The sequence below is a fragment of the Solanum dulcamara genome, chromosome 6 (assembly GCF_947179165.1).
Source record: "Solanum dulcamara chromosome 6, daSolDulc1.2, whole genome shotgun sequence".
NCBI classification, from domain to species: Eukaryota; Viridiplantae; Streptophyta; class Magnoliopsida; order Solanales; family Solanaceae; genus Solanum; species Solanum dulcamara.
Genome location: NC_077242.1, coordinates 55,190,100 through 55,262,188, shown reverse-complemented (window position 1 = coordinate 55,262,188; position 72,089 = coordinate 55,190,100). Strand labels below are relative to the sequence as shown.

Genomic DNA, 72,089 nt, shown 5'->3' with positions numbered 1-72,089 from the left:
ACTCTAAGTCATGGGTTTGGTAATTCTTTTCATGGACCTTGCGTTGCCTAGAAGCATAGGCTATCACTTTACCATTCTGCATTAGCACACAACTAAGACCAATTCGTGAAGCATCACAATAGACAATGAACCCATCGGAACATTCTGGTAAGGTCAATATAGGAGCGGAGGTAATCCTATCTTTCAACGCTTGAAACCTCTTCTCACATGCCTCAGACATTGGAATTTCACTTTTTTTTCAGTCAAAGTATCCAAGGGCGATGTGATGGAAGAGAACCTTCCACAAACTATCATTAATAACTGGCTAAGCCTAAGAAACGACGAATATCAGAAGGGGACAATGGTTTAGGCAAATTCTTAACCGCCTCGGTCTTCTTGGGATCAACCATAATTCCTTCACCGAATATGCTATGGCCAAGGAAAGTAACTGACCTCAACAAAACTTCACACTTACTGCATTTAGCAAATAACTGACGGTCCTTGAGAATTCGCAACACAATTCTCAAATGATCGGCATGCTCTTTCTCACTCTGAGAATAGATCAAGATATTGTCATTTAACACAATAACATACATATCCAAATATTGCTTGAACACCATATTTATGAAATTCGTAAAAGTTGCAGGGGCATTTATTAGTCCAAAAGACATAGCCAAGAATTCAAAGTGACCATACCGAGTTCTAAAAGCCCTTTTCCGAATGTCAAATTCTCTTACTCAAAGTTGATGATAACTCAATCGAAGATCAATCTTAGAAAAGCAGCTTACCTCTCGAAGTTGATCGAACAAGTCATCAATCCTTGGAATGGGATACTTATTCTTAATTGTGACCTTGTTTAATTGCTTGTAGTCAATACATATATGGAGAGAATCATCCTTCTTTCTAACAAAAAGAACTGGAGCACCCCAGGAAAGATACTCAGTCTAATGAAACCCTTATCCAACAAATCCTTCAACTGATCCTTTAACTCTTTCAACTCTGCCACAACCATTTGATAAGGAGGAATAGACATAGGTTGAGTATTTGGGAGAAGATCGATACCAAATTCTATTTTCTTTTTGGGAGGAATGCTTAGGAGATCATCGAGGAAAACTTTTGGAAACTCGTTAACAACTGAAACTAACTCAAGAGTAGGAGCTTCGGAATTAGTATCTCTAACTCAGACTAGATGATAAATACAAACTTTTGAAATTATTTTCTGAGATTTAAGGCATGAGATGAATTGACCCTAAAACACGGAATTACTACTTTTCCCTTCTAGGACTGCTTATTAGGAAACTGAAATTGGACCACACGGGTCCTACAACATATGGAAGCATAATATACATGAAGCCAATCCATGCCACGAATAACATCAAAATCGTTTATATCAAGCTCTACGAGATCAACTGAGGTGATTTTATGAAAATTGAAACTGGTAATTTCTATAGACTCTCTTAGCCACGACTGCATCTCCAATAAGAGTATAGATCGAAAAATGCACTAGGAAGATCTTGAGATTAACAAATAACCAATAGCAAGATAAGGAGTAATAACTGATAGAGTAGCACCCGTATCTAATAATACATAATCATCAAAGTCTAAGGCTTTTAATATACTGGATGGAGTACCCTGCTGGGTCGGGCAAAACTTAGGAATCACTAGGCTCAACCCGCTGACGAATCTCCCTTCGCATCTTAGAAATCACTGGACAGTCCCTCTTCTTATGTCCACTCTTGCCACAGCCATAACAACTTATTGTACCGGCCAAGAAATCGCCTAGATAATTCTTACAACACCAATAGCATAAGGGGTAGTATTTTTCTTTCCCATCACTCTCCCTTGAATACGAGATAGATGTTTCCCCCTTTGACATCCTCTGAAGATTAAAGTCATTTCCTTTCGTAATATTCCTTTTGCTCAACCTTTTCCTTTCGTTAACATTCATTATCAAAGGTGTTATTTTTTGTTAATTCAATTGAGTGGCCACTACTCTAGCCAATAACAAAATGGCATCACAAAACTCTACATTAGAGATGTTGGCACTTAAAGGTGGGTTAACTAGAGCGGAAAGGCTACCATCTTGATTAATCTTTTGATTATATTCTCCTTGATGAGACATATTTTGAAAGCGTAGGACACAAGTTAAAATAAATTCCATAGAGTTCGACTATATCACATGATAAGATCATGAAAGAAGTGATGTTTTTCCTATGATGCCTCATAGCCTTCTATTCATAGATGTGGCGCGCTTCACACCGATGAACAAGAATCTACTTGATGCGGCATGTTAGACTCCCTAGGAAACTTTAAACCTTGTGCTTTGATACCAAGTTTGTCATGACCCAAGCTAGTCCTTAGGCATGATACGGCGATTAGAATCCCGAATGACTCTAATTAAGACTCTTAGCATATCATACATAATCACTCATAAGGTAATTAAAGCAGTAAAGTTAATCATGAAAGCAGAAGTAAAGACTCAATAGGGATATCTCAATAAAGGATAAACAACATCAAGGATGCTACAACATAGACTCCATGAAAATCTAATATGCCTCTACTAATCTAGATGGGGGCATAAGACAAACTCCTAGCTCACCCAATATAAACGATAGAAAAGAATTAATAAACTCATAAGAAATAAGTTGTCACATCCTTGAAACATGAGGACTCAGTACCAATACAAGTATACTAAGCTCTAGCCATGAATAGGAGAATGAGCGGGATCGTCGAAACCTTCATTATAATAATATAGGCAAAAAGTATGTGTTAGTACATAGAATGCACTAAGTATGTGAGAAGTATGCATGAACAATAAACATGGGACATAAGAGATATGAAACATGGGATGCAACACCAATATCCTAAAACAAGAGTAAAACCATAAAAACATTAAATCATTAAGCTCATTGGTCAATGCATTAAAACATCTTCATCATAAGAACTTTATAACTTTCCTTTAACTGGTATAGGATAAGACCATGCGAGCTATTATATAGAATTCGATGAACCCCATATTAAAAGGGGAAGGCTACCTTGCCAGGATAGTCTTCTTGATAGTACTCTCAGTAACTATGCTATATGTGGATCCAGTAACTTTGCCATATTGACATCTTCAAACCTACGCGGGTAATGTAGTTAGGGAATAAAGGTTTCTACTAAGATTCCTTTGCGTAGCTACAATGCGACCAAATTGAACCCCACATTAAAGTCCTCTCTGTGCTAAGTCTTTATCCCAACAAAACTTCTCATAAATACATAATCCATAACATCATTAGGAAAGATAATAATAGATATTAATCCATCTTTATAAAGATAACATAAGATGGCTCATCGAACAACTTCATCATGAATGTGTGAGAAAATTCCATCACAACCTTTAACTTCTTTAAAATGAGTTACAAGCATTGTCCTTACTGCACTATAACTTATTTGCTTATAATATCTTAGAAGCAACACTCAAAAATTTCTATGCTTGAAGCATGTTTGAACATCATTCATAAAACTTTCATTGAAAAACTTGAAAATCATGATCATAACTCATAAATCATACTTGAGACTAGCATATAGCATAGGTCTTTGAAATTCATCTTGAAATTATGCAATGTAGTGTGAATTGTGCATAATTAGGCTAATAGCATTGAAATATATCATAATTAAGAATACCCAATGCAAGTCATGAAATTAGGGCTTTTAGAAGAAGAATTCATAAGAGATTTGAGAAAAAATCTTTGGGATTCCATGGATGAAAGGGCACAAGTATGGATTCCTACATACATTGACCTTTAGAAGCCCTAAGTTGCAGAGAATAAAAACTTGACCTTGAAGAAATCCCTAGAATTTACATGAGGAAGAAGGAAACTTGAAGAACACATTTTTAGAGAGAAGATTTTGACAATATTAGGGTGAGAATGAGAGGGTTAGGAAGGCTTAGGGTAGTTAGTAGGTTAGAATAAACTCCCAAAAACCATCCACATTCATTCATGAAAACATAAGGAATGACCAAAACACCCTCAACTTAAAGACTAGAAATCCCCTGGATGGGGGACCCACTACGGTCCATGAACCCTCACCATGGGCTATCGTGGTGAACGTGGTCTTAGACTTGAGTTTTGGGAAATAGTGGTTCTAAGGGGGTGACCTCCACGAAGGCCATCATGGAATGTGGTGCTCACTATAGCTCGTGGTGCCTTCCCGTGGTGGGCATCCTTAATAGGAGCTTTAGGGGTTGGGCTTCACAGACCACACCATGGCTCATGAATCACACCATGGGCCGTGAATCCATCCGTAGTCCCTCCTCCAAATTTTCCCTTTGATTGGTGATCTTCATGGACACTCTCCACGGGTCGTGGAGAACACTATGAGCCGTGAAGAGTCACGTGAAGGATCACATCTTTTGAACCTTATTTTCTTACTTTCCAACTTTTGGAATCTTACATAATACCATCCTTGGATACCACATGCCTCAAGAATACTACAGACTCAAGCCAAAACTCGCACTTTGAGAACTTAGCATAAAGTTGTTGATCTATCAAATATTTCTCATGCTCAACCCAGCTCCATGACTATACCAATATATCATCGATGAAGACTATGATAAAGGAGTCCAAATACGGTTAGAATACATGAGTCATCAAGTCTATGAAAATGGCAGGGGCATTATTAGTCAACTCGAAAGACATCACTAGGAACTAATAATGGTCGTAACGAGTACTAAATATAGTCTTAGGGATGTCTGCTGCCCTAATCCTCAACTAGTGGTAGCCGATCTCAAATCAATTTTAGAAAATATTATGGCGCCCTAAAACTGGGCAAATAGACCATCAATACGAGACATGGGGCAATGGTTCTTCACTGTTACCTTGTTCAACTGCTTGTAATCAACACACATCTGCATGGTGTCATCGTTCTTCCTAACAAACAGGACTGGGGCACCCCAAGGCATTATAGTAGGTCGAATGAATCCCATACTTAAAATACCCTGAAGTTGAACACTGAGCTTCTTGAGCTATGGAGGGGCCATACAGTACAGTAGATTAGAAATAGGATGAGTATTTGGCTCTAAATCAATGGCGAAGTTAATTTCATAATCTAGAGGAAGGCCAGGCAGGTCGGCAGGAAACACATCTGAATACACCCCGATTATAGGCACTGAATCAACCGTAGGGCCCTCCCTACTAACATCTCTAACATAAACCAAGTAAGCCAAACATCTGCTAGACACTAACCTCTGAGCCTGAATAAAAAAGTCACCCCAACCGATGTATGACTATAATATCCCTTCCACACCACCGGCGAAATACCAGGCATGGCTAAAGTAATGATCTTGGAATAGAAATCCAAGACTACATAGTGAGGAGATAACTAGCCCATGCCTAGATTCATGTTTAAATACAATATATCAAGTAAAATAAGATATGCCCTACTGTCCTGCCCAGAAATAGTCACCACACAGGATCTGAATATCTAATCCACTACTAAAGAATCACATATTGGGGGTCGAAACACGCAACGGCTCAGCTTATGGCTCTAGACTCATACTCAGTTGAGGGGCATAATACACACACATACATACATACACACATACATATATATATATATATATGAATAGGTGGGGCTTGGATCCAATAAAGCAAGATGGGTAGATGGCATAAAATAATCCTACCTGCAATCACATTATTCAATGCCTCATCCTCTCCTCTAGCTGGGGATGCATATAAAATATCCCTGGGTGCCTCTAACCCATGCCTCAACTCGACCACTTATCATGCCTCTTCAGAGACCTTCTCGTGCACCCTAGTCACCACCCCAAAAGTCTAAGCCCTAGTCTCTATCTTTAACTAAAGGTATTGTTACTGGAGCTGCTGCAGCTAACCTATGGAAAGGACACTCACAGTACCAATAATCTAGCTCCATACAGTCATAATACCCTTATGGTGGTCTACTCACAATTGGAGGTCGGCTACCTCAACCTAAAGAATCTGTCAGAGTAATACCTCAGCCCTAACTCAGACTGATACTAGAGCCACCCTAACGGTACTGGTTATCATTTGTAGCATGAGGCGAATCCCTAACGGGCAATTGGACTGATCATGCTAGAACCTTTGGCGGGGTCTATTATATGAATCTCTGGCCTAAAATGGGGCCCACCTTAATTGTCATCCTACCTGGCTCTTTTGTTGCTGCCCTCTAAGGCCTTATGATGGAGTTGCTCAAGCATACGAACGTGGTCCACCACATCCAAAAAAGAGCAGCCTACTAAGACTAAGAATTAAGTCTCAATCTATAGCAGGAGTCTCAAGCCTCGGACTAAGCACCAAACTCTCTCCTCCTCAGTATGTAAACTCATAGTAGGCATGCCTGGAGAGATCATAGAATCTAGCTTTATACTCTGACATTTTCATAGAGCCCTTCTCCAATTGTGAAAACTAATCTCGAGATGATCTCTAATGCTCTTAGGAATGAACCTGTCCAAGAAGGCCTCAAAAAACTCTGTCCATGACACAGGTAGAGACCTAGCTGACCTGGTCTCCAGACATGACTATATTACTGCCTGGAAGGACTATCTAGTTGATAAGTGGTGAAGTCAGCTCCTCTCGACTCTACTAATCCAAAAGTCTGCAGCCACTCATGGTAAGTAAGTAGAAACTTATGGGCATCCTCACCCACAACCCCAGAAAACCTCAACAAGGATAACCTGAGAAACACTCCAAGCATCTACTGCTCGCGTAGTAGCGTGAAACCCTCTAAATCATCCAACTGAGCGGCAGGTGCCATTGGCAACTCAACTACCATGTCATTAATAGAATAGTTCAAAGAGTGAAAATGTGAGGTATATTTAGTTGCTCAATAGAGGATAGAAGTGACCCGACTTAATGGTATCAGAGGATATGATGGGTTGTCCTCTCCTAACAAGAAAATAGATGTGGGTAGAATTGTCTTTAATTGGGATTTCGATTAAAAATTGTTAGGCCGGTTCCTCACGTACCTAAAAAGTTAAGGCAATCTCGATTGAAGCCAATTTAATGGGCATGCCCCTAAGCCTATTGATTCAATTCCTAGCATGTCCTGTCTCTCTCCACACTAAAAACATAGCCTGTGATTACTCTTAATTCCTTTTTTTAAGACTGAAGTAGGCTCCCCCTTCTTTGGCGATAAGGCTCATCAGTAGATTGACAGACATATATGGTAGAATTATAACCATAGAATACGATCCTAATCGAAATGCATAAATTTGTCTCATACACTATAGGGATGGTGAGAGAAAATATATTTTACATCCTAGAGGGGCTATAATTGGATATACCATTCTTTCTAGTACAGAATTTCCTATAAAAATGGGAAATGCCCAAAAGCATGTATCCATGGATTAAAGACTGCCTTGACCCTGGAATATAAAAAATCAAAGTATTTAGGGATTCGACGCTTATCATCTACCAAACGCAAAAGAAATAAAAAAACAAATATGAAAAACTTTTGACATACCATGTTACCAAAGATTTTTGGAATTCATTTATTTCTCTCACTGGTGGCTCGCTTCAGTTTTGGTGTATTTCATATAACAGGTTTGTATGGTCCCGACCCTGCGGTGCTAGAGAAGATGGATCTAGGGACTACTACATACCCTCTATAACAGTTAGATCTGAGCTAACATAGCTTGTAGGTCTAGAGCTGTAACTGGCGCAGATGGTGGTTGGGCTGGTTCCTGGCCCACCGACTGATAATGTACTAGAGCTACCTATGGATCCACCTCTGGCTTCGAATCTGCTCTCTGCTTTGGGCTGGGGATGTAGCCCTGGTATGACTTTGATGTCAGCCTCTACCTATGGTTGGGGCTCTATCACACGTGCAACTCATCTGGTAAAAGAGTCGAACAAGTGAGATTTCATAAAATTGATAAAGCATACACTACAAGATAGTGATTCAAAAAAGAATAAGTTTCTAATGACATATTGTAGACTCCTAAAGATAAGTTACTGTGTCTCCACACCGATCCATAGATCTTTACTAGTCGTTAGCTCTGCAGAAGTAAGATCGGTGAACTTGGGTCTCTAATACCAATTTATCACGACTCGAATCCTCGAGTCATTATGGAGCCTACTATGATCCACCAGTAGGTAAGCCAACCTATATCCTGAAACTGTAAAAAATAGGATGTAAGGGTAGAAAACCAACTTTCAACTAAAAACTATAATAAAGTAATAGAGACACAAATAAAAAGGCAAAAACAAATGAAAATATATACAAATAAAAGATCTCTCACTGAACCTGGAAGTCACATGTACAGAGCTACTAACAAAATGAGTACAAGTCCTAAAACTGGACTATAAACTATCTTAAAAAGCAAAAGACAGACAATATATATACAGAAGGAGATGAGTAAATCTAGGACATTGTGTGCTCACCCTTGCCTCTGATTAAGACTGCAGCTAGCTCAAAATCAATGTTGATCGCTGGTGCTTGGACCTACATCATGAAAATAGATGCAAAGTGTAATATGAGTACCAAAACAACAGGTACCCAGTAGGCATCATAGGTTGACTGAGCAAGAAAAGCAAAAATAATATGAAATGCAAGAAATTAAAACACTGCTAAAGACAAGAATATAGAAATCAAATAGGTATGTACACAAGCGTACTCACACAAAGAGAAAGAGTAAAGCTAACTAAATCCATTGGGCTGTGCATAAGTTAAAAGTAATAACTCGAGCGGACTCCCATAAGCCCAATATGAGCAAAGATAATTGAAGTGAAATAAATGAATCCAATATAGTACCAACAATGTCATAATTCCCCATGGACTTGAACCAAACCATTCAGAGAACCTGAAGCTTTTAACCCAAAGCCTAAAAGGTTAAGGACTTGAACTAAATGGATCAAGGACTTAAACTGAGATTTGGAATAACTAAGGACTTGAACCAAGGATAAGGATAATAGTGGACTTGAACCATGTGATAATATGACCAAGGACTTGAACCGAGGTAATAGTAGCTATAGACGTAAATCAAGGCTGAAAGGTAGCTATGGACTTGAACCAAGGATATAAATGGCGGTGGACTTGAACCACGGCTAAGTAATCCAAGGGCTTGCACCGGGGGAATAATACTAAGGCAAGGACTTGAACTGCACCCGACGGAGTTCATTAGGGACTTAAACCACAAATAGAGGTGAATCAGTAAGAATTAAGATTAGAGGCCAATCGAGCGTCATGGTGAGTACCTCCAATCAGAGTAACATTAATAAATCCCTCCATCCTGATCCACATCCAACCAAACCTAACGAGTAGACTTCCAAAACCAAGAATCAAGTAATCCAAAATCAAAGAAATAAGGGAATAATGGATAATAGGTTCCAAAAATGGTGTTACTGCCTAGCTAAGGCCTAGACTATCAGACTCAAGTTTGCTATATTAGTCTACAAGGAGCTAAGTTGTTCAAAGCAATGTCGGAGAAGTTTCAAGGCCTAACGGCTCTAAAAATATGCAAGTCTATGGCAATCACTAGCCAAAACCTAGACTAAAGCCAAACATGCTTCCAACGTTATAAGCCTAACACACCATACACACCACAAAGTATGGATGATCAATAACAACGACATGCTTCAATAACCCGAACTTCTCAAAAATAGAGCCTAAGACATGGTTTCTAGGAATCTAGCATTCTCAACCACCAATTACCTAAAACATGCTCAGTGTAAAGAGAGAGAGGTCGTATCCTACCGGTAGATCGACCATGCACGCTCAAACTCAACTAACCATGGCTTTTCCCTTCTACTGACCATTTTAAGTTAGTAGACCTAGGTTTCAAGGATAGTAGATTCACTTGGACTAAAAAGAGATATAAGAACATACAAAACCTTATCCTTGAGAGAATAGATAGATCCTTGGCTAATAAGCCTAGATCCAACTCTATTATGTGGCCACAGTTACCCACCTCCATAGAACTAACTTTTATCAATGTACTTTGCTTGTTAGGCTATCTAGTAATATCAATCAAACATACAAGCCTTTCAAAATGGTGACCATATAGTGTAACCACCATGGCTTCAAAGATATTGGTAGAAGAAGCTTTGACAAACACCTCCAACTTGATTGAGGACACATTCCTCTTTAGTTCCAATGTCACCACTTGGAATAGAAAGGTGTTTGATAATATCTTCTAAAAAAAGAAAATAAAGCAAAGCCAAAATAGTTGGAATCTAAAAATCTACCTGTTATTCATTCAAAACCTTGCTCAAAGATTTATAATCTAACATTTCTAAAGAGTATGAAGATATCCTAAGACATGAGAGAAAATTTTGGAAGCTAAAATATAGGATAAATTGGCTCACCAAGGATAACTCTAATACTAAATTCTTTCACACATCTACCCTCAATAAACGAAGGAGAAACAAAATAAGTGCCCTTAAGGAAGAGGCTAGTAACTGTAGTTATGATGAAATAATATAATTTGCACTATTTAGCTATTCTATTTTAATCTTTTTACCATTAATCGTAAAACCTTCCACATCACATGTTAGTCTAACCCTTCTATTTAGGGGACCATAAGTTCTGAAAACCACTAGAGCTTGTGTTGCAATCCCATCATTGGTAAAATTAAAAAGACTGTTACCAAGGCATCAAATCCTGATGGTATCAACTAATTTCTTTTCCAAAACTATTGGGACATTATTGACAACCTTCTTGTTAAATTTTACAATAAAATTTTCAACACCAATACCATGGATTAAGAAGTTAACACCACATACATTTTTCTTATTCCTAAATGTCCTAATGTCATTACACTCAAGAACTTTAGACTACTATCTCCATTAACAAAGAACGGCAAAATATCTCCCACCTCTTTTTTGTTGATGATCTGACTCTATTTGTTATATCAAACGCCAAGAATTATATCACTATAATCAAGACTCTCAACATCTTCAACTTCTCTTTTGGTCAAAAGATTAACAGCTCAAAATCTAAAGTGATACTCTCCAATAACTGTAACAGAGAAGACATAAAGACCTTCTCTAGGTGTCTTAATATTCAAGCCAGGACCTTCTTTTGGAAATATATGGGTGTACCAATCTTCCACAAAAATCCAAGAAATAGTGACTTCCAATTCATTATTAATAACCTCAACTCGAAGGTGTCTTGTTAGATATAAGACCCCGTAAGTTAAAAAGTCAAAAATAGGAAAAATCTTTGGGAATTGAGTTGGATTCAGGTTCTACGACTTAGTCTATGAGTTGTAGAAGTGACTCGTAGGACTGAGGTTGAGGTTGAAAATTTAAATAAGGTAAGTAGTAGGTCTAAGATTCTATGTTATGATTCATAGAAGAGACGACAAGTTGTAAAAATGACTCATCAAGAAACTTCAGAGACTAAGTCATCAGGGAGCTCTCAGACCCTATTGGATGAATCCCTTCTAAGAATCGTAAAAGTGTCTACGACTCAGAGATGAGTCATAAGGGTAGTCCTGAGGGTTAATTCTCAGGGTCTTTCTAAGACCCTGTAGGACTATTCCTCTCTATGACTCGTAGAAGGTCCTACAAGTCGTAAGGACCATCCACAGGGTTTGTCAGACTCAGATTTTAAAAAGGGCATTTTAATCCCCATGTTTTAACATTTAAGTGAGATCATTTTGAGGAATAAATCTAACCTATATAAATGAACCGAAGCCTTTCCCAACTCATTATTATCACTTATGCTCTCAGACACAAAACCCTCCCTCCTCTCAAGGTTTTTTTCTTCACTAAGAAAAGCTAGGGTTTCATTCCAAGGTCTTCAATCTTTCATTAGGGCTGTTATTCCCCAAGGTATGTGGTTCTCTATTCATGGGTCCTTCCACCCATGGAGCCCAAGTATTTTTATCAACTTAATAGCTCAATTTAAATTGTGGGTTTTAACATTATGTTTCTAAATATATAGATTATTGAATATTTGAAGTTTATTTAGCTATCTTAGCTTATATTGACTCTAAATTCATGGAATGGTTGATTTAACAAAGGATCTTACATGAAAGCTTGAAAGGGTTTCAAAGTGCATTAATGGGTTGTTTCAAGTATATTTCAACTGATATAATTCCTTACTCTCATGCATGATAGAAATGATTTGATGATTGAAGGGTGAATGAAATAGAACCCACCTAGTTTTACCATGTTCTTAATGAAGTATGGATTGAAAGCTTTTGACTCCAAATGGACGTTTGTAAAAGTAAGTTTTATGACCCAAGGAAAGTCTTATGAAATGAAAGAATGATGAAATGATTATGGATGATGGATTCTACTTGTAAAAGGCCAATTATCACTTATGTGAATCAATTAAATATTTTTAATGAGCTATTCTGTCGAATGATGTTTGATGATCTAAAGATATGTAAATAATTATGTTCTTATGCTATATGAACTATTCTGTGGGATTTGACTTAGCACCGAATGAGGCTTCAGGTGGGGTTCAGTAAGGGAATCCTAGTAGAAACCTCTAGTTTCTTGAACTATGTGCCAACATAGGAGCCCATGTAGGCTTAGGCTAGAAGATCCACAAATAGCCCTAAATGTTAAAGAAACAAATGAAGTTGATAGAGTTCTACCCGACAAGTAGTCTCCCTCTGCCAATATAGGGGGTTATGTTAGATTTCATGTAATAGCTTGCATGGTCCTAGATGTTGGTTATAATCATCTTCCCACAAAATGAGTGTTTCAAATGTTATTCATGTTGAATATATATGCATACATCTACTTATGTATTTCGCCTTATAATGCTTTAATGTTTTTCATTGAATTACATGCCTACATAGTACATTTAAAGTACTAATGCATACTATTTTGCCTACATGATATCACCATGTAGGGACCGGCGTTGCTCCACACTTACCTCCACGTGGCTAGTTGGATTCATTGAAGGCTACTATCTTGGTGAGTTCCTATGTTCCGAGAACAATACTCTTTTTCTTTCTTGATTATGTTTTGTAAAGACTTTTAGATACCTTTCATGGTAATTATTTCCATTTTAATCGAGGGTGATCTAGGGATATGTCTTAGCCCCCGCCAAGCCTATATAGAAAGGTATGTTTTGACACAAATGGATTATGAAGTGTGGTTGATAATGACTCGTATTTGATGATGTTCTCCCTTAGTCCCGTTTTCCCCTTTATTTTCGCTTATTATTCTTTGTCATTACCTATGAAAGGCTAACGAATGCTAAGAGGTTTGGGTGAGGTACCTCCAGATTCCTCATTTGTCATGTCACGTCTAGGCCATAGCTTGGGTCGTGACATTGGAAAACCAAATTCCTTAACATACTAGAAGAACTACCCTATCTAAAGCCTCCATCGATAATATTCCTAACCATATTATGAAATACATCAACCGTTTTAGTAAAATTCATCACTTGATCAATAAAACCAGAGAAACTTTATTTAGGAGAGTACTGACACTAAGAGGAAGATCCACCTAGTAGGTTGGAAACCCATGACCACGTTAAAGAGTGATTGAGGTTTAGGCATCTACAGACCAGAAATCAAGAATGCTATTATGCATTGATCTTCCCTAGAGACTTGTCAATAGCCTAACTCCCTTTTTCCAAAAGTCCTCATAGCTAAGAATGACATGGAAGAGATGAGCTCCAAAAACACCACCTCTAGAACCTGAAAATACAATATGAAGGGATGGGAAACCTGTAAGGAGGCTTCCCAATGGGATGTACACAAAGAGACATGATTAGCTTCTAAAATGATATATGGATCCCTAACTAGAAACCTCTTAAGGAATCTATTCAGGGACCCTTCTAGAGGTTTGACATGAATACTATGTTGTCTGAGGTCTGGAACAGTGGTACTTGGAACTTCATCACTCTCTTTTTTGACGTACCTTTGATGACCATTAAATTCATCACCATATCCTTCTTTCCAACAACAATATCCTTAGAGATACCCTGATTTAAAGATGTTAGTGAAGTCAACCCGAATAATATTAAATTCATCGTGTGGATCATGCACCATAACAACCTCCTCAATAAATCCTTATGATTATATTTCTATGGTTTTAAACACCATCCTAGGTGCAACCAATGAAATAATCTTCTTGAGGACATATACCACAATTTTCTGAGAATGCAATCATGTCCACCACCTTTGGAATAAGCTAATCCAAAAATGAATCACAAAGATCCCTCTAGACCTAAACTCCCTTACCCTAGCAACTGGCTAATAATTGGAGAAAAATCAAGTATAGGAACTATGACAACATCATTCATTGGGACATCCTCCTCCCTTTATATCTTTGGGCCAATGGGAATATAGGAACCATAATCTCTTCAACAATAAACATGATCAACCCTTCTTTGATAAGCCTTACAGTAAAGTTGTTAAGTATGCTTTGAGTTTCAATAGGAACAAACACAACACCACCAATATCATCAATGCCAAATGGGAGACTCTTGAATTTGGTTCTTCAGTATATATATATAGGGACAACATAAATAACAGTGAGTGAATAGTGTAGAGTATCCATCTTTATGGTGAGCTACATGCCTTCCTTCATAATGACTCTGAAGTTTATCTTTTATTATGTCTTTTCCTTATTCAAATTCTATATATGTTTATATTAGTATTTTCATTTCTAGTTGCACATCATAATGCGATACCTAATCTTGATGGTTTGTCTAGTTAGATGTTCAAACTTGGGGTTTCTTTTTAGCTTCCACACTTGTACAAGATTCATCGTTAATTGCTTTCGCATATTTAACTTAATATTAATATTTTGCTTCTATGTAAATTGCTAGTTATGTTATGCTTGTGTAAGACCCTGAAAATTTGGAAAGTCCTAAAATGAGGAACAAAGGAGGAAATCTTAGAAAATGCAGAAATTGGCACCTGGTGATAACCATAAAAGGCCATCACTAGTCGTGCTCCGCACCACGCCTCATGGTAAGCCCCCACGGTGGAGGTTCTGAAATCCAACCCTGCAGGGAAGGGACCGCGAACTGCGGTAAGAACCATGGACCGTAGTGCCCTCCATGGTGACCCCTCCCCTAAGGCCTCAGAAAACTTTCCAAGGCAAAGACCACGAGTGACCACAACGGGCCGTGGATCTCTTCACAGACCTTGGTGTGCTCTGTGGTGGTCACTTCCATAGGTCCTACACCACGATCATAATTCATGGACTGTGATGCTCTCCACGGACTGTAAAGGTCTTCTTAGAGGAAGTTCAGAGACTTTTCTGCAAACCTCAAAAATCTTTCCCCAAGTCATTTACCACGGGACACCACTATGGGCCGTAATGAGCACCACAAACCATGAAGGGTCTTTGTGAAGCCCAGTCCGGACAGTTTTAAAAGGGGTATTTTAGTTTTATATTATGTTGTATAATCAAGGTGTGGTATTTTGGGGGGCTGAATTTACTCTATCTAAGGACCCTAAGACATTCCAATCCCTCATTCTCACACTTAGATTCAAACACACAAAGTTCTTTCCTCTTAAGTTCTCCCAATGGTTTCAAGCAAAGCTAGTATTTCATTTAAGGTTTTTCAAGTCTCCATTATTTTAAAGCTTGCATTAGGTTTTCATTAACCAAGGTATGTGGGTCTCATTCATGGTTTCTTTCACCCATGGAGCCCAAGTATATTTCCTAAACCTAGCAACTCAATTTCAAGTGACGAATTTTATGGGTTTTCATGTTATGATCTCAAATGTATAGATTCTTGAATATTTGAAGTTTATTTACCTATATTGACTTATATTGACTTTTATTTACATGAAATAGATGATTTATAAAGGTCCTTATATGAAGGCATAAAAGTAATTTTAAAGTGTATTGGTGGTTTGTTTTAAGATGTTTTAAATGATGCATTCTTTTACTCTCATACATGCTAGCATTGATTTAAATGACTAGAAAGTGGATTAATTTGAACTCACCTAGTTTTACTATGTTCTCAATGAAGTGAATTGAAAGCTTTGACTTCAAAATAAAAGTTTATAAAAGCAAATGTTTATGATTAAAGGGAATCTTATAAAATAAATAATGATGAAATGATGCATTCCACTTGTCAAAGGTCAATTCTCATTTATGTGAATCAAATGAAAGGTTTTAATGAGATATTCTACCAAATGATGTTTTGATGATCTAAAGCAATGTAATGATTATGTTCTTATGTTAAATGAACTATTCCATAGTATTGACTTAGCATCGAATGAGGCATTGAGGTGGAATTCGATAAGGAAATTCTAGCAACTCCTTGTACCATGAATGAACGACAGGTTTTGGTTAATAACATGAACATCAATCTTACTTATTGGATTATATCCAAGCTTTTTACAAAGTTTTTTATTACAACAATGATAAACATAAACACACCTGGTTCATAAAGGTTTGTTCAAAGATTTTTGAAGGAACAATTCCAAATTGGTTCATTAGATGGTGGACATTCCACGGTCTCACGGTAAAGATTTTACCACATAACTATCGTAACTTCTATAAAGAATGGACAAACATTTCTCCATTTTTAACAGAATTATACTTAGTTGATCATGTAAGCAATCTGGATAAAATTGATCAGATGTATTTCTTTATTGAATTTTCGATACCATGGATCCATAAATGGCTTCCAAAATTGGGATATACCCCAGACGAAAAAATACCATGTCTTTACCGTGTGTATTATAACAATTTCTGGGATAAACTAACAAGAAATGATCCCAAAACCAAACAACCTTATGGGCAAGAGCTTATTGATTCTATCAAAGCAAAACTTCAAGAATATACTGAGCATCCATAAAAGAATTTGGTGGCTGACAACTCAGTCAAGCATATTGCTCGAAGAATTTCAGTTCAGCAAGGTGCTAAGACTGAACTAATCAATGATTACTTAGAAGAAGTAAAAAGAAATTTACTTCAAACTTTAACACAATATGACAAATCGGACACTTCCATGAAAAGTGAAGCAAGTGATGATATCACCGATGCCCAGTCCGAAGGACCCCCAACCGCATTATCAGAAAGAGAACATATTAAACATCTTGATATATTCAAAAAAATTGTAACTCAAAATGGGTTAGTTATATCTAAACCTAAAATGAGTCTATTTCAAACAGAAATTAGTTTCTTGGACATAATATTTGTCAAGGAAAAATTACTCCTATTCAATGATCAATAGATTTTGCTTCAAAATTCCCCGATATAATCACGGATAGAACTATGCTCCAAAGATTTTTGAGAAGTTTAAATTATATTTCTCCATTTTACAAAAATCTATCTAAAGATTTATCACCTTTATATGAAAGGTTAAAAAAGAATCACAAACTTCCTAAGACTGATAGTCTAACAGAACTTGTTCGATCAGTTAAACAACGGGTAAAATCCTTACCTTGTTTAACACTGGCTAACCCAGCTTGGCCAAAAATTATTGAAAAAGATTGTTATAAGGATTTTTTCTTCAAAGAAAGCTGCGAAATAATGCATGGTTAATTTGTTAAGTATTCTCTAGATAAGAAGTCTGGTAAGGAGTTATCACTCCCCTTTATTCATGATAAAGTTTATGGTTTATTATACACTTCGGGATCAGAATCTGATTATTACTCTGAAACCGAATCAAGTGCTGACGAATCAGAAAGTGAAATTGCTCTCATTGATTTTTCTGATAACGAGAATGAAGCTTCTCCTAAATGCGGCATAAATTGCACAGATAATAATTGTTCTTGTAAAACAGATGAGTTTTATAAACTACAGTCTCAATTTCAAGATTTAAATATGCATACTATCACTTCTGATAATGTGATTGAACTTCTGAAAGAAATCTCAGATGAAGAAACTAGCAGTAAAATTATAAAATTAGCTTCAGCAACTAGCTCCCAGTCTAATAAAATTAAATCAAAAATTAATATTGATTCAAAACCATACTCGTTAACTGAAGTGTTAGCTCGCCTTGATACCAAGACCAATACTACTATAAGAGATACCTCTTTAGATGATTTAAAATTTGAAGTAGAAAAACTTAAACAAGAAATTAAATTTCTTAAACAAAGCCAGCTTGTTCATGATCATCGGATTTCCCAATTAGAAAACCTAGATCATACAGAATCACCACCTTCTACTAAAGGAAAAGGTATTCTTAATAACGAAGAAGACATAGAAGAAATTACTGAAACTCCTAAACCTGATTCATTTTTAGAAATGTTACAGATTGTAACTGCACATAGATGGTATATTAAATGCACCATATTAATTAATAATGAGTTCATTATTACTAACACAACTATGATTGATAGCGGAGCAGATGTTAGTTGTATTCAAGAAGGATTAATTCCTTCTCGATATTTTGAAAAAACAACTCATGCGGTTAAATCTGCATCCGGTCATTCTTTAAATATAAAATATAAATTATCCAACACATATATCTGTCAGAATAAAGTCTGTATTCCTCATTTCTTCTTATTAGTTAAAGATCATATGCATCCTCCAATTATACTTGGAACCCCTTTTATTAACACAATATATCCTTTTTCTAAAGTAGACTCTAAAGGATTCACAGCTAGTTATAAAAATAAGGATATTTCCTTTTCATTTATAATCGAACCGGTAACTAGAGATATTAATGCTTTAATTGATATGAAATAAAAGCATATAAATTCTTTACAGCTGGAAATTTATAGTTTAAATATTCTGGATACATTAAAATCCACCAAAGTACAAGAAAAAATTAAAATAATTTCTAAACAACTAGCAATTGATGTTTGTGCTGATCATCCTAGTGCTTTTTGGAATAGAAAAAAGCATATTGTCACTCTTCCATATGAAAAAAATTTCAGTGAAAATAATATTCCTACTAAATCTCGTCCCTGTCAAATGAATAGTGAGTTAGTGGAATTTTGCAAAAAGGAAATTGATAATCTCCAACAAAAGGGTCTGATTAAACCCTCGAAATCACCATGGTCCTGTACTGCCTTTTATGTTAATAATGCTGCAGAAAAAGAACGAGGTATGCCCAGGTTAGTAATAAATTACAAACCATTAAATAAATATTTAAAATGGATTAGATATCCTATTCCAAACAAAAGAGATTTATTATCTAGATTATATGATGCTAATATTTTTTCAAAATTTGATTTAAAATCAGGATATTGGCAAATACATATTTTTAAAAAGCATACTTATAGAGCTGCTTTTAACGTTCCCTTTGGACAATATGAATGGAATGTAATGCCGTTTGGGTTAAAAAATGCCCCATCCGAATTCTAAAAAATAATGAATGATATTTTTAATCCCTATTTGGATTTTATCATTGTTTATATTGATGATATTTTGGACGTTGGATATGGGTAGGGGTCTGAAGAATGACCTTATTCTCCGAAGTGGAGGCTATATTAGAAGATTGGTTTTTATTTAATACCTTTACTAGAGAGATTAATTGCTCAAGTTTGGTATCAAGAGAACTAATGTGTTCACCAATGACTTTGACATAAAGACTCAAATAATTATTTTGAGCAATCAAATTATTGATTTCCTTTATGCTAATTTTTGCGACATCATTTTCAATAAAATTTTGAAAAACCATATATGACTATGGATGGTTTGATAAATTTTCAAACAAGCAATTAATAAAAACTACTGAACAATCTTTAGCTCTTAATTCTGATGAGCAAACAATTTGTTTATTAAATAAACGAGATATAGAATCCTATAGATCTAAATTTAATTTCATGCATATAGGCATGGTTCAAATTGCTTTTAAACCATTAACTCTTAAAGGGTTACCAGAAACCTTTCTAGCTGCACTAAGAGATGCTAGAAATCTAAATTTTAGACAATCGTTAATGGGTTCTATTGAATCAACTGTAGCATATGGTCCAGTTTATTTTAATACACAACCCAATATTCAATTATCTTTATCAGATGTTAATATTCTTGATGCTTTAACATTAAATGTTAAGACACATGGTTATAACTATGTTCCAGGTTCTGAGTTAATATGTTTATCTTATAGAATCTATTTCAAATTATTATCTACCTTAAATTCACGATATAAATTATATGATACATCTAATCAGACTATATTAGTCGAAACTAATTTCACAAAATCAAAGGTTACTACTAGAAGACCTATTAGATGGGAAGAAATTAATTTCCCAACTACATGGACTTTAGAAACAGTTATAGCACCCAATCAGGTTACTAATAATTTGACCAATAGTGAATATTCTCACATAACTCAAAATCCTGATGGAAAAATTTCTATTCAATTTGATTAAAAATAGGTAATTTAGTAGTGAAGTGAATATTTTAAGAGAAATCAAAATATACATAAATATAAGAATTAGACAAATAAACTCAACTTATAATATATTCATAAATAGAAATTGTATTTATAAAATATAAAATTGTAATAGAAAAATATATTATCATAAAAGCAATGATTAATTAAGGTTGTAAATGTTGTTAAAAATTATGTTAATATACAATAATGTAAAAAGTGGTGTATAAAAGAGAGTTTAAGGAGCAGTGTTTTTGTTATTTTACATACTTTATCCCATGTTAAGTTATCTTGAGATTACTATTCCACCCTCAAAGAGGGATAACTTATCTCATTACTAATTGTTAATCTTGGGATAAGTTATCTCATCCTTTGCAACCAAACAAGAGATTAAAGGACACTTAAAAATTATCCCATGATTAACTCTTCTTATCAATCACACCAAACGACTGTTTAAATACAAGTTATGATGGGATTAATTATGATATGATAAGTTATGCTAGGATTAGTTATGATGGGATAAGTTATGATGAGATTATTTCTTATTGATTATTTGGTTTGTTGTATTCAAAATAATATGCACTACATAAATTTTAACAACAAGTTGTTTGTTTACAAAAATACCCTTCACTTTATTTAGTTCTTTTTATATTTTTTTGCAAGCTTTAGTTATTCATTCTTAAAAATAAGATTTTTATCTTACCTAGCTTAAATATTTTTGTGTGCCCATTCTTATGATGGTATCATATGTATTTAAAAACAAAACCTTCATCTTATTTGTCACGATCCGATTTCTCAAGTCATGATGGCACCTACAATCAATCCACCAGTAGGTAAGCCTAAACCCACTGTTCGGAACCAGAGGCAACGGAACATCACAAGCGGCAGGAAAAGAATTGAATAATAATAATAACAATGATAAGGAAAGAAGAAGAATAATAACAATACAAAAAGATGACCCCTATGACCTGGTATCAGTCCGTAGTCGAGCCACTAGACCAAATAAGGAAGTAAAAGGTTTATACATATACAATAATAGTAATAATAATATAGTCTGTCTCTGAATACTAAACAAAGAATAGTCCAAGCTAAAGTAGAAGGAGATAGACAACTCCGAACGCCAAGAGGTCACCTAAGTCTCCAAAATCCAAGAGCTGCTCCGTACGATATCCAGGTCAGTAGTGAAAACCCATACTATGATCTGCAGGGAGCAAAAGTGTAGTATGAGTACCAATATGTGGCACTCAGTAGGCATCAGCCGACTGAGTTCCAAAGATAAAGTAAGAACACAAAATATGTAAGAAAGGAGTATATATCACAAGTAACTAACAAGAATAATGCAGAAGCCTGCAATAATAAGCATCAGATAAAGAAAAAGAGAGAGAGAGGAAACAAACAAGGAAACCAAAGACGTACCTGGTGGCGCCAACCCAAGACCTAACACGATGACACTCTATGAAAAGGGGAACCATTAAGTGACAACCTATTAACCGAAGTAAACACAGATATCACATAAAGGCCCAAAGGACCGTATCAACTAAATTCCTGCATAAAAAGTTAGATAAATAAGAACAAGGACAATAACAACCTTCAAACAAGAGACCACCCTTTATACCACCACAAGTTCGCAAATAGTAAGACAATACCTCCCGAGCCCTTGTGTGCCCAGAAAGTTCACTCAAAAACAGGTAAACTCGCACGACATTCCATACTACCGACAGTTACAAACAACCATGCTAGTGATAGATAATGCATATATGAATGAGAGTAATGCAGTAAAACCAGTAGTACTGTCTGTGCCAAGTGCCTCATACCAAGATATATACACCTACTTCTAGTCCTGGCCAGGAAGTAAGACTCATGCACCTCTATGGGATCGCCATGAGAGGCTCGGAAATACCCCTATATACCTATCTAGTCCCGATCCATATCTTATCTCAATCTGTAAAATGAACGCATCCTCGATGCTTCAAATCAATATCATAAAATGAGCGCATCCTTGATACCGTGAATTAATATAATAAAATGAGTGCATCCTCGATGCCTCGAATCAATGTCATAAAATAAGCGCATCATTGATGTTTCTAGTCCACTAAAAATAGTAGTAGTAAAGGTAGTACAACCCTATTCAAAAATCAATATAAAATGATTTGGGTTACAACCCAGCTTTCTCAAATCAATGCCAAGAACCAATGCGTGCACCAGGGTCAACTACATCCATGAGAAAATAATGATTCAATGCAATGCATGCCATCACCAGTACTCAAACAACACACACAATTACATACAATAATGACTCCACAAGTACCTTACTCTCTAAAGCATAGAAATAGGACTTGCACATACAACCGACCTCTAACAAAGGCCTATGGCTCAACTATACTCCTCTAACTCAACCACAAAGCCCAAAAGGGAACTCAACCCTAACTTGGTAACAAAGAGGAGGAAATGAGGGAAATAGGCGTTCATCTAGTCAATCAAATCTCCAGATCCAACTGGGAATACACCCCGAGAATACAAGCACAGCTAGCCCCGCCAAATGGCAACAAGAAAGCATAGGAAATTCTAGCTCTAAATCCAGAAATGAGATTCAACAATAGGTCACAAGCCTAACCGGGTAGAAATCACTACACCAAGGCTTCAAGAAACGTGCTACAATAGGGAAGGATACTAAGCCTCATAAATTCTGTCCAGCAACGACTACATCAACTAAGTCTCATCCCAAAATTAATCCTAAGGTGCAAATCCACCAATCACTATAAACATTGAACAAGCCACCTAAATAGGCTAACCTAGGGCCAAACTAAGGCATAATCATTAATCTTACTAACTAGACTGGAAGTCTCATAAGGGCAACCTAGCCTAAGGCTCTAACAAGGACAAATAACCAAGAATTTAGGAATCAAACCTAACCTGCCATATACAATCCAAACCACATGTAATTTATACTAAACAATACCTCATAAAGCTCAATCAAAAGAAAGGAGACCGTAGCCTACCTCGAAGCCGAGCATGCGTGCTCCAAGTCTATTTTCCGATAGCTTTTCTCTCTAAAAATGAATCCAAATGCCTCCACGCTATCAAAATATTAATTACCTCATCAATACGAATGTTTTGAAACAAAAATTATATTTTTCGGAGATGAACCCAAAATTGGGTCTAAAATAGAATGGTGGGATCCGCAATGGAAATCCCGAAAATGACTCTGTAAAAGTGTTCTAAACATATTGTTGAACTTGTACCCCAAAATGGGGCACAAATCGATGCTCAAAATGAGAGAAATCAGCCCAACAATAAATTCCATCATTAAAGCTTAAAGTTAAGCTAGGGCAGCCCCTTTGGGCAAGAAATTACCTCAAACCGATGATCTTCACGCCTCCTCGAACCTACCAACATGTAGACACGACTCCCACAAACCCAACACACTTAGAATCGCCAGTCAGAGTTCTCTAGCGCCCAAAATCCAAGAATGAATATGGGGGTCGGGCTGGCTAGCGTCTAGTCTTATATGAAAATACCAGACGAGATAATGAATCATGATTGCGACCTTTGGCCTCACGATCGCGAAGTTCACTGAGCTAATATATCGCGATCGAGACCACCAGCCTCGTGAATGCGAAAGTCTAGGCAACAGGTCTTCGCGATCATGACAATGGTGCTGGCACCAGTAGGTGCTGCACCAGCTCAAGGTGCCAGTACCAGCTCAAACTTGAGCTTTGAAAAAGCCCCATTGGGGTGCTCGGGATTTATTCGGAATCCCGTGCACATAAACGGATTAGGATACCCCACCAAATTTGATGTTCTAGACTCAACGGCGTAGCTGAAATTTCCATCCAAGGTCATTTTTGTAGAGATCCTCCAGGGAGGATGCTACTACTTAAAAAAATGTATACAAAACTCGTGACATTTAAAAAAGAACTTCCCGTAAGGCATATTTATATAATCTAGTAGTGAAATTTGGCCCATTTAAAAATAGTTAAAGATGTAAGTTTTTAGCCAATTTAAAATTCTTTGATCTCAATTAAATTAAATAAAAGTTCCAATTTAGGACGAGGCAACTTTTTAAAATAATTTAAGAAAATAACTTACGAGACATCCATGTATTATTTCTTATCACTACGATTCATGATATAAACTATTACCAACTTATAAGTACCCAAGGTTAACTAATTCATGCTTCATCCAAATATTTCAACTCCAAAGGTAAATTTAGTACATCATAAGACTTGGAAATTTACATGCCCCAAAATAAAAAAAAACAAGCAATCAACTTTAAGTTACAACTCATGATGTCATTATTGGATCAACCCTCACAAATAAATAAATAAATAAATAAATATATACAAGCACCCCATAGATCATATACATGTCCCAAAAATACTATAAAATATAGATGCATATATGAAAATGTGATCTCCCTTAAAGCTCCAAAAAACTTTATCTCCAATGGCCAACTTCAAGCATCTTCTCGGATATTTCCTATGATAGAAATAACTATCACTAAGCATAAAGGTTAGTGGTGCAAAACTACAAGATTGAAGCCTTTAGGTTCTCCAATTTATTTTCTCAAGTCATGAGCAACACAAATGTACACATAACAAATAAATCAAGCCAACAAATATATCACGAGTATCAGGTTCTATATGTAAAAGTTTGAGTGTCAATAATTCATAAAAGCACATTTACAAGATTTAGCACCAAGTTTCACCCAATATGTATGTCATGCCGTCACACTAAACATGATCAAGTATCAAGAAGGATCGGAGCCCTGTATCAAGAAGGATAAAGACCCAATAATCAAGAGAACCAAGAACCATATTAAAAATGGCTTCCTAATTCGTACTTAAAATGGACAACTTCCATGTCATGACTCATCTCTGTAGGCCGTGACTGGTGCCCGAGTTGGGAACCCATACGTACCCTTAGCCCACTTAGCGTGTTAGTAGAATAAACAAAAGTAGAAATCAAAAGGGGTCGCTAGAGAGTGCATGAGAACAAATATAGCACAAGATGGTCGTTAAGGCCACCACGAAACACAAAGCCCAAAATATATATACATAACCCACATCACAAGTCTATCGACCTCTACAGAATGATCCTAGTCATATGACGGGACAAGGCCCCATCGTACCCTTAACCAATATGTACAAATGTACAACAGAAAAGTTAGTACCAAAATAAGGCTTCAGACAAAGGAGCACTGCCAACCAACAGGGTGGATGTCCTAAGTGAGCGGATCAGCAAACCGAACGTCTGTACCTGCAGGCATGTAATGCAGCCCCCGAAGAAAGAGGGTCAGTACGAACAATGTACCGAGTATGTAAAGCATGGATTGTAATAGGTAAAGCCATTACTAGAACAGAAAGTGCAAACATGAGAAAAATATCCAGAATATCAAAATGTTTTTCATAACCATAGATAATGTATGCAGAAAAACATATGTCATATCCGGCCCCATTACGGGACTCGGTGAACAAATCGTGGTCGCCGCCCTATCACTGGCGCCACAGCACATCATAACTCTAGAGTAGGGAATATCTCCATAACAAATCATATCATATCAGATGGTCATATCAGATCATATCATATCATATGTGTACATGGCACATCATAACTCCACAAAATCCATGTAAAGGGCGTACCTTCCCCCTCACGTCGGGGCACGACGAACAATGCAGAAAAGTATGCATAATAACAAAACCTGACCTGAGCTTAGTGAAGGAAGCATTGAGGCATCCACGAGTGGAATAGTGAGAAACTAAATGCACTTTAAATCATGTTTGAGACTCGATGGAGTTAACAAAATGAGCTATTATTCAAAAATCAAGGTAAGAGTCGTATCAAGTACCTTTTGAATATCACTATGAGTTATATCAAAATAGAACTTTTGGAATCATATACACGTAGTTAGCCCACTTAGCGTGTTAGTAGAATAAACAAAAGTAGAAATCAAAAGGGGTCGCTAGAGAGTGCATGAGAACAAATATAGCACAAGATGGTCGTTAAGGCCACCACGAAACACAAAGCCCAAAATATATATACATAACCCACATCACAAGTCTATAGACCTCTACAGAATGATCCTAGTCATATGACGGGACAAGGCCCCATCGTACCCTTAACCAATATGTACAAATGTACAATAGAAAAGTTAGTACCAAAATAAGGCTTCAGACAAAGGAGCACTGCCAACCAACAGGGTGGATGTCCTAAGTGAGCGGATCAGCAAACCGAACGTCTGTACCTGCAGGCATGTAATGCAGCTCCCGAAGAAAGAGGGTCAGTACGGACAATATACCGAGTATGTAAAGCATGGATTGTAATAGGTAAAGCCATTACTAGAACAGAAAGTGCAAACATGAGAAAAATATCCAGAATATCAAAATGTTTTTCATAACCATAGATAATGTATGCAGAAAAACATATGCCATATCCGGCCCCATTACGGGACTCGGTGAACAAATCGTGGTCGCTGCCCCATCACTGGCGCCACAGCACATCATAACTCTAGAGTAGGGAATATCTCCATAACAAATCATATCATATCAGATGGTCATATCAGATCATATCATATCATATGTGTACATGGCACATCATAACTCCACAAAATCCATGTAAAGGGCGTACCTTCCCCCTCACGTCGGGGCACGACGAACAATGCAGAAAAGTATGCATGATAATAAAACCTGACCTGAGCTTAGTGAAGGAAGCATTGAGGCATCCACGAGTGGAATAGTGAGAAACTAAATGCACTTTAAATCATGTTTGAGACTCGATGGAGTTAACAAAATGAGCTATTATTCAAAAATCAAGGTAAGAGTCGTATCAAGTACCTTTTGAATATCACTATGAGTTATATCAAAATAGAACTTTTGGAATCATATACACGTAGTTAGGCATGATAAAATATCCTTTGGAAAATTAAGAAGTTGGCCATCCTAGCGGCTCTACGAATAGGAACTTCCTTGGAATCATATAAAAGTCATATACTTGTTTCATAAAAACCATGCCAAAAAGGAAGATTAAGTTTATATACTTTTGTCAAAACATGCCAAGAGAAAGAAATAGCTTCACATACTTATGCCAAAGACATGCCAAAAGAAGGAACGGTTAGCTTTACATATCTCTTACGGATTACTCCTAATACGTTCGCCTCGTCGTCTCTTGAACCTATTTAACATGAAAGTAATACTATGGTTAATGAACTTTCACTTTCCAATTCCAACTCTACAACCAAGTCTCCATAGAGGTCATTTCCTTATCCATTTCCCTCGACTAGTTCATTACTAGTTCCTAAGTTACCAAAAATTGGGCAGCATCTCCCCTATAACTTCAACATCCCCGAGATTTCAACTCGGCCACCATGTCAACAACCATACCAACAAAAGCAACCAGCAGCAGATACACAAGTAAATCACTTCAACATTACTCAATACAACTCCAAACCACTAGCTCAAAACTATGATATCAAAATAGAGTTTTTAACCTTTATTTCATAAAATCTTTAACCATACCAAACGGGGGGGGGGGGGGGGTAGTGTGTCTAAAACAATAAGCACCCACACCCTTTTTAGAACACTTTCCATCCCTGCAATACACCACCAATCTAGATGCAAATGCAACACCACAATCACAACACACTACTCGACTTCGATTTAGTATAACGACTTCAATTTAGTTTGTTTCTAACGTCAAGCGTCCTTATGAAAATTTTCCACTTCCAACCTCATTCAAGACATTTAATATACTTTATAACATAATCATAAACTCCAGTTCAAAAGAGAAAACTTTACCTTACCCGAAACTTGCCAAAACTTGCTGGAACTCGCCTCGGAATTTCCTTTAGCGCAGCTAAAACTTTGGGACTGTTTGTTAACGTTTTGGGGCTTCTCCAAACCATAAATTTACATTACCAATACCTTCATAACATCATGTTATACTCTATATAATTAATTTGCGGAGCAAAATCAGAAACTTACCTCTTTTCCTCTTTCCAAAACCGTAGGTCTCTCTCTTTCTCTCTTAAGGTTTCTCCTCTCTTCTTTTCTTTCTCTTAAATTTTCTCTCTTTATCTTGAGTTTTCTAGAGAAGTATGGAACTTGATGAGTTATAAGATATGTATATATATATAGGCTACTTTAGGGGGGGACACATGTCATTCCCTAAGTGGTGACATGTGTTAAGCCCTTAGTGGTGACACATGTCAAGCCCTCATTGGGCCAACGCATCACATCCTCCAATCCGGGGCTACTATGTGGCATGTAGGGCCCACCCCCTTGCTCCAGCTACTGCCACATGGAACTCTCTCATGCTGCCACGTGACACTCTCTCATGGTGCCACGTGGCACCTTCTTTTCCCCCTCGTGGGTTCGTAATCTCGTCTTTTTTTATGAATTTATGCAATCCTTGCTACGTAAGCTTGATACATACTCAAGTAGCTTAAGTATGTAAAATTTCCAAGTTGGTAGCTTACGTATGTAACACATCCAAGGTAATAGCTTACACAAGTAAGTCGGGTCCTACGACTCACTACTTGGCCTCCAATTCCTTCCGGATTCCTATAACTTTATTTTCAATCTTCCCTTCCATGGGGTATCACATTCTCCTTTCCTTAAAGTTGTTTGATAGCGTTATAGCCTATCCGGCTCAATGGTAACATCTAAGAAACTTTCAAAAACTTACGAATCTTTCAAGAAACTTAAGAAGCTTTAAGAAACTTTAGGAAACCTTAAGAAACTTAAGAGGCTTACGATCCTTCCATGAAACTTAAGAGCCTTTCAAGAGACTTAAGAACGCGTTCCAAGGTACAAAAGTACGGGGTGTAACATTCCATACTTAAGATGAACTAAAAATCCATAATCAAGATGGAAAAGGGTCAAAACAAGAGGCATGCCAATAGTGATAAATTCACATCCATAAGAAGGACAAAGTCCACAAGAATGTCAAGTGATCGAGCAATCCGTATAAGTGGGCGAGTTAAACAAGTTTCTTGCAAATTTTCAAATAAACCTACATGACAATACAAATTTTAAGAAATAAAAAACATACCAAGATAGGGTTTCAAATATACTAGCAGGTAACACGAGTTTATACACAAACCTCAGCATTTTAGCATACAACAATCCAACACGACTTCAAGAGTTCAAACCATAGACCAACCAATGTCTCGAGTTCCTCAACTTATACACGATATAAATAACCTTGAAAATATTATTAAATATCCTCTTTAATTTTCAGAATATCCATAATATTGACATAAAACAAAATTTATCAGTAAAAGTAAGCCTAAAATATTTTCAACCAAATTATGTTATCAAAACAATAACTTCGGCAAGCCAAGTACCTCAGGTTGTAACTAAAATTTGAAAATGAAAATGGCAAACCTGGACCTTATGTCCTTCATAAAACTTTTAGATCTATGTCTTAAGTTTTCAATCCAAAAGAAATCAATGCAAAACTCATTTTGTACAAAAAGATATCATTGAAACACTAACAGTTATACATGAAGGATGTTTAACTCAAGAATCTGGACAGAACTTATCCGGTTGTATCTAAATTTTGAAAATAAAATTGGTAAAAATGGATTTTATTTCCTTCATGACACTTTTAGATCTATGTCTTAAGTTTGTAATTCAAAAGAAATCACCACAAAACTAATTGTATACAAAAAGATAACATCAAAATACTAACCGTTATACATGAGAGATTTGTAAATTAAGAATATGAACAGAACTTGTCTTATGTTTCATCCTCTTTTTTTCGACTTAATAACGGCAAATCTAGGCTCCACCATAAACATAAGAGTTGTAGTTACGTGAGTTAAATTTCCAAAACATATTTATTTTCTAAAATCAAAGGTCTACACAATGAGATATTCAAGAATTACTACTAGCTACACAGTCCCCAAAAACGAATTTGAACACTTACCAAGATGTAGAGTGTATCTTGAGTTCCAGCTAAAACGAGTAAGTTGCTCTTCAGATTTTGTGAAATAACTCATTGTCAATGACCTATAAACGTCCTTTATTCTAAAATAGGTGAACCTCTTAGTGGAGCTTCATTATGATATAATATAGAAGTGATATCCATCACTCAATGTTGCTGAAAAGTTTAGTGGCTGCCCAACTTTGTCATTTTTTTTTATAAAAACAATCAATCCCATCTTGATTACCATTATTAGAAGGATATGCTTATATATATAAAATGTCATGGACATTTTACTAAACTACCCTAAGACAATTCGTCGGAACCTTGGCTTCAGCTCTCGTCACCTCACTCAAATCCTACAAAGGAAACTCGAGTCGAGGTGCTGCAAGCTAATACTGTCACGATTTAATGAAATGATTTTTTTTCTCACGTAACAAAATTCGAGTAAGTAGTAGTTGATCATATCATCAAGAAATATCCACTTTAATATAAAAATTAGCTTAAATAATTAGGGGCGTTACAGTTTTGACAAAAAGTGGGTCCCATACCCATGCACCATTTTTGCGAATTCTACAAGGAGGCTAGAAATGAGATTGGAAGCCTCGAGACATGAACGAAAGGTCGTATCAGACCAAGCTCAATATTTTGGAGCTAACTGTGCTGACGGAATTTCAATACGAACGCGTTTGCCAAAAATGTTGACCAAAGTCAACCTTAGGCTAAAGCTTAAAGGCTAAAAGCCTAATGGGTAAAACTCGCACCGTGAGGCTCGATGCCGTGTCGACCATGCTACTAACCTAATTTGGCCATTTTAGAAATAATGGAATTGTTAGAATTTTGTTCTGAGGTCGCTATCCTAGAGTTTTGACCGAAATCAACCATTCAAACACCAAGAGCTCCAAACTAGAGAAATTGGCATAAAATCCAAACGACCGAACTGTCATTGCCAGCAAGTCATAAATGACTTGGGGTCACTACAGAAAAACTCTAAATGCTGAAAAGATCGAAGAGGACGAAAATAACCTAGAGGATCATTACATTATTTAGTTTAAAAATAGAATTTTCATCTTAAATTTGTTAAAGTAAAAGAGAATTTATTATTTATAACATCTCATTTAAGCACATATTACTCTTAAATTGTAAAATACTAATCTTCTCATTTTAGTTGATATATAAAATACAAGCTTTCAAGTGACTAAAAAATATATATTTAAAAATATGTAATTTAGTAGTAGAGAAATCAAAACATAAATAAACATAAGAATTAGTCAAATAAATTAATAAATAAAAATTATATTTGTATAGTCTAATTTTTTGATTAAAATGTATAAAGAATTATCATAAAAATAAGGAATAGTGAAGATTATAAATGTTATTATACATGGTATTAAAAATAATGTGAATATTCATGAATGTGAAAATTGATGTATAAAAAGGGTTTAAAAGAATATTTTTGTTATTTTCTCTATTTTATCCCCGGATAAGTTATTCCGAAATTTCTATACCATTCAAGAAGAGAGATAACTTATCTCTGTATTAATTGTTAATTTCGAAATAAGTTATTCCAAACTTACCAATAAAATAACAAATTAAATAACACTATAATTTAATCTCAGGATAATTTGATGTTACGTCTTAAGAAATTATTTGGGTGGTGCTAATATCATTCTCAATCAACTTTTAAGTATCAAAAAAATGAAAATCATAATTGCAAATTGATTTTTTTAAAAAAATATTTCAAATTATGTATAAATAAATTTAATATATATGATATCATGAAAATATGACCTTATTTTAATTATATATTATATAAACTTGTGCCATCTGATATAAAGCTTAAAAAGCCTCTATAAATTTCACGTGATGAGATGGAAGTTCCTTTGAAAGTCACGTAAACCCACAGTTCTCATCACCCGAAACAAATACCGACTCCCGTTATACAAGCTCCTGTCCGAATCCGAGATACTATTACCAAATAGTACCCCAAAAATAATAGGGAAATAGTAAATTAAGAAAATCCACATCGGGATTCAGGCGAGAAAGAGAGAGTTCCACTTTGAGATTTTCCTCTATTGGCTTATTCCTCTTTACCGGAGGGCAATCTTCTTCCATCTTGCACGCACAAACACGCACTTTTGTATGTGCCTAAATTTCCTCAAACTTGCATTCTGTCAAACCCTAATCCTCTATTGCGATCTCCATCTCTATACCTCTGTGCTACAGTGAAGAAGAATTTGAATTGGAGAGGTTAATCAATGATCGCGGTGACTTCTTCAATTGAAGTCACGGTTTTGGAAGAGAATGAAGCTGTGGTGAAAGCGTGAGAACAATTTGTTGCTATTATTGCTAGAAACGCCATGTGGTTCTCCTTTTGGAGATCCAGAGATCGATTCTCCTTGGATGAATTCAGGTAACTCGCTTTATTACTTTGAATAAATGTAGAAAACTGAAAATAGTTGATTTTGGTTGGAATACTAGTGGATATAGATCCTTGGAAGGTTCTAGAATCATAAGGCTTGGTTCAAATATAGAGAACTAAAAGGCATTGATTTTGTAAGTGAATAGTTAAGTATAGAAGAAGGTAATACTAATGGATTATGTCTATGAACAAAAGTCAAAGTGGTTTTAGACTGTGGAGCTAAAGTCAATTTACCTTCTTTCCTTCAAGTCATAAGAATATATTTTTGAACTATTTATCCAGTGGGAAATACTTGTAAGCTGGCCCGGACACCCAATTATCCAAAAAACAGGTCTAGAATATTTTCACAATACTGATGAGTGAAGAATGCTCTTTATGTACCCCCAGTATGAAGAGTACTAGTATATGTGCTGGACACAAATACTTAAGTGTAAGCTGAACTTGTAAATCTTTTGGTCGTACAACCTTCACCTTGACTCGATACTCCTAGGCGAAGGCTTTATTTGGAATTTATTCATTTTACTACAGATGAGCAATATAATCGAGGTTCTTTGCTTGTGTCATCTACAATTGCTCCGTTTTGACAAAAGCTTGAATCATATACAGATACATTTCTTTAATTCAGAAGAGGATAATGAATTATCCACAATATATTTAACAATAAAAAAAATGAACTGGTTAGGGTTTTTGCTTATTTTTGCCCTTCTCTAGCCGCATTTTTTAACCTTTTCTTTAGGTGCTTTTTTTTCGTATCGATTGTGAGAGTAAAACAGGATGTACATAGTTTTGAGGATGAATATGATGATCCAGAAACCAGGAGACCATGAATGGCATCCATAGCGAATGATTCCTATTACATAAGTCACAGTCTATATGTTCCATATATCTCAACACACAACACTTCTATGTGATAATAATGCAAGGAGATACTAAATCAATATGCATGTCCTAATAGGGACCAAAACAAACCATTAAACCCAAATGTGACCACCGAAAATGAAATAAGGTGAATGAGTGACATAATGAAGTACAAGGCATGACATAAGCCTCTAAGCTTTTTGACAATATACAAGAAGTCTTCGGGACAAGACCCAGCTAAACAAGAGAATGTAATAGATGCTTATACTACTACTGAGCACAAGTGGGGCTCACCAAGAGGAGGTGGTGCTCAAACTGCATATCCAACTATATCTCTTGGTGCGGGAGTGTGTTCTAAATAGTGTCAGAGATGTTGGCTCATTGAACATAGAATGGAATCATGCAGAAGTGTCTGAACTTGGTTACTTGATGTCTCTAAATGTTTTTTTGAGAGATTGAAATGAAGTTGTTGCTAAGTGGGCCGACCTAACTTCTTGCAACTTGTAATGTTTCCCTTGCTAGTTGAAACTCATGAACCTGTCCTACCAATTGGCTTGCACATTGTTGACAGAGGCTAACCATTTTATGCCGAAGACCAAATCATCACCCCCATGGAAAAAGGGTAGTAATTTTTGTATAATGGTTAGGCCTGGCAATTGGACTTTAAAATTTCGACAAACTTTGTTGCAGCGAATTATTTCTTAGTTTTACTATGTACACAGAAGGTTGGGATGATTTCTATTGGAATTTTAAGCTCCTCCACAACGGATTCAGCCACAAAATTATGCGTTGTACTATCCATAGGGATCAAAACTTGCCACTGGTTGGTTGGTTGACCCTTGAAGTTTCATTGTAGCACTAACAGAGTGCCCCAAAATTGCATGAAAAGAAATTTCAACGAAGTCATTTTTGGTGGTTCGACATCAGCAACATTAGCCTCAACATTGTTGTCTAATTGTTCAACATCCTTGAACTCCATTAGAGAAAAAATTGTGGATTTGCATCTCTCTTGGAGCAAATTTCTCATGAAAATGGTAATAGAGTCCTCTGTCCATCTGATTTTGCCGTTTAGCATCCCATACTTGAACCTGGTAGGGTTGGAATGTTGTCTGGCTGGTCGATAAAGAGCTTTTAGCGTATGATTTGTGGAGGAAGGAAAGTTGGTGGTGCCTGATATAATTTTGGCAAAAAAGGGTGTTTTTTTTGGGTAACTGTAAAATTTTTATTACCAAGTGAGAACTTAAGCTCAAGAAACAAAGAACAGACACTGGACATAGTCCTAGTGCTGAGTGTGCACCCTTACTCCTTTACTATCTATCTGATTCTAGCTAGGATAGAAGTTAAGCCTGAACAAAATTCTAGCTAATTTAGGCTTCTTGGAAGCGCAGTAGTATACATCTTGGATTATTAATCGCACAATTGTAGCCGATGTTCATTTCTTTCCTTGGAATATGACTTGGTTCTGCTCATGCCACACCTGATAGATGCATCCAGCCAAGACCATTCGATAAATGATTGAGTGAGAAAGTTGGTGGTGCCTGATATAATTTTGGCAAAAAAGGTGTTTTTTTTGGGTAATTGTAAAATTTTTATTACCAAGTGAGAACTTAAGCTCAAAGAAACAAAGAACAGACACTGGACATAGTCCTAGTGTTGAGTGTGCACCCTTACTCCTTTACTATCTATCTGATTCTAGCTAGGATAGAAGTTAAGCCCGAACAAAATTCTAGCTAATTTAGGCTTCTTGGAAGCGCAGTAGTATACATCTTGGATTATCAATCGCACAATTGTAGCCGACGTTCATTTCTTTCCTTGGAATATGACTTGGTTCAGCTCCTGCCACACTTGATATATGCATCCAGCCAAGACAATTCGATAAATGATTGAGTGAGCTCCATTTGTTCCACTATGACGTTCGATCCATACGCACTCCGTTGGCCTGTCCCAACTAGGCCTTATGATTCCCTGCCATTTCAGTAGTTGGCCCCATATCTCAGCTGCTACTGGACATTGAAAGAATAGATGCCCAAGACTTTCATCTGCGCCTTCACACAGCTTACATTGTGGTTCCACATTGAGCCCCCATTGGATCAACCTATCTTTCGTGTATACCTTGCCATTAGCTACCAAGTACGCCATAAACACCCATTTTGGTGGGGCTGGATTACCACACACAAGCTTTCTCCAGCTCACTCTAGGCAGGGTACCCATAAACTTTAAGTATATATGGCGTATTGAGAACTTCCCTAACACCCATTTCTTCGGATACATTCAGTCCAGCGTCCTCCATATAGGTGGCAACTTTGAGTATTTTCCTGACCAGCCATGATGCTTGATTAGCTAGTGTATCACCTACTGCTCCTTTTATGTAGTATAGATGAACCCATCGAACCCACAATTTATCTTTTTTGTCACATAGGTTCCACAACAACTTACATAATGCAACTTTATTCCACATACCTATATTTAGCAAATTCAAGCCTCCTGCACTCATAGGCATACACATTCCGCTCCAAGATATCAACTCTTTCTTGGATACATCCATGGATCCTGTCCACAAAAATGTTCAGCAAATCCTCTCTATTTTTTCCACCACTCTCTTTGCCAATTGGAATAGCTGGGACCAGTATATTTGTATAGATAGCAGTACACTCTTCAACAATTGTATTCTACCTGCATACGAGAGCAACTTTGCTGTGCAAGATGCAACTTTGCTCAACACCCGTTCTAATAGTACTTGACATTGGACCAATGATATCCTTTTAGTACTTATTGGCACCCCTAAGTACCTAAAGGGTACTTCTCCTTTTTCCATATCAAGGAGCTCTAGGATTTGCTGCTGTACTTCTGGCTTCACCCCTCCAAAATAAATGGATAATTTTTGTAAATTTGCCTGCAAACCAGACGCACTTGAAAACTGTTGTAATTTGGGAAATAACCTTTGAACTGAGACCAAGTCTCCCTTGCTAAACAATGGAAGATCATCGGCGAAGCCAAGTTGCACTATCTGTAGCTGTCTACACCTTGGATTATAGAGCTTTTCTTGCTTCAATTGCTTCAAAAGACGACATAAATATTCCATTGCTAGAACAAATAGGTAAGGCGATATTGGATCACCTTGTCTTAACCCTTTCTTGGCTGAGAATGGTTCAGTTAGCTGCCCATTTATTAATATAGTGTAGGCCACAGAGGTCATACAGTACATGATCCATCCTATGAAGACTTTAGGAAAGTCAAGACTTGCATGGACCTGCTTCATGAAATCCCACTCTATTGAATCGTATGCCTTCATCATGTCAACTTTCATCATACATCGTGGTGATTTATTCTTCCTCCCATATCCCTTCACTATCTCATGACTTAAAAGGGTGTTTGTTTGTTGGGCTTACTAATTATGGCCCACATGGACCCTCTGGTGCTGTAATATAGGCCTAATTTTTACTCAAAATCAAGGGCTAAACTCATGGCCCCATTCATTGCTCTTGGGCTGTGAATTCTTACATCAAATTTTAATTCCTCTCATACCTTAAAAACATACTAATAGAGTGATCTGGCCATTGGTGACTTGACCGAGCGCTTCAGAAATTCTTGATGGTACTCATGAACAAAACTTGTTTGGTATGCACTTGAAATGGACGTCCCAGTTAAGTTATATATCATGAGCGATATGAAAATAAATCGAGTAATTTGTTTCACCAAGAAAAAGCATTCCTAGTTTGCATGGTCCAATCATTGATCGCGAAAATTTCTACAATAAATTGGGTAGGTCGCTATTATTGTTCCCTAGCCACGATTCTGCTATTTGCTGGAATAATTTAGGATGAATCTTCCCGATGGTTAGAAATAGGAAGTGTAAATACGATTTTCAACATTTTGCTTATGTACAACTACAAAGTACCAAGCATTCTAATTGGATTAGCTTAATACAAATGGATCCTTTATCAATCATTCATTGAATGATAAATAACTACAAGTGACTGAGACAAACGATTTAAATAACGAAATATTCAATATTTAAAAATTATATTAAAAATGACCAAAAAGGTGGAAACAAGACCAATTATAATTTGATCCTAATAAAGCAAAGTTTGCTCTCACTTAATCCAAGATAAGAGGTCAAGAATGTCTCCTTCGAGATAGTAACAAAAATATTTTCTGCCTTCAAATCAATCTCACCACCTTCAAATTTGGGAAGTTCCATCTTTGTATGTAGCCTCGGGGACCACCATGGACTGAGTTACAAAGATTGTTAGTCTTCATAGGCAAGTCAATCTAGTTGATAACCCCAATGTTTGGTGGTGGGGCTTGGGAAATAATGGAGTATTCTTTGTGAAATATTTCTACTAGAAGATTTTAGTTAGGGAGGAGCATGCAATTCCATGTAATGCACTATTGATTCCAAAGGTGTTGAGAAAGGTGTGCCTTTTCACTTGGCTAGTTGTTAGAGGGGTGATTTTGATGACAAAAAATCTTAGAAAGCGAAAGCTGTTTGCGTTAGTTGGTGTTACAATGTAAGGAGGCGGGCGAGGACGTGGATCATCTTCTTCTTCATAGCAGACTAACGATGAGGTTATGGTGAGATATGTTTAGGTGGTTTGACATTCCACGTGTGATGCCAAATACTGTGAAAGATTTTTATTTAGTCGGAAGAGAGGGGGAATGAAGAGAAGACGAAAGGCTTGGAATGTGGTCCCACTTGCTTTAATGTGGGTTGTTTGGAGAGAGAAATATGAGAGCTTTTGAAGGAGTAGAGTCGAGTTTCTCTCAAATTACGAGTAATCTTCGTTCCTTTATTTTCTTTTAGTGCACATAAAAAGTGCCTTGTTGTATAGATAATTGGGTGAAGTTTGTAGAGAATCATATCCTGTTGTTGATTCTTTACCTTTTGGTATATCGTTTGTGTGCGACCATTTTGGCCATGTTTGTGAATGAAAATACTTTTACTTGATTAAAAAAAGAAGGTATCCACTAATTCAACCAGCTATCTTGTCAACGAGCCTATATTCTAGCTACCTTTCCAAATTCTACTCTCTTGGATTAGTTTCTTTACCCTCATCTATTTATGATGAGAGAACCCTTTCCTATTCTGCGCCAAACCCCAGTGTTGAAGTGGCGAGACTAACTTCTTTGTTTTTGATAAAGTTAGCGTGACTAGCTTCTCTACCCACATTCATCCATGACGTGGGACCTTTTCCCTTTTTGCAGCACATCCGGACACTGATGTGGCGTGACTAGCTTCTTAACCTATATACATCCATGATATGAGAACTGTAGCTCATACTCCACATCTAGGCGGCAATGTGATGGAATCCATAACCTATTATTCATTACATCCAGGTGCCAGTGTAATGTTAGCTTAGGTGAGCACGCCTGACAATGTCTGTATTGTGAGGATTCATTATGAATTGTCTTATATCAGTCTACTGCAATGGTGCAACCTTTCTCCTCTATCTGGATTTGGGATTGCCAATGTGAGCTTGCTCTAATATAATGAAGTTCATGTAATAAAGCATGATAATACATGTGGACAAGCTCTGCTGCTTAAGTTGTAGTGGAAAAATAGTTCGTATTGCAGGCTACTCTTGCACCCCCTAATTGTAGGTGGTAACAGAGCTATACCCAACAATCATCATGTGGGAATTATGAAAGAGAAGGAACTCAAGGAGACATATGGGAACATCACATTCTCAAGGTGGGGCTGTTCGATCAAGTAAAGGAAACTGAATGGGATTCATAACTGTCTCAATCTTTCAGGTGCAAACAATTGTTAAGCACTTGGCCAGGATGATTTATCCATGGATAAAAAGCTTTCCTGTTAAGAGGCCAACTGTGATTGCTGTGCTGAAAGACTACAAGCCTAAGTTATACTATTGTAGTGTAAAATGGAGATTCCCAGAAGGTGATAGAGTCGAGTGCAATATTGATGGGGCAAACAAGGGCAATCCGGGGTCCAAGCTCATATAAGTTATGTCTGAGGAACAAAAATGGTGATTTGGTATATGCTCAAGAAAAGGAACTGGGATCATTACAAACATTGAAGTAGAGACTGGCAATCCTGGAGTACCTAAGGTACGGCTGGAGACATAGAATGATGAATGTTCAGTTAGAAAAAGACTCACTATGTCGAAAGAACATAATACAAGAGGTTTGGAAGGTACCACAGGAAATAACTGAGAAAGTGGAGGAGAAAAAGGACATAATGCACAATGTAGACACTCAAGTCATTCACACATTCAGAGAAACGGAATCATCTTGCAGATTCAGTTGCTAATACAACTATTGGACAACAAGAATTACAGGAATATCATTCATTTTACGGAGAAGGGCCTAAAATGGCCCTTAACTATTTGAATTGGTACAAAATTACCCTCCATCCACCTTTTGTCTCCTAAATACCCCTAACGTCAACATTTTGGCTCAAAAATATCCTTATTTTTAACGGCCCTCACTCATAAGGTGGATGAAGGGCAATATTGTACCAAATCTCATAGTTTAAGGGCATCATAGGCCCTTTTTCGTTAAAATAATTTAAAATTACTTAATATATGAGCTCATATGATTGGCCTAATTTTGAATTCCATAGTAAATTAAAAATAAAAAAAAGGTTAGCCCTCTACTTTCTATGCCACTTTTTTTTTGGGTCTTGTCCACCATTTAAATTATTTTTTAACTATGACAAAACAAGGGAGAAAAAAAGGAGGAAAATTGCAGCAACGTTCATATAGAAATAATTAGTTTAATAGAAGATGATTTAGCTATGCAACTATGTATGTATATCGCATTTTTCTTTTGTATGCACCCAATATTCAAAATAAAAGAATGAAATTAAATTTTTCTTAGATCCCATCCCCACCCCATCATGATAATGATACAAATTAAATGAATATGAACATATAAGTTCATTTCAAGTTTGAGTCCCTGACATCCTGATTAAGAATAATAATTTTTTTAAAAAAGAATAAAAAGAGGAAATGAACAATATATTTGGATAATTGATAGAAGATTCTATATTAATCAAAATAATAAAATTTTTTATAGGACAATCAGACGGGCAAGTATTGATTTTTGTTGGATCCTTAATTATGAGGGGGTTATAATAAATCGGGAGTTGATTTAAAATCAAAATTTATTTTCAAGCATATCATGTCAAAATATGGATTATATTTACTTTTTATTATTTATTTGAGAAAAATTTAAATTTGGACCAATCAGATCAGACAACATAATAAATAAATAACAACAACAACAACAAACCCAGTATAATCCCATCATGTGGGGTCTGGGGATTATTTAATAATTATACTTTAGGGAAGCTGGTAAAAACAAGGGCAAATCTGAACCAAATAGTTAATATCGAGGGTATTTTTTAGCCAAAAGGTTGACGTCAAGGGTATTTTGAGGCCGAAAGGTAGATGGATGGTAATTTTGTACCAATTCAAATAGTTGATGAGCATTTTAGGCCCTTCTCCATTCATTTTAGGATCTTCCACCCATTGGAAAAAAGATCTTGAACATAGACAAAGCACAAGTATCAGCATTAAGGGTGAAAACACGCAAAATCAACCAACAATAGACCCTAAAAGAGCAGATTGAGCAGCTGAGAGCACACACCGACTTCACCTGGACCTGGTCAATACTCTAATGTATCAGTCAACTTGCTCGAAGATCCACAAAATATAGAAGGGTAGGGAGGATTACCAAGGATAAACCAGCTGAATCCAGATGACGATCTTCTTCTTCTTCGGTCCCTTGGGAAGAGAGCCCGACCACCTGTATTAGGAGATAAGAGGAAAAAAATAACTTTAGAAACAGGAGGAATGAAGAGATCTAGAAAGGAGAGGGGAATCTCAAACTCCAAACCTTGGAAATGTGAAGCAGAGAAACGGAGTTCACCGTTGACTAGAGGAGGCACAATCATAAAGATCACCCAAAGGAGAAGTAGCTTAAGTCAGCGGTTCCAGCGACATGCCTCACACAACATTCTCAGGTGCCGGTGGAACCTAAGGAGAAGACTGTTGGATAATCTTCCCAGAGATACCTAAAACCTTTAGATTGTATTTTTTGTTTTTTGGGCCGGGTTTATTGTTTTGGACCTGGGCATTTTATTTCATTATTGCTATTTAATTTTGGGCCGTTGGTCCATTTTTGATTTTTCATACTTTGAGTTATTAATAAATCAGTCTACGGACCACAATTTGATTTTAAAAAAAGAAAAGAAAAGTAGTCCGTAAAATTTAAGTACGTGATGCTCAGATGATTGTCCATCTTACTATAACAGTTCCTGATCATTCTGAAGTTTAAGCTGCATTCCTGGCTATTGTGCAGATTTTTGACTGATCAGCTGATGAAAGTTCAAGTTGTTAATGAGGTCAACAAGGTAATTACTTTACCTTTCTGGTCTCCTCCTTATCTCTGCTTTCTGTAACTATTTATTTTATGCTTTCCTGCGATCAGGTATGATTATTCTTCATATATTTAAATCTTTTCTTGTGCCATGAAGGATTTTGTGATTGAGGCACTAAGATCAATTGCGGAGTTGATAACATATGGTGATCAACATGATGTGGCCTATTTTGAGTATGTCTCTGCTAAGGAGTTTCGCTTTTAGTGTATACTATTATTTTAGCCTGAGGCAGAACTAACAAGCTTTCTTTGACGTAATGTTTTTCCTTACAAGTGTGTCCGCATTTCTGCAGGTTTTTCATGGAGAAGCAGGTGATGGGGGAGTTTGTACGTATATTAAGAATTAGTAGAACTGTTATTGTTTCACTTCAGTTGCTGCAGACGATGAGTATTGTGATCCAGAACTTAAAAAATGAGCATTCTATTTGTAAGTGAACAGTTGAAATGTGTTCTATTAAATCAATATTCTTGCCTTTACACATTTTGTTAGTCTGACACCTCCCCAAATTTTGCAGATTACATGTTTAGTAATGAGCACATTAATCACCTTATAACATATTCTTTTGACTTTCGTAATGAAGAGCTTTTGTCTTATTACATATCCTTTCTGAGGTGTGTTTTCTAAAACTCAGCCGCGTTAGAGGCATTTCCTTCCTTTGAAATATATTTTTAGTCAAATTGCTTCTTGCTGACACTGGTTTTCTGGATGCATGCATATACAAAGAGCAATAAGTGGAAAGTTGAACAAAAACACCATTTCCCTTCTTGTGAAGACTCATAATGTAAGTTTAATTTGTGAAGTTATTAAGTACTTCCTAATAAGTTTTAAGGTTACTAATCTGTTTGTTTGAATTCTAGGCATGCCGATATAATATCCATTGATTTAGCTTAGCTAGTTCACAATCGTACTTGTTGACCCAGGACAATTTTGTGCTGCTATTTGTTTGAATTCTAGGCATACCAATATAATATTTGTCGACTTAGCTCAGCTCGTTCACTGACCTACTTGTTGACCCAAAAGAGTTTTGTACTGCAATTTGCTGGTTTGCTTTCTCATTACGGACCTTAGAAGAACTAAGTTAATAAATGACTGAACTAGAGGTCCTTAGTTAAAAATTGAGAGCTTTAGGAGTGGAGAAAGTCAGATATGATAGATGGGGAGAGCTAAGATGTGGGCAGTGGTGGAGAGGTCTCTCTTCATCTTTGATTTTCTTCTGCTTGCAAGCTGGAGTGTGAACCATAGAATAGGTGCACTGTCTGCTTTTTTCAGGGCAATGATTTTGACTTGCAGTGTTTTGTTGATTGTAAACTTGGTTCATTAGTTTGATATATTCTACCAATCTGTTTTTGAACTCGGAATTCAATCATTTTCATGTATCTTCTTTTTCAAAAAGCATCCATCCCGTTCTTTTTATCTTCTGTAGTTTCTCATCCTTTGCATTTCATTTGGTTTACATCTTTGAATAGGAAGAAGTAGTCTCATTTCCACTCTATGTTGAGGCAATACGCTTTGCGTTTCATGAAGAAAGCATGATTCGAACTGCAGTACGTGCATTAACCTTGAATGTTTATCATGGTGAGCTTCCTTTTTATACTTCTTCTAAATATCTCTATATTCTCCCTCCTTCGCAGTGTTTTTGGTAGTATATTAAATGACCTACAACGTGTTCACAGTTGGCGATGAGGCTGTTAACAAATTTGTTGCCGGTGATCCTCATGCCGATTATTTTTCGAACTTGGTCAAATTTTTCCGGGAGCAATGCATCAACTTGGACAAGTTGGTTAATGCTTCAAAGTAAGTAGTTTCTTATTTTTATGTTGTCCTTGAAACTGGTTATGCATCACCTATTGCTGGGTGACATGTGATTTATGACGCAGGTGCATGAGTCCAGATACCAGTGGTTCTATCTTTTCCTCTGTTGATGAGATTGAGGATAACCTCTATTACTTTAGTGATGTTATTTCAGCAGGGATTCCAGACATTGGGAGGCTGATAACGGACCTCATGTTGAAGGTGCTGATATTTCCATCAATACTTCCTTCTTTACGGATGGAAGTAGTTAAAGATAGTGTAATGATCTAAACCTCTCTCGCTTTCTTTACACGCGTAGTGAAAAAGATAGGAGCCCTAGCATTTAGAAAGTTTACTTAAGGTCCTTGCCTTTACTAGATCAGGCCTCTAAATTAACCTTTTTGGCGTAGTGGGATGCTTCTCCTCCAATCATAAGATAGGAATCAAGTTGTCAAGTGAGCAAAGAGGTAAAAGGCCCCTAGGTAAAGGTCCACTGTTGAGATCCTAGGCAGGAAATGTGGATGGGTGCGGTTAACCGTATTGAAAAAGAAGAGTTTTTATATGAGAGAGTCACACATTTCAAGTATCGATATGGGCAGAGGTCTTTGGCTTCTAGTCTTACCGTCACCCACTGTCAAAAGAGTTTCTATGTGCTTGGCCCTTGAGATATAATTAAGTAGATAACAGTGTGCTATGGTACCATATTGAAGCGTGCGACCATCTCATCTAATTATGTCTTCAACACGCCCGCTCACATGAGAGCCTGATTCTCTTCATGGCTAAGCATGTGGAAATTCTATTTGATAATGGGGGACAATGAGACTCTTCAACATATCAACTTTTGCCTTGGCCCTTTTTTTCCCGCTTCCATTAGGAAAGCAATACAAGAGCCCGTGTATCTAGTTTTTCTTGGGATTTGGTTTCCTCCCTCGGCTTTGTTGTTTTCATTGTATGCTGGAACTTTATTTCCCAATAGTCTGTTGTGGCTTATGTATGTCTAGTCGTTAACTTTCATGTTTCTTTAATGTAGGATACAGGAATTGGAACCGCAACTTCGTTGTATTTACTCTGTTGCATCTTGCGCATTGTTAAGATAAAAGATTTGGCGAATATTGTTGCTGTTGTTCTTCTTTGTGATATAGAAACATTCGTCCCAAGGTCTGAAGCTAAACTGAATGGTTTCGTGGTTAACCATGATGTGTCACATGAAAATCAAGATTCAGAAAATGGTGGCTTCAGATCAGATTCTCATGGTCAAAGTTTACGGGTTTTAATTCCAAACATATCCAGCTCTTTAAATAGTCACCCAGAAAATGACATTTTACAAACAGATCATGGAAGTACATATTCTGCATTAAGGTAATTCACATTCCATCTTATTCTTGATCATTTGTAGTTTTGTAAAGGAGGTGAGCTACCAATTTGTTAGGTGCCTGCTACAAACCAAAGTTTGCTAACACTGCACTGGGTGGAACTATCATTAAAACATATCACAATCAAATATTATTGTCTTGGACGAACAGTAACTGGTAATTACAGGGATGTAGTGTTTACTGAAGAATAAACTAAAGCACTCTACTTTAAGAAGAATCTCTATCAACTTCCCTAGAGAACACTTGAAGCTTTAAGTCATGACTATTGGCAAGATTTTGGCCTATCATGGCTCTCATGGTTAAGACAATAACTTCTTCGACTTTTGTTTAATAAATAGTTGAAACCTGTCTGATTGTCAAATGCTATGAACTTCTGAGGCTGTTGACTTAACTCAGTCATCGAATCTTAGTTTTCCACTTCACTTTTTCTAAGGTTAACCATTTAGCTTTTTCTTAATAAGTAATTGTTATCATATCCCTTCCCCGGACCTTGCGCGTAGAGGGAACCTTAGTGCACCGGGCTGCCCTTTAATTGTTATCATATCTCGTATCTTCTTATTACTATGTTTGTCTGTAGGATTTCTTGATCATTTTGTTCTGTATGTTTCTTCGTTTTTCTCTCTACTCTACACAACAATTATGTCATTCTTTTCTCATTCTTTTACTTATCTCATTTCTTTCTGTCTTCTACTCTTATTTAGATGGTCTAGCAGTAAATAGTATTTAGAACTAGTTGAACGCTTTGGTTATTTTGTTGTGTCTTACACCTATAAGTAGAACACATTGTAAACGAGTACATTTGGAGCGAGCAGCCAAACCTCTTAAACTTATTGCTTTTCTTTCCTGCAAATTTTCTGTTCTGTAGGGAGGCCTTACTTTCTTATATTACTACTGGTGATGATGTTCAAGTTTCGGGTTCTTTAAGCATGCTGGCTACACTATTGCAGACTAAAGGTTATATAAGTGCTTTGTGGTTCTTTTCCTTCCGATGCTTTGCCCCACTCTTATAAGAACCTTTATGCCTGCAGAGCTGGAAGAATCAATGCTTGACGCTCTCGGAATTCTTCCACAAAGAAAACAACAGAAGAAACTCTTGTTGGTATGTTGCAGCTGTAAAGATATCATTATACGGAAAGTGATCTTTCTGAAATTAACTTCAAGATTTGTTTTCACTAGTTGCTATTAAAGTAGGTTCCATACTATAACTTTTGGAGTGTGAAAGGTGCGAATATGAAAAGCCTATCCAACAATAGCAAAGCTTAAGATCTAGGTACCTTATGAATTATGATATTAGATAATTATTATTGCCTATATGTGAATGTTCTATCACTTGACTAACAAAATCATCCATAAAACTGATTTACCTTTTTTTAATTGAATAATAGAATGTAGCTATATGTGATACTACTACAACAACTATGCCTCACTTCCAAGCAAGTAGGAGTTGGCTAATATGAACTCCCACCAACCATGTTACTTCGGTTGAACTAGAATTCTTTAAATTTTGTACCAACTTATGACTCTATGAGAAGCTAAATGACTCCTAGAAAAGTATAGGACATAAAGTAAAAGTGTCAACATGGGCAAACAATTCTCAAATAATAGGTATCTCCAATATCGTTTGTTTTGGAATTGTTCCTTATCTTTCACAAGTCTGCATAAATTCTAATATCGTAGGTCCTTCGATGTAACTTCCTTTCGAGTGATTTAGGTCTCCCTACTCCCTTTTAAATACCTTCATTCACCGTGATTTCAATCTACGGACCGATTCATCAAAGGGGTTGACGCAGGACCTGGCCATGTCATCTCAAGCGACCCTTTTTCATTTTATCCATGATGTGCTACTTGAGACATCTAAGGAATGTGGTCATTTTTGACTGTCTAGTCTTGTATGACTACACACTTGTCGTAATATCCACATTTCTGCGACACTTCTTTCCATCTTGTGGATGTGTTGGATTTTAGAGGCCCAACATTCACTCCCATATAACATTGTTGGTCTTATAATTGTTTTGTAGAACTTGTCCTTCACTTTGGTAGTCATCCTTCTATCACATAACACCCTAGTTGCAGTTCTCCTATCAACCGTCTGGTTTTGATTCTCTGTGTAACATCTTCATCTACTGGAACAATTAGCCTAAATTTTTGAATTGTTTGCATTTAGGCACCACAATCCGTTCTAATCTCACTTCAAGGTTGATGCAATAATGATTTGTGGTGATGATTGCAAATAATGGCTAATGGTGATGACGATTGATTTTGATGATTGACGGTAGTGGTAGTTGTTGTTGGGCTGAGGATGGTGGTGATTGACAATTGTGGTAGTTGTGGCTGAAATGCTGGTTATGGGTGGCGGGTAAAAGTAGATGAAGTAGCGATGAACTGTCATCTTTGTACAAATTCTTAAATAGACATCTTAATGATATTAAGACTTGGTTATAGATCTTAATCGTTTAGACCTATTCAGATCCATTAATTGGTTGTATAATAAGAAAAACAAACGTACTGAATGATTTAGATCTGAATGATTAAGATTAAGACTTTCATTAATTGTAAACAAATGAAACCTCAGTCTTACTGCTTATTCTAAAACTCTTAGGGGTCATTTGGTATGCTGGACAAGCATAGATAGTTCTGGGATAAAAATTTAGTACTGCCTTATCCCTTGTTTGATCTCGGTATAAAACAATTAAAATGACAAAAACACCCCTGATTCCTCAAACCCCTTTTCTACTAAATAAGGTGGAGGGTAGTTTTGTAAACAATCAACTTTTTAGAAATCATGTAATGCATATTATTTTTAATAAAACAAACCAAACAGTCTAAGAAATAATACCAGGATAACAAAATCCAACACAACTTGTCTTCAAACCAAACAAACATAACAGTCAATAAGAAATAATACCAGGATAACAAAATCCAACACAACTTGTCTTCCAACCAAACAATCCCCCATTCTCTAGAGTGATTCTCCATAATTCAAGCTTTTGGTTGACTTGACACCCTCATTGGTTTCATAAGTTAGCAAAATATTGTCGACAAATAGCATATACCAATGGTTTCATCTTGCATTGTATTGGTTAGCTCATCCATCACAAGGTTAAGTAATTACAGGCTCAATATTGATCCCTAGTGAAAACCCACGATTATTAGAAATTCGTTTGTATCTCCTACTACTATTCTCACACTAGTGCCGTCCCCTTCATCCATGTCCTTCATGACATTTATATATTTAATATGAATTCCTTTGGTCTGCAATACCCACCAAAGGACCTTTTTAGATACTCTAACATATGCTTTCTTTAGGTCAAGACACCATCAGCAAATATTTCTTTCTCTTGCAATAAACTTCCATCAATCTCATTTGCGAAAAATATAGCTTTTGTACCAGAGCTACTAGGCATAAATCCAAACAGGATCTTTGTATGTGCTTATGTCTCTGCTCGTATCACTTTTTTTCACAGATTTTCATTGTATGCTCATAAGTTTAATGCCATGATAATTCACATAACTTTGGATATCTCATTTGTTTTTATAAATTTGAATTCAGGTTACTTTTTCTCCACTCATCGGGCATCCTATGACATATTAATATAACATTAAATAGCTTGGTCTAATCTCTCCAAGACACTTCCATACCTCTATGAAGATACTATCTGGGGCGAAGGCTTTTCTGATCCTAATATTTTTCATGGCATCCTTTACCTAGGCCAGCCTAATTCTATGAATGTAGCTAAAGTTCCTATTGTGCACAGATGTTTGGAGATCCAGAAGATCTGTATCATGGTTTGAGTTGAATAATTGATGAAAATAACCTCTTTATTTCGTTATCTTCTATTAACAGTTGTTGGGAATCATCCTAATATACATTACCTGATTCAAGTCCTCCTCTTCTCTCTTGGTCGTGTTACTTTATATAGTGCTTTCTCCCTTTCTCTTGTCCATAGTTTTTGGTACAAGATATCGAAGGCTTCCCCTAAAGCTTACTAATAGCCTTCTTAGCTTCACTGGTAACTCTCTTATGCACTTCAAAGGCTTTTCCATCTTCTTTTGGTAACTTCTTATAGCACACCCTTTAGGTCTAATAACTCTTTGCACTTCTCATTTCACCACCAAGATTCTTGTGGTAGAGGTCCTACATCTTTACACACAACTAGCACTTCACGTGCTACTTTTTCAATGCAGCCTGACATTTTCTTCCACAGGATGTTTGTGTCCCCCTCTAAGTCCCATACTCACCCCATAGTTTTTCTTGAAACACCAACTAGTTAGCACCATTTAATGCCCACCACCAAATTCTTGATTGCTTGCAAGTTTTCTCCTTTCTTACTCTTCCCTTACTGTTTACATCCATTACCACCAACCTATGTTGGGTGGTTAGCTCTTCTTCTTGTATAACCTTACAATCTTGCATGAGAAATTCTATCCGTCTTGTAGTTAGAATTAAGTCTATTTGACTAAGGTTATACCCATTCTTAAATTTTATTAGGTGAGAATTCCTTTTTTTAAGATGGGTTAGATCCCACCAAATCATAAGCTAAAGTGGACTCTTGGATAACGTTTACTTAAATCTTCTTGCGACATATCCATATTCCTCGTGTGCTTGGTCAAAACCATCGCTATCTTTAACTACACTTGTCTATATTACGGGAACCATTTCCGATTTTGTACCACATCCGGAAACTGATGGGACATAACTAACTTCTTTACCTATACCCTTCCATGATATGGGGGAGCCTTGCTCATAGTCCCCCACGCTCATAGTCCTTCACAATCAAGTAGCGTGGTGATGGTAAATTGGTAACCCTTGCCTATTTTCCATCACATTGGGTGACGGCGTAAGTGTAACGTGTGCACATCCCTATGATATTTGTATTGTTAGGCTTTATCATGAAAATTGCTAGTTTTATGCAAGTTGTCGACCTACTGCAACCCCCCTCCTTTATCTGGGTTTGGGACCGGCAATGTGAGCAAGCTCACATTGGCAGAATTGTAACTACATGTGAAACTTACATTTTAAAATTATTAAATCAATCCTTGAAATTTTGTTACCTTTCTCAAAAAAATAAAGAATTTATTCTTGAATCTAGTTACAGTTTTTTTAACTTTAGATTGGGTTGAGTTAAATTGATTAAGGATAAGGTTCAATTAAATCTGCATCGGCATGAATCTACTCAGAACCTTCTCAATTCATGCTCTTTTAATGAGCTTTATGGTATGTATTACTTTTTTTCCCGAGGAAAACCGGTCCCAAGTTTTAAGAACAGGGAGCATTAGAATCCGTGAAGTTTGAACTCAGTTGTCGTGAATCTTACACCATAACTTTGTTATCTATAAGGTTCCCGCTATACTTTATTGAGATATTAATAAAATATTTAAGTGTCCTGTTTGTCCTATTATTGCTTGTTTCCTGTAATACAGAATAAATTCTTGGTGCCACTAGCTTTTCCACTTTACTATCCTTAGCAATGGTGCTGATTAGTTGCCATTGTTTCTTTCAATATTTTCTGCGTATGCATCTTAAACATTGATAGATTTTATTAAACAAGAAACTTTTTTAACTAAGTTTCTGGAGATCTACTCAGTAGGTTTAGACCTCTTGATTCGAGTGTAATTACATGCATGCTTAAAGCATGTTTTTTGGTACAGCCCTTGATAAAATCTTGGTGTTTATAAGTTCATGAATTTCAGCATCCTAAAATTTTGCGGAAAAATGGCGAGAGAAGGGGGCTTAGTCCCACTGATTTTCTACAAGTTACTTGGCTCTGATCAGTCTCCTCCAGTCATCTTGATGATCCAATATTACAACAACAACAAACTCAATGTAATCCCACAAGTGGGGTCTGCATATACACCATTTTTGCATTAGAAAAGGGTCAAAAATGCCCTTAAACTATGCAAAATGAACAAAAATGCCCTCAGTTGATAGTTGGTCAAAAAATGCCATTCCCTTCAATAGTTTGGTCCAAAAATGCCTCTATTGTTATTAAATGGGTCAAAAATGCCCCTTTTCAAATAAATATATTGTTTTTTTCTTTTTAAACATATTCTTTTCCTAATGATGATTTTTTTTAATTAGAAAATGTTTATCCTACTTCAATTTGTAAAAAATATTAAGAAATAAAATATTTTCTATTTTATTAAATTTTTTAATCCTTATCTAAATATAAATTAATGACGGGGTTACTGTAGGGCATTCCAATAAAAATATTACTTTTAAAGAACCCTATTCTTGTTTCTTTTCTTTTAAAATCACTTTAACTAATAAAATAAGTAGGAAATAATCTTTTTTTCTTCTTAATCTCATTTTAACAATTAAAATAGAATAACTCTATGTACTTTTTAAACTGATAATATTGGTCATATATATAAGATCATAGTAACTCCGCCATTAATTTTCATTTAGATAGCAATTAACTATTTCTAATAAAATTGAAAATATTTTTATTTCTTATATTTTTCGAGTTGAAGTAGGATAAACATTTTCTAATTAACAAAATATCATTAGGAAAAAAATGTGTTTAAAAAGAAAGAAATAATCATTTTTATTTAGAAAAGGGCATTTTTGACCCGTTAAGTGACAATAAGGACATTTTTGGACCAAACTATCAACTGGGGCATTTTTGTTTATTTCACATAGTTTAAGGGCATTTTAGTCCCTTCTCTGTTTTGCATAGTAGCTAGATTTGAGTTAGAATATGTTTTACCGATTAGGTCCTTTTTCTATTTCAGCTTTTTGAAATCTTTAATGTTTCATGAGTACTTTTTAAGATAGTGCGCTGAATCTTGCCTTTTATCAATCTTCCAACTGTTAATCTTATGGTGTTTGGGTATAACTTTAAACCAAATACTATTTGCAAGTAATGTTATAGTATTTGCAAATCTATGTTTTTTTTGCTGTTTTGTCCATAACTTCAACTTGAAATTGTGAATTTGATGTTGGAAAACTTATTTGAGATAATGTTTTTTTTTAAAAAAACTTACTTGAGGTGTATTTCAAGTGATATAATGGTTTTGACTTACAAAACTTAAACTTTTTCTCCAAGTGAAAGTTATGTGTAAATACCCAGGTTCAAGTACTCCCCCTTTTCAATTTGTGTGACTTGATTCAGAGTATTAGGGTCATACTAGTGTTCTGTGTAAGTTCGGACCTAGAATCTGCAATTTTCTTGAAATAAAATTTATATATTTAGAAACTACATAAAAAATACTATAAGTAACAGTGCTAACAATAGAAGATATTTAGAAAAGATTTGAAAATATCGTGGTCAAAGAAAATATTCTTTGACTTTTCAAATAGTAACTAAGACACATAATTTGAAATAGAGGGATTATTATTTTTCAAATTGAACTTCAAGTACTTGTTTCAACTTTAACCATACATTGTCCAAAAGGAAGAATCATCAAGTATCTGCCTTGTGGAAATGAGGCACCCTTACTGTAAGATATCTCCCTACTCTAGATAAACTAATGTTTTTGATAAATACTCTAGATAGTTTAGAGGAGTTTTAACCATTTAACTCAATTTAATTAGATTATCTAGAGTAGATAAGTTAATTAGATTAAATTGAGCGAATATGTTAACCCCCCTCACCCCCACCCCTCCAAATTATCATCATTTTGCGAGTTCCATACCTGAACTATTGAGTGTTCTTGTTACCCCCTGGCCTATAACTCTCTTTAGATTAAACACGAATTGAATATCTAGCTAAAATTTTGGGATAACCTGCTGAGAGACACACGTGGAAGATGAAAAAGGTATTAAAAATGAGTCCACCTGGCACGAGTCCACCTGGCACAATGAGTTTAGAGGGGTTCTGTGAACACACAATAGTTTCGGTATGAAACTTGAAAAATGTTGATAACTTAGGGTTTTTAACCTATTCACTCAATTATTTTCCACATGTACTGCCATTTGGAACTCTTTGGGGAGCTTTTGGAGTGTGATGTTCACATAGCATGTCATATTCCTCCAGGGAATATTTTAATATGAGTTCATGGTAGTTTAGGGAGGTTGTGTGAACACCCAATAGTTTAGGTATGAAACTTGCAAATGATTATAGTTAGGAGGTTTTTTACCTATTCACTCAATTAAATTTGTAGCATAACTTTGTAAAATGAAAGCAGAGACTTAGCTTCTATCACCTCTTGTTCTGGAACCAGATTTTTGATGATTTAGCTATCTATTTATGTTGTGGCCTTGTCGGAGGTAGACACTCAACACTGATTTTTGTAAAAAATGATAACGTCAACTGGAAAATAGGGTCTCTACAATGTTCTAGCTGAGACTATTGAGCATTTGTGTTGAATGAAATACTTTTACTTGATCAAAAAAACAACTATTGAGCATTTGTGTTGTAAAGATGCTTCCATTGGCAGTTATTTCTCTTGATGGAAGTGAGCAGGATGTGGTCTTCTAATTTAGCATTCCTGAAATCTCTTCCTCATATCTATCTAAATCCAGTTTGAGGAGATAGAACCAATAAGCTCCTAGGGCTTTGGTCTAGTGGTAAGAGCGCGATGTGTGATGTGTAGATTAGGCGTATGACATGGGTTTGAACCCTGCCGCAGGGAAAAGGATGGTATTTAAGTGAAGAAGGGTAGAGGAGCGAATCCATGATCTACCAAGTTCTGAACCACATGCCGCTGGCACTCAGAGATTTCTCGGTTCTTCAAAAATCAAAAAGCTGACCTAACTTATTGATTAGCAGTTCGTCCAGTGGCTACATTTTGTATTTGCCTTCTTTAGCTAGTTCATCGTTATTTGTTTCCATTCAATATGATATGTACTTCTTGTGGTAAAGGATGTATTGCTTGGCGACTTTATTGATTATTTGTAAGTATAGTTCTTGCCTTGTTTTGTGACTACAGCAAGCTTTGGTTGGTGAAGGATCTGCAGAAGAACAACTTTTTTCCTCAGAAAATATGGTAAAGGATGGAATAGGTAGTGAAATGGATTGCTACTTCCAAAAGTTGAAGGTACTATTGCAGTATTGGTTCTTTTTCCCATCTTTCTCATTTTAAATTTCTTCTATGTGGTGCTTTCCTTTAAATATGGAGAGTTGAGTTATCAACCCATTGTGACATCCAAATTCATTTAGCCCTTCTAGAAATGATATAGTAGACATTTATTTTCCTATCTAGTAGCAAATCTAACTTTTAGATCCTTACTTGGCAATTTAACTATTGAAGCTTTTGAAATCCTCCCTAACTTGCGAAACTGTTATTGATTTTTTGAAAGTTTCCTTAGAATAGTGATGTATGATACTTGTTAGAGTCTCACATCAGTGTGGAATGTGGTAATTTCTTTTTCCCTTATACAGTCTTGGGCAATTTTAACCTCTTGAGCTAGCGTTCATTGTTGAGTGACGCCAAGGTCCATTTTCTTATCAGTACTTATTAAATGAAAGGAGTAAAGTGATATGTGATCTAAAGAAGCCAACACTTGTCAGTTGTATTGTAGGTTAGATAGCAATCACAAACTCATTTTCATTTCATGAACTGAAGTGTGAGGGACTGTCATTTTTTTCTTCCTTTAGCATTTAGTTTATCATGAAAATAAAGAAGCTTCCATAATAAAAATATGTATTTTTCCACATGAAATAAATAAAGTTAAATCAAATATTGAGCATCAGATGTTGGTCGTTTGCTCTTATATAGGTACTTAGAAGGAAAGTATAGGAGAGCCTATGAGGGGTAGTAAATGATTTCGTACGGGAGTCTAGTTTTTCTTTCTAGTCCAGTTTGGTGTACCCATGAGGTTCATGTAGTATAAGATTATTTGTAAAGAAAGATGTAAGGAATAGGAGTGCCTTTCAGTGGTAGAACTGATTTTGCACTGATAAAGTGTTTTTTGTTTCCAGACAAGTTTTAAAGCTCTCATGATGTTCCTGTAGTTTTCTCGGGGATTAAACCAGTATCAATAACATTAAAAGAACACTTTCTTGGTGACTCTTTGGCAGGCAAGTCTTATATATGTTTTCTCAGGGATTAAACCATTATCAATAAAATGAAGTCCTCACAATCTATGGAATATGTGAGAAATAATGTAGACTGAAAATATATGGCGAGGTTTTGCACTTTCGATGCTTTCATTGTTGTGCGACTGAAGTATACTCGTGACCAAAAAGAAAAGATTTACCTAAAGGGAATTTGATGATAAAGATGAAATTATTCGATTGTTAATCCAGGGCTCTAATCTTATTGCTCGGTCCTTTTCATTGGAGAACGTGAAATCTTTCTATTTCCCAACGACTCCTTAAGATGTTCATACAGATTGGGCATCCATATAATATGTCAAGGCAGCTCATCCACAATTTAGTCTGTACTTTGGAGTAGAAAGATTGATTGAGTCACAAAAGCTCAACTTTCTCTGACGGCAAGTTGACTGGCTAGTCTAGACCATATCAAAAGATACCTACGTGTGTATTTGGTTGGATTGTTTACTGTTGTTTTGAATGTGTCTCAGTATATGTTTTGCAGTAAAGTAAATTGGAAATCGTAGAGCTTTGTAATAAGATGCAACTATTCTGAGTAGAAGACATGCAATATTCAACATTCAGTTTTAAGAGTTGAAGAATAAGGGGGATCTTAGTAGCACAGTTGGTTGACTACCTGAACTTTCACCTTGTTGGTGAGGGTTTGATTTCCCACCTCCCCTCCTTGTAATCCCCTTCTCCATTCCCTCTTCTCCTACCCCCATTTTTTTTAATTATAAAAAAGAGGTGAAGAATAACAGAAGAGCGAGAGGTTCTTCGGGTTTCAATACCACAAATTTCTGTCTTCTATAAGCAAAATCTTATATTTTTGTAGGGAATAGAATTTCATGAGTAAGTGATGAACTTTCAAGACCCAAATAGCCATGTAGTTCTATGTTCGATCTCTGTTGCTTCATCTCTAAGCTATGCTTAGATATCTAGAAGTGTATTGACTCATTATATGTTAACAATTGAAATTTTTGGCCCAATTATTTCATAGTATCCATGTACAAAATATTACTCAAAGCAATAGGACTATTGATTCAAGCATTGATGTACAACAAAAAAAATGTTCCATGTGCCATGTGTGATATAGTTTTTTTTGTGGTTAAAACTTAAAGCTAGGCTGAACCCATCCACAACTCCTTAAAGTTGATACGAACTTTTACTTAGACACCTCAAGTAGGTCTTGTCCATTTTAAACATCCATAGTAGGGTTTCGCTGTGTCATTTGACACTTTTTTGACAATCAACAAAAATATTAAGTGAGTGTAATACACTTGTTGATAACGTGGCAAACAACTAATTAAATGATTACATGTGGCATCTTAGATTAAAAGAAACAAAACTATTTTAAATCTATTTAATAAACAACATAAAAATAATGTTCTAAAAAAGTAGTTTACAAAACCCCCCACCTCGGGGTCATCTGCTCCACCACACCCAAAAATCTCTTTTGCAGAAACAACTTCCAAACCCCCTCCTCCACCCCACCCCCACCCCCACCATGTCGTCCCATATCTCTAAACTCTCTCTATATCTTATAGAAAGAGGGTATAAGATGTGGGTTTTTTTCTAGTGAAAAAGTGAGGCCAGTGATGGTAAATCTGGAAAAATATACAATGAAGAAGAAGACCCAAAAAAAAGAAATTAGGCTGGAGAACTGATTTGAATCATAATCCAACCTTCAATTGAAGGAGTTTAAGCTTGGGAAAATGGTGGGAGGTAGTTTCTTGAGAAATGGAGAAGAAGAAGAGAAATAAAATAGGCTGAATATAAGCCTCTCACACGCCATTAATGAGTGTATCACACTCACTATTCCATATCAACAAAAAGTGTGAAAATGACAAAGTGGGCCCCTATTACGGGTGTTTAAAATAGACAAGGCCTATTGAGGTGTAAGTGAAAGTTGGTGCCAACTTTAAGGGCCTGCCGATGGGTTCCTCCTCAAAACTATCCAGCTTTGAGTTTGAATTGATGACATTAACTCTCAATGTAAAACTAAAACTTGAACATATAGAATTACTATTAGAATTCTATTTCGATTGAGATCAGGTTTTCAAATGTTTTATATAACTGAAGAATTATGATCAAAGTTATGACGATTAACCTCAAATGGGAGTTCATCACATAAAATTGGGACAACATAAGTATATATCATTGTATCTTATACCTATTAGTAAAGTAAGTATATATCATAATACCTAAGCTATTTTACTCTATGTTTGTTGGACTCTCCAAAAATGCTGCATCACCCGTGTTGGTTCCTACGAAAATGCACAACTTTGGAGGATCCAACACACCTGTCGGCATTTTTGAAGAGTGCGAGCAACATAGATTTCAGTCACTTCTTGGTTGTGCTGTCTGAGTAGGAAGACATTAAAAATGAAATAATCTCTAATGTTTGTCTGGCTTGGTGATGTCATATAAGCTACCATGTCTGATTCTATTTAGCTTAATGTTATAACAGGAGAAATATGGATTGTTATGCGTGTGCAAGGAAGTTACAGTGAGTCCTCGTAGACAGAGACTTCAAGTATGTATTTTGTCCATGGACTATCATGTGTTATCTTTTGTTGTCGCCCGTTCTTTCTTTTGTTCTTTCCTTGTGCTTAGTTTGTAATATATTTTAGCAACATTCCACATATGTTGGCTTCCATGAATCATTAAAACGTAATACATGGAAATTTACTTGGTAACTATATTTTAAGCATGCGGAGAAGCGGTTGTATTTAACGTTTGCTAGTTCAAGTGAACTGGAAGAAGTCGTTCATTGGACATACCTCTGTCCTTGAGGTTGCGTTTCAGAAATTATTGCATTTGGATTGTCTTCCTCCTCCATTTTCAAATTCCATTATGATTCTTTTGTTAGTTTTTGAAGATAAGTTTCTCAAGTTTGAAAACAAGTTCTTCAAGTGAACAACTATTCCTGCTCACAAACTTTTTTTCATGTGAAATGCATGTGCAAACACAACTTCAACTTCCAAATACCATTTTCAACTTCAAAAGCTTTTTTTTTCCCCAAGTTTCAACCAAATTTATGTCCAAATGCCTACTAGATATAGCTCTGAACATCAACAACACCAGTTTCAGCCTTAGTTGCTCGGACCCGGGTGTGGGTGTCCAATGTGGGTGCAGATCTAGAGGTAAGATCCTTTAAAGTTAAAATTTCTTACCAACTAGACAAAGCAAACAACTTTGTATGGGACCTTGATATTCTATATATGCTTCCAGGGCCATTATTCAACTTGGGTGTCAGTATTGTTACTTCAGCAGATAAGATGGTAAGATGATTTGACGTGAAATTCCCTAGCCACCATAATCTGTCTTGACCCTGATTCACCCCTGTGAATTGGTTAAGTATGTTGTAGAAATCTGCAAACCTATCACTCTCTAAGTCATTCATGTCCTCCTGAGACTGATATTCCATCTCTGTATGGTCCATCCTTCATCAGTGGTGGTGGCCTTTTGTTACTGGTTTAATGTATATATATCAGGAAATGATTTGCTTGAGAGTGTCATGCCCCAACCAGTTCTTTCTAGAAAGATTTTTTTGTCCATTCCCATTTTTTTTTTTTTTGAGACAAGTAACAGTTGTATTTAGTAAAACTTAGCCACCCCAGAAAACGGTGCTAAGTTGTAAACATTACAAGCTTCGAAAGGGTGCTTAAACTCCTGCTCAGAGCCCTATACAATCATACATTGACAATCAAATCTACTAACTCTCCTACTTCCCCCGACATATTCTGTTTACACCCAACAAAAAAAAAGAACAAACTGAGATAATTCACCCTAATTTTCTGGATAGAACTGCTAGTGCCTTCAAAATGTCTACCATTCCTTTCTTTCCACACTGTCCACCAAATGCAAGCAGGAATGATCTTCCACCAGTCCTCCAAACACTAGTTTCCACACTGTCCATTCCCAACTCTCTAGATTGTTCTGTTACTGAAACTTTACAGAGTTCTGATAGCATTCCAAACACTAACACCATAAACAATGGTCACCTCCTTTATTTTCCAAAAGCCCTGTGTTCTTGATTACTTTCTTCCATAAGGAATGATCTTCATATGTGTATCTTCATAGCCATTTCATGAGAAGACTTTGGTTTTGCTATCTCAGATTTTTCTATGCCCAAGCCTCCCTGCTTTTTGCTCAAAGTAACTGTTTCCCATATAACAAGATGGGAACATCTCCTTTTGTTGCCCTCCTGCCATAGAAATTTTTTCCTCAATGCATCTATTCTCTCAATTTTTGGGATGAGGGATAGAGATGTCATATAAGTGGGAAGGGAATCTAGAACACTGTTAATTAGAACCACTTTGCCCCCCATGGCATGGAACAGTATTGACTCTTCCATCTTGATAACGTTTCTTCACACTTCTTCAATACTCCACTCCATATGCATATTGATCTGCGCTCTTTCCTCCAAGGGACGTGCCAAGATACACTGCAGATAAGGATCTCATATCCCCTCCTAAGATCTCAGCACAGTGTTGAAATTGTTGTGCCTCATCTACTGAATATAGTAAGCTCTTTCTCCAATTGATATGTAGTCCTAATACCCCTTCAAAGATTGTTACAGTTGTTTTTAGCATCATTATTTTGTCCGTATATACAACAACAACAACATACCCAGTGAAATCCCACTAAGTGGGGTATTTTGTCCTTATATGCATCACAAAATACATGGCATCATCTGCATAGAGTAGGTGTGTAATTTCCATGCTTTCCCCTTGTATATTGTGAACTTTAAAGCCTCTGATCCATCTGTTGGCAGCATAATAGTCCGTCCTTCTATTGCTAAAATAAAGAGGAAATGAGATAGGGGATCTTCCTGTCTCAAACCTTTGTTGGATGAAATAAAACCCTCAGGTGACCAATTGATCAGAATTGAGAACCGAACTGTGAATATGCAAAATTTGATCCACTTTGTGTCAACCCATTCTTTTCCGTATATTTAGCAAAAGTTCCTGTCTCACTTGATCAAATGCTTTTTCTATGTCCAATTTGCATAAAATTCCTGACTTCTTCTAATTCAATTTGGAATCAATACATTCATTTGCGATAAGTGCAACATCCATTATATGTCCATCTTTGCTGAAGGCCATTTAATGTGTGTCAACCAGTTTATGCATCACTGTTTTAAGCCTTTCAATCAGTAGCTTGGAGATAAATTATACACACTGCCTTTCCCTGAAACCTCTCAGTTCTTTTGCACCATTTTCTTTGGTATCAAGGCTATATAGCTGGCATTTAGACCTTTTTTCAAAATCCTCCCGGCTGTGAAAATTTTGAACAAATAGCATGCTGTCTTGATAATGTCCCAGTTTTTGACATAGAAGCCCATGCTAAACCCATCTACCTAGGAGCTTTATCAATGGTACAAAGTTTTAAAGCTATCGAGAACCTCCTGTTCTCCAAAGGATCTTTGGAGCAATTCTTTTTCATGTTAAGTGATTTGAGGGCCTCTCAATTAAATTGAAATCTGGTCTCCATGCCTCTGATTCGTTGTACAGTTATTTATAGAACCTTACTATATCTCCCTTGATAGCTCTAGGTTCCTCCAAAGTTATTTCATCATTACAAGTTGATCAATGTTGTACTTTTTGTGTGCGTTTGTTGTGCTTTAGCCATAAAGCTTTGGACCTTTATCTCCGGTGAATTTCTTCATTTTTGCTACTTCAGATTTTGTAGAGAGATTTGCTCTCAATGCTACTTCCTCTTCATTCAAGTTCCTATGTTGCTGGATTGTGTCCAATTCTGAAATCTGACTTAGAATGTTGGTTCTTCCTAAATCCCAAATTCCATTGAGTTGCCAAATTTCACTCTTTCAGCTTTACTATCAAGGCTTTCAGTTTGCTTGCCTCAATGAAGTTTCGACTGCCTTCTGCCAATCGGAATTGATGGATAGATTTCTCGAAACAAACGAAAAGGAAACGAAAGATGAAACAAGTTCCACCAGCATTTTTTTGTTTGATGAAGTAAAGGTTTTCATTGCTAGCATCAAGGAGATGCATATCAGTTACAAAAGAGTAGTAGCAAAAATAACCCACCAGCTTTTTACCTGAGTATTAGAACCTTCCATTCCCATCCATCAATTTTCCAAATTTGAAAAGGGACTTTGTGGAGTCTCAGTTCTCACATCTCAGAGATGTTGGCCAATGATCTGAGATAACCCTTCGCGAGATAGACTGTTTTAATGTTTCTAAATTCCTCATATCATTTGGCAGAGATGAGAAACCTATCCAGTCTGGATAAAAGAAGCTTCGACAGTTTTGTGTACCTTGTACACTCAAAACAAGTAGAAATAAAAAGTTTTTTTAGGGGATACCCCTGTAGTGGTCCTTTGGATGAAAGAAGGAAATTTTCTGGATTGACATTTATAAGAACAGAGAACCTTTAAGTGGAAATGAGGCGGTAGTATTCAACTTCATATTGTTAATATTCAATGTTCTTGAGTTAGCTTTTATTCGGTAATTTGCTCCCTTTGTGACTCGAACCCACAACCTTAAGATTAGAAGGTGGAGGTGCTTTTCATTTGAGCTTGTCAACATGTTCTTGAGGTGGCTTATTTTGTTCTTGAATTGTCTCGAATTACATATGGAGCAAGAGGTATTCACTAAATTTTTTATTCAACTGATCTGTTTGTCTACAATGCCCATAGCTTTCATAAACTTTTTAGTAGATATGATCATACGTCTTTCTAATTTGAATTCTCTAATAACTTGGGCTTCCTTCCGCCTCATCCTAGAATCCAGGCATTCATTAGCTAAAAGAACTACATCCATTATTATCTCCCTGAACAAAGCATGTGTCTTTGCAATAATATTATAGATTCTTCCTAGTAAGCTAATTAGCCTGTAACCTAATTTCTTTGTTTTTTTCTGTTTAGTTGTTAAAGTTGTAAAGGTAGCAGCAGTGAAGTTCCTTTCAAAGCTCTCCTTCCAATGAAAATTCTGAAAGTCTTGATCACATTGTTTTCAAATTGGCCAGCGTTTTTGATTAAATGCCATAAAATCATCGGGGATTTGTCTCCTACACTATTTTTTGGGTTAAATATTACTCTACCAGTCACATTTTATGAACTGGGCACAGAATTTAAGAAAGAAAGAAACTCTTGAAATTTGTGGTCTAAAACAAGTCATATATATTTGTGTGACCCTAAATTATCTCATTAAGGGTAAAATGAAAAATTTAAAGTTAAATTGTTTTTTTAATATAGAAAGATGATATTCTTTTTGTGTTGTGACAAACGAAAAAGGAAAGTATGTCCCATAGAATATGACAAATAGAGTAGTACTCAAGTGGTGTTTTCTAGTAGAATCAAACATGTTTCTCTGGTATTTTCTGGAAAAATGCTTGAAGAATTGTCCTTTTTTCGGTTTCTCAAACTGTGTTTTCAAAGCTTGAAATTATTCAAAGCTTTTTTAGAAATTTAGAGCTGTTTCAATTCTTCGAAAACCTATGTAGCTTTTCAATTCTCGAAGTTGAAAGTTTTCCCTGAAATTCGGAGAGAGTTATTGTTTTTTTCTAAGTATTTGCCAACAAACAAAGTTTTAAACTTTTTCCCCAAAAGGACATAGTTTGACATTATGGAAAGTTGAGGGCTTGTTTCCAACCATAGCGAAAATTAGCCATTTAATACGTGAAGTCCACACTAAAACTCTACACATAATCTAAGCATCTTGGATTATCCTTGGAACTTATTATCAGCCGTCAGGTATGAAGCAAATTCCGTACAAGCGATGGATCCATCTAAAGACGACTTTGTTATCCATATAAAGATTTTGCTTATTGTATCATTTTCCCCTTTTGTTGATGAACATTTAACTTGACACCAAAATAAAAGGCTGAACAGTTTTTTAATTTTTTTTTTTAACGAATTTGGTCTTTTGGGCTGCTTTTATTCAGCAAGAAAACCTGTACAGTTGATTTAGGCTGGATAACATTTAAGAAATTCCTATTTTCCAGTTTAAGCTTGTCATCATATAGCAAGATATAGAAAGTCAATTTTACATGTGGTGAAATTCACGGTGCTAATTAAATTTTTCTAGTGCTTAAGATTCATTAAGTAAATGTTTTACAGGGAGACAAATTTCAGTCGTATTGAAAGTTTAGTTACAGTTCTATTAAGTAGCTCCTTGTAATTGATGTTGTAGTTATTTTAGTTTAAGACTTAAAGTATCATCTAATAAGTGAACTTCTTTTATAGGTACTCGATGCGTTGGTCAGTCTATTCTGCAGGTCAAATATCTCTGCAGAAACATTGTGGGATGGTGGTTGGCTTTTGCGTCAGTTACTTCCATACAGTGAAGCGGATTTTGACTGTCATCATCTTAAATTATTGAAAGTAAGTTGTTTTTGCAAACAACTGGAAACTTACCTCTTGTACTTTTCATTTTTTTAATCTATGTTGGTTGAATTTTTTATTGAATTATGTTAGCAGTAATTGGTGCAACAAAGGCTTGTACCATAAAATATTGCACAAAGCAAGTCTTTTGAAATTATGAGGATTATGCCCCTTTCACCCTACTCCCTTGGTCCCATTTCATGTGACACTTCCTTTTTACTCTGAAAAAAGAGAACTTTTATTTTTGAAACTGCTTAATTTTTATTTCCATTTACGCTTAATGACATGACTTGTTGCCTGTTGGGTGCCTCACCATCACTCAATTAAAATGGAAAGACTTGTGGAATTCTCTTCGCCACTTATTTAAAAGGATACTTTTGGTGCTTTGCATATATTGGGTTAAAGTTCTCTTTCATCTTTTAAACTACATGCAAGTCAACACCATCACATAAATTGGGATGGAGAAAGTAATTATATCTTGTTGGAGTCTTCACCATCAAAGAGTCGTCATATGAGGTTGCTTCTTTCATTTTCTTTTCCAAATGATAAAAACAAATTCAACTTGGATTTGTAATAGTCATTTCTTGGTTAACCTGTTGTTAATGAGGTGGGTGTTTGTAATGTGTGAAGGATTCATTCCACAGTTGTACGAGCTGTATTCTTGATGAAACAAAAGGAACTTGGCCTGATTTGCTAATTATGGTACTATGTGATGAGTGGAGAAAGTGCAAAAGAAGTATGTTATGCCCATACTTCTCCTTACTAAATGGTTCTGTTATTTCCTTTTAGATGATAAATTAATGTGAAGAGAATGTCACTTGCAGCTATTGAAGCTTCTTCTCCAAGGAAAGATCCCAAATCAATGCTTTTGCCATCACACAAGTCCCTTTCTGAAGGTACAGTTGTTCCTCTCCTCCCATCTTGATTTTTTATGCTTTAATTACCTTAAGGTTATGAAAAGTAACTTCTAATATTTAGTCTACAGCATGTTTGGTTGAGATTTTCCTACTCTTCTGCTTTTAATTTTGTTGTACTGTTTTTTCCATGACAGAACTTGCTTCTGGGGAATCATCTTTTGCTGCTGGTGAAAGGTTGTCTGAGATTGTTAAGGTTGTACTCCATCTTATCTGACTTGTGTAATAAAAGTGATACATAGACATGAATGCTGATATTTACTGAATATTTGGGGCCTCCACATGCTTGGGATGGAAAAGTAGTGTCAACTGGGAATCTCCAATAATAAACTCGGCTTTAAAATTGATATCCTGCTAATCTTTGTTTTGATAATCTACAGGTGTTTGTACTACTTCATCAGCTTCATATTTTTTCAGTTGGGAAAGTGTTGCCCGATCAACCTCCTATACATCCTACAGTTGATGTCATGGAAACATCCCGAGCAAAAAGGGCTGGCGTTGACAGTTTGGGTCCAAAACCTAGCATTGAATTAAGTATTGGTCAGTTTGTGTGTTTTGTTCTTCCTGTATTCTTCTTAGCAGCATTTCTGAACCTCAAAAAAAAAAAGAAAAAAAATTCATAACCTCCCAACACCACACCAAATACTAGACAAAATAGTATGACATATCTAGTCTATGAAGGAACCTATTGTCAACGTTCTAAACCTGCTTTGCTCTGTTCTGTAGTTGATGCGGTTCCTTGTAGAATTGCATTTGAGAGGGGCAAAGAACGTCATTTCCACTTTCTAGCCATCTCTATAGGAGCCTCTGGATGGCTTATCCTTGCAGATGAATTACCTGTGAGGCCAAGCTTTGGTGTGGTTCGTGTAGTTGCGCCTCTGGGTGGTTGCAATGTAAGTATATCTTTTTGGGGGGCTAATATAAGTATCTCTTTCTGCTATTCATTTTTTGTATAAGGTATGTCCTGTTTTATTAGGTCGATTTTGCATTAAAAATGATTAGGCTGCTTTTGATAAAACTCAGACCTTGCGTTGAGTAGCTTTATAAGAACTACCAAATAGAAAGAAAGCTACCTACTCAGGAATGAACCTGAAATATCGACCTTGCAATGGGATCCCTAATCCCAGTGATCTTTTGAAATGGAAATTTTACTAATTACTACATTCCAATCTGTGCTATAGACTGGAACGTTCTTTGAAGAAAAAACCAGTAGTTATAATCGATAGTCTAATGGTTGTCATTTTCTTGCTTTCCCACTTCAGCCCAGAATTGACGAGAAGCACATGAGATGGTTACACCTTCGAATACGTCCATCCTCTTTCCCTTCCATAGATGCTACAAAGAATACGGCCCATGCTAAAGTTAAGTCAAAAGCTTTGGTCGATGGGCGGTGGACTCTGGCTTTTCGAGATGAAGATTCTTGCAAAGCTGCTTTTTCTATGATTGTTGAAGAGCTAAAGTTACTGAGCAATGTGGTTGAAAGAAGAATAAAACCTATGCTTGCCATTGATAGAACTATTGATACTTCAACAAAATAGACTCAGGTCTCATGAGAGTACGTCCAAGAATATGACCATATAGGGATTTTTGATATTTTCACCAGTTTGATATTTCACTCTCTCTCTACCCCAATATCATTTTACAGCAGGGGAAGGAGATAATATTAAAGCTTTACCACCCTTTTGTACATGTTTAAACGAAGCCCTAGATGTCTGTAAATTAGAGTATTTGATAGAGCCCATTCTTGTATATTAGGTAACCTTTATTATTTCTGATTTGCTAATTTCATTATCATGTATGGTCAATTCTTTAGTTCTTTGAATCCTTCTTCCTCACATATGTAAAGATGTTTTAGCAACTCTGCAAAATGTAAAAGTTGTGGGCGCGCTTCTGTTTTCACAAAGTTTGCTCAGTTTTTAGATACATAACAGTATGTTAAAAGTTGGAGTTGCGTGCATTTAAAGTGTATCTATCAGTGCTAGCAGTGTTTCATTCTCTATCGTAGTAAGTGTTTCATCTGTATAGTGTAAAATGTGACGTTGTCCTTGTAATTTTCTTCTGGTCAACGTGTGATTAAACTATTTCTTAGGTTTTTTCTTTCTACTTTTTAGTTGCTGAAAGTAGATATAAACATTTACATGCATCAAACTACATAAAGAGCCAATGACATGTTTTAGTCGAATTTATCATGCGGAAATGGTAAAGTTGTGAAGAATCCACTGTACATATTCGTAAGGTAATATATATAAAGGAAATTTTACACGGAATGTAATCTTTGGAACTTTGTTATCAACTGGTACTCATCTTTTTAAACGTTTTCTGGCATCCGGTATTAAAATTGTGCCAAATTTTACGTTTTTTGTTTCATTTATAACACCTCCAGTAGTCTTTCCTCAAATATCATCTAAGAGGGTTTACATGACTGTATCTTTGGACAAAGATGTCGTAGTATAAGACCTTTATCTATAGAGACTAGTATATTATTAATATAAAGTTTTGAATGTATAATTATGCATAAAGTAATAAATACAATTTCTGTGATTTAGTACAGGTCGTCAAATAATTATGTCTTTTCCTCCAAAACGTTTATTAACATCCATTATATCTCGAAAGCATCATGTGTTTCCGCTGTGTGACACTTTGATCATGCTGCTTCTCATATTATTAATTTTGTTTGGTCTTATTAACTTAGCAACACCACCTTATTTGATATATTTGTCATGGTTGTATCGTGTGTTTGATTAGTCTCTACACCATTGGGTTTCCATTAACAATGAGTAAATCTTCAAATCAAGATGGTCCTCCAACGTTGTTCAGTTGCTCTCTTTTAGCACCTTTCACCTTCTTGGGGATTAACTACATATTAATTACATTAAAGAAATTAAATTTAAGTTATGAAGTAAATTATTATTATTTTTTAATCAAACATGTGGGCTTTATTAATCAAACAAGCACAATCTCAAAAAATACAAACATCACATGGGCTAAAACCCAAGCCTGCACCCAAATAAAAAGAGAGAAAATTACCTGAATAGCTAGAGTTATTGAATTTGAATAGTTATAAGTATGCTATTGATTAAAAATGACTACAGTTTCTATTTATAATTCACGTATATTTTATTTATTTATTTATTTATACATTAATACAATTATAATTATAATATACTAAATAAGGTAAATTTGTTAGTAGAACGAACAACCCTATATTTACGTCTCTAAAATTCTCAACTTTCCATTAGCAGTGTATAAATTTTGCAACAACATCTTTTTAGTAAGGAAATTTAGAGTAATATCTCAATCTTCCATAATCAATGGAACTATGAAATCTCACAATATTTTTTTCCAGAATAAATAAAGAAATTGCACTACAAGATCTTTTCTTCTTCATTGATTTTGTTGCATCACCAACTATTACTTGTACGACATTGATACATCATTTGTTGTTAGACTTTTTTTTAAAATTGAATACATTGATATGACATTGATATAAAGGTATTTTGTTGATGAATACACTATTGAAATACTCAAATACATTGATACAAATATATAATAGTGAACAAAAATACACTCAAATACATGATACAAAAGAAAAACAAGGAACTAATAGACTTGAATATATTGATACAAATGTATAAAAAAATGCAATATACACAATACATTGATACAAAATGAATAACAAGGAATATATACATTTTGATTCATTGAAACAAATGTGTAATCAATATAAAATACAAACAAATACATTTGATACAATAACAATGAAATAAATACACTTAGCTACATGAATACACTACAGATTCAAGTACATTGATACATGAATAAAATGCATATGTGCGTGCACTTGATTCCTTGAAAAGTCTCGAAATTCGCATAAAAAATCTCTCAAATTCAAGGTATGAACTCCTTGTTATATATCCAGTATTTCAAAACATCATCCATTAATTTTAGTAACAATTTCATAAATCCGTAATTTGAACTTACGCTTCAAAGCTTTCTCTCATAACTAACAATAAAGTTTCGTAAATCATATTGAGCTAATGATGAAAACACTTTATTGGAGAAAGAGAGAGGAAGCGCAAAGTCATTAAGTTTGAATTTAAAAAAAAATTATTTGCAATAATCGTCCATGGAAGAAAAGAAGAAGAAAGATAATCATCCATGAAATAGGGCAGAAGATGCTAATTTGGATTTATACACTAATTTGGAGAGAGAAGAAAACAGATCGATAATTAAAATAAATACCATGTCTAGTATTAAGCCTAGAAATACACTAATTAAAAGATAGACTTTTAAATTGGAAAATAGCTATTAAATGAATATTATAGCTACAAATTATAATTTTATTAAACTATAATTATATATAATAAATACATAGCATATATTGCCTTGCTATGTAGTTTTTCCATAAATAAGAGATCTGACACACAACAAATGAAGTAAATTACACCTTCTTTGTTTCAATTTATTTATCTAACTTCTCTTTTTAGTCCATTTAAAAAAGAATATCTTTTTTTTTTGCAACTTTTTAATTTCAACTTTCAAAATAACAAAGTTTAAGATATGAAAATTACACTACCAATAATTTAGGTATGAAATACACACTTTCAATAGTGATAGTTTAAGTATGAAACTCACACTTCCAATAGTTTAAGTATGAAACTCAAAAAATGTGATAGTTTAGTGTGCTTTTGACACTTATCTCAAAAATTAAAAGTTATTTTTGCTTATTCTACGTATCTTTAATTTAAGACCACATGATTCAAAAAATTTTCTTAATTTTTAAACTCTGTACCTAGTTAAAACATGAAAATTAATTGAAAACTGAAAAAGTAATTAAAATTTAAGCATTAATTATCGTAGTTGCAATTTGATCGATCACATATTTTGTTTTCATTGTATCCAAATTTAGGTTGCGAAAATTCTCTATAAAGATAATTTTCGTGCCTCATTTTCATAAGAGCACATCCTAAAATACCCTGTAAATATAGCTTGTTTGACACATCTATTTCACTGACGATTTGCAAGTTTTGCTTGATGTACAATTAGAATATAAATTTGTGTATTTGTATTTTTTAAAAATTGGAAAAGTTCTTGACGAAGATGCCTACCGTGCATGTTGAGAACTATGAATTTTGTCGATAACTTTTTATAGTAATCTACCAAAATTCATAGCAGTTTTTTCTCTGTCATCTTAATATAGTTTGTTTATCCAATTTATGAACGCTGAAAAGTTCTTTCACACCCCAAACTTCATAAAAGAATACAATGAAGAAAAGAGGAGAGTATGCAACAAATTGCACTAATAAATTTTTTTGCAAAAAAACAAAATCAACTAAAAGGAGAATTTTAGAAGCTAAGTTGGTTGATTATCTGCATTTTTACTTTGTTGGTGAGGGTTTGATTCTCCATTGAAATAATCTGCACCCTACCAACTAAATCTAAGAACCTGGTTCTTAGAAAGATAGTAAAATAGAAAGTAAACAACTCTTGAATTTATTGTGGAAAACTTTCTTGCTCAAGTGAATAAAAACCACGACCCACAGCGTGTAGGATTTCAGCAAACTTCACTACTTTCAATCGGGCGATTTTGGATCACAACTCTATAATCTAAGGGACTAACTCTAGTACCTCAATGTAATAGTTGACTCTAACTATTACGACACCTCTGAAGAAGATAAACTCTCTTCTTTTACAATCACATCACCTCACCAATTGAATACAATAATAAGAATAGCTACAACTCAGTATCTATCCAATTACATACTCATGCCTAACATCACCTTAAACACTAGATTATGGGAGTTGTTATCTTGCTTTAGAACACTGTTTCGCTGCTACTGTCTCTTGCTCTTGAGAAGAAAACCTATTTCTTTTGCGTGCAATCGGTAAGACATTTTGAACTTCGAAATCTTCCTTTTATACTATTCGTAATTAGGTCGTATATTCGTCCTTTTCCTACGCGTTCAAGGGCTCCCAGTCCGTTAGGAACACTGTTGTTCAGATAGGCAAGAATGGATGTCCTTCCATTAATAGACTTCTTTCCTTCTTGAAAGATTGTCGTGTCTGAATCCACGAGGCACGTATCAGTTGCACCTGTTCTATGAGTGAATCTAGTTCTCAATTTTGTAAGTCTAACAAGAAGCACACTTTGTCATTATCAAAACATGTTATCAAAATATCATAACTCCACAATTTTCCCTTTTTGATGATGACAAACCATCACTCTACGAAAGATAAAGATGCATACCCCTTTTGAAATCATTGAAAATAAATAGAATTATAGCAACAAATGAATACTTAAAAAAAAGCATAGACGCATGACCAGTGGGAAACACTGACACAAACAACATTAAAGCACAGATAAAAAGAAGCACAAAAGAAGCAATACCACAAGCAACAATATAGCATAGCATAAAACAACATCTAGAATTTAGCAGTACCATATTTAAGCCTAATTGGCCCTTACACCACATTCAAAAAGAAGTAACATTGTCAATCACAACAAAACAGCGAACCAGGTTCACAAACAACGCAAAAAGAAGGACCAAAGATAGGCTAAAACTAGGAGGGTTTAAACAGGGAAGGTGATAAATTGCATCATAAGTAGCTGCATAATTGACTCTGTTAAGAACAATTGATCAGAGATAGAGTATGAACTCCATGAATCTCGAAGGAGAAGAAGAACAGAGGAGAATTTGTTATTGATTGAGTGTAATACAGAACCGATCTGCTAAAACCCTTTTATACAATTATATACAACACACATGATTCAATATTTCACTAACTCCTCTAACGGCTCAGCTCCAGCTGGCATTGATTCTAACTGACTAATAGTGTAATGAGCTAACTGCTTACTAACTAACTCTTAACAAAATCTGGTCCTTCAACACTCCCTCTAAAGCTGGAGTTGGTGTATACATCTAAAACTCCTAGTTTGTTCACTAGATGATGATGTTGAGTGGTTCCCAGACCTTTGGTAAGAAAATCTGCTAGTTATTCTCTTGTGTTGATATATTCACATTGGACTAAACTAACCTTGATCTTCTCCCTCACAAAGTGACAATCTATTTCAATGTGCTTGGTCCTTTCATGAAAGATAGGATTAGCACTGATCTGAATTGCTGCCTTGCTATCACAATGTAACTTCTCAAGCATATCAACTGATACATTTAGCTCCTTTAAAACCCAGCCAAATAACTTCTGATACAGCTGATGCCATACTTCTATATTCTGCTTTAGCTGAACTTTTACTCATTGTTTGCTATTTCTTGGATTTCCAAGATATTAGTGATTCCCCCAACTTAACTATATAACCTGTCACTACCTTCCAGTATTGGGGCATGATGCTTAATCTGAGTCACAGTATGCTCCAAAGTTGTGCTTCCATTACTACTCAACAATATTCCCGATCCTGGACATCCTTTTATATATCTTACAAGTCTCAATGCTGCCTCCTAGTGTGAGATCTTTGGTCTTTGCATGAATTATAACAATACTTGAACTGTAAAGCTAATATCAGGTCAAGTTGTTATGAGATATAATAGTCTTCCAGTGAGTCTTTGGTGTGAGGTCACATCTTTGAACAAGGGATCATCTGTTTTCCCTATACATTCATCATAGTCTATTGAGGTCAATTTGACATTTACCTCTAAAGGTGTAGTTGCAGGCTTTGCTCCACTTAACCCATACTCTGAAATGAGTTCAAGAGCATATTTCCTCTGGTTAAGAAGTATTCCTTCCTTGGGTCTCAATACTTCAATACCAAGAAAGTATTTCAGACCACCAAGATCCTTCATGTTGAAATTATTATGCAAAGCAGTCTTTACTTCTTTGATCTTCCTGCTGTTGTTGCATGTGATGAGTAAATC

The 72,089-nt window shown here is 35.7% G+C and overlaps 1 protein-coding gene across 3 annotated transcripts; it reads left to right on the top strand.

Annotated features, from left to right (window-relative positions):
• Positions 1 to 32,006: 32,006 nt before the first annotated feature.
• On the top strand, positions 32,007 to 66,124 carry LOC129891169 (protein TRANSPARENT TESTA 9). Of its 3 annotated transcripts, none has more exons than XM_055966440.1 (21): positions 32,007 to 32,542; positions 41,735 to 41,786; positions 41,910 to 41,986; positions 42,106 to 42,239; positions 42,328 to 42,424; positions 42,537 to 42,594; positions 43,280 to 43,388; positions 43,487 to 43,607; positions 43,766 to 43,883; positions 44,635 to 44,963; positions 45,843 to 45,931; positions 46,006 to 46,076; positions 53,849 to 53,956; positions 57,425 to 57,490; positions 63,170 to 63,307; positions 63,938 to 64,043; positions 64,132 to 64,203; positions 64,359 to 64,417; positions 64,602 to 64,761; positions 64,948 to 65,114; positions 65,484 to 66,124. In XM_055966440.1, exons 1-21 carry the CDS (start codon positions 32,490 to 32,492, stop codon positions 65,757 to 65,759), a joined length of 2,460 nt encoding a protein of 819 aa, XP_055822415.1. In that variant the 5' UTR covers positions 32,007 to 32,489; the 3' UTR covers positions 65,760 to 66,124. The 3 variants fall into 3 exon arrangements, with proteins under 3 accessions (XP_055822415.1, XP_055822414.1, XP_055822413.1); XM_055966439.1 differs by having other exon boundaries at positions 43,691 to 43,826; XM_055966438.1 differs by having other exon boundaries at positions 43,691 to 43,883.
• Positions 66,125 to 72,089: the final 5,965 nt, after the last annotated feature.

What these genes read in the sequence shown, in the direction of transcription:
- LOC129891169 (XM_055966438.1), top strand. Translation starts at nt 32,490, where the DNA reads ATGTGGTTCTCCTTTTGGAGATCCAGAGATCGATTCTCCTTGGATGAA. An exon ending in TTGTTAATGAGGTCAACAAG is followed by an intron (nt 41,787 to 41,909) that starts GTAATTACTTTA and finishes TGTGCCATGAAG; the next exon opens with GATTTTGTGATTGAGGCACT. An exon ending in GGTTGTCTGAGATTGTTAAG is followed by an intron (nt 64,418 to 64,601) that starts GTTGTACTCCAT and finishes GATAATCTACAG; the next exon opens with GTGTTTGTACTACTTCATCA.